Genomic DNA, 72089 nt, shown 5'->3' on the forward strand with positions numbered 1-72089 from the left:
TGGCAGAGTGTTGTGAACTATACTTCTTGGCTCCCTCTTGTGGTCACTAGTGATTTGGCACTTGGATTGTCTTTTACCAGGTTGGTACTCACCTGCTTCGTTAGGCCTGGGGTGTTGCTATTTAAACTTCCTGGATTCTCAGTCCAGTGCCTGGCATCGTTGTAATCAGTTCATTTCTGTTTGCTCCTGTCTTCAGGTCCTGGTTTTTTGCAAGATAAGCTAAGTCCTGCTTTCTTACTTTTGTTTATTTGCATTGTTCTTATTTTTGTCCAGCTTGTACAAAATGTGATTCCTGTTATCGCTGGAAGCTCTAGGGAGCTGATATTCTCCCCCCTCACCGTTAGTCGATTTGGGGGTTCTTGGATATTCAGCGTGGATATTTTGCAGGGTTTTTTGCTGACCATATAAGTCATCTTACTATCTTCTGCTATTTAGTCAGTGGGCCTCTCTTTGCTAAAATCTAGTTCATTCTTACGTTTGTCTTTTCTTCTTGCCTCACCGTTATTATTTGTTGGGGGCTTGTATTTCTTGGGGGTCTTTTCTCTGGAGGCAAGAGAGGTCTTATTTTCCCTGATAGGGTTAGTTAGTTATCCGGCTGGTGCGAGACGTCTAGGATCAACGTAGGCACGTTCCCCGGCTACTGTTAGTGTTTGTACTAGGATCAGCTATATGGTCAGCCTAATTACCACTTCCCTATGAGCTGGTATTTATGTTTGCAGACTTTGCTTAATCTCTGAGATCCCTTGCCATTGGGATCATAACAGTATGCCAGGCCATGAATAGTTAATGCATTGCAGAAGTGGGATTAAAAGAAAAGGAGTTCTGAGTTTTTGTTTTTTTTTTCTCCTCTTTCTTCCTTCCCCTTTTTCTCAGAGTGGCTGTAAGCTTGCTGCAGACATGAATGTTTAGACCTTGATTACTAGTGTGGATCAGCTTGCTGCACGAGTGCAGAGCATTCAGGATTTTGTTGTTAGCAGTCCTATGTCTGAGCCTAAGATACCTATTCCTGAGCTGTTCTCTGGAGATCGATTTAAATTTGGGAATTTTAGGAATAATTGTAAATTGTTTCTATCTTTGAAACCTCGTTCGTCTGGAGATTCAGCTCAGCAACCCTCAGGATTGGGCTTTCTCGTTGGCGCCAGGAGATCCGGCATTGGCGGATGTTGATGCGTTTTTTCTGGCGCTCGGATTGCTTTATGAGGAGCCTAATCTTGAAATTCAGGCAGAAAAAGCTCTACTGGCTATCTCTCAGGGCCAGGATGAAGCTGAGGTGTACTGCCAAAAATTTCGGAAATGGTCCGTGCTTACTCAATGGAATGAATGTGCTCTGGCCGCAAATTTCAGAAATGGCCTTTCTGAAGCCATTAAGAATGTGATGGTGGGTTTTCCAATTCCTACAAGTCTGAATGATTCTATGGCGCTGGCTATTCAGATTGATCGGCGTTTGCGGGAGCGCAAATCCGCTAATCCTCTCGCGGTGTTGTCTGAACGGACACCTGTCTCAATGCAATGCGACAGAATCCTGACTAGAACCGAACGACAAAATCATAGACGTCAGAATGGGTTGTGTTTTTACTGTGGTGATTCTACACATGTTATATCAGCATGCTCTAAACGCTTAACCAAGGTTATCAGTCCTGTCACCATTGGTAATTTGCAGCCTAAATTTATTTTGTCTGTGACTTTAATTTGTTCATTGTCTTCCTACCCTGTTATGGCATTTGTGGATTCAGGTGCTGCCCTGAGTCTTATGGACTTGTCGTTTGCCAAGCGCTGCGGTTTTGTCCTGGAGCCTTTAAAAATTCCTATTCCTCTCAGAGGAATTGATGCTACGCCACTGGCGGAAAATAAACCGCAGTTTTGGACACAAGTGACCATGTGCATGACTCCTGAACATCGGGAGGTGATTCGTTTTCTTGTTCTGCATAAAATGAATGATTTGGTCGTGTTAGGTCTGCCATGGTTACAGACCCATAATCCTGTTTTGGATTGGAAGGCTATGTCTGTATCGAGTTGGGGTTGTCAGGGAATTCATTGCGATTCTCCGCCGGTGTCTATTGCTACTTCTACTCCTTCAGAGGTTCCTGAGTATTTGTGTGACTATCAGGATGTATTCAGTGAGTCCAGGTCCAGTGCCCTTCCTCCTCATAGGGACTGTGACTGCGCTATAGATTTGATTCCTGGCAGTAAATTTCCTAAGGGACGATTATTTAATTTGTCTGTACCCGAGCATGCCGCGATGTGTTCTTATGTCAAGGAGTCTTTGGAGAAGGGGCATATTCGCCCATCCTCTTCCCCTCTTGGTGCGGGATTCTTTTTTGTGGCCAAGAAAGACGGGTCTTTGAGACCTTGTATAGACTATCGGCTTCTGAATAAAATCACTGTTAAGTTTCAGTATCCTTTGCCACTATTGTCAGACTTGTTTGCCCGGATTAAGGGTGCCAAGTGGTTCACCAAGATAGATCTTCGTGGTGCGTACAACCTTTTGCGCATTAGGCAGGGAGACGAATGGAAAACTGCATTCAATACGCCCGAAGGTCATTTTGAATACTTGGTGATGCCCTTTGGGCTCTCTAATGCTCCTTCAGTGTTTCAGTCCTTTATGCATGATATCTTCCGGAAGTATCTGGATAAATTTATGATTGTTTATCTGGATGATATTCTGGTTTTCTCGGATGATTGGGATTCTCATGTAAAGCAGGTCAGGATGGTGTTTCAGGTTTTGCGTGATAATGCTTTGTTTGTGAAGGGCTCAAAGTGTCTCTTTGGAGTGCAGAAGGTTTCCTTTTTGGGTTTTATTTTCTCCCCTTCTGCTGTGGAGATGGACCCAGTCAAGGTCCGAGCTATTCATGATTGGCCCACGTCTGTTAAGAGTCTTCAGAAGTTCTTGGGGTTTGCTAATTTCTACCGTCGCTTTATCGCTAATTTTTCTAGCGTTGTTAAACCTTTGACGGATATGACCAAGAAAGGTTCTGATGTGGCTAATTGGGCACCTGCAGCCGTGGAGGCCTTCCAGGAGCTGAAGCGCCGGTTTACTTCGGCGCCTGTTTTGTGCCAGCCTGATGTCTCACTTCCCTTTCAGGTTGAAGTGGATGTTTCTGAGATCGGTGCTGGGGCTGTTTTGTCGCAGAGAGGCTCTGGTTGCTCTGTGATGAGACCATGTGCCTTTTTCTCTAGGAAGTTTTCGCCTGCTGAGCGGAACTATGATGTTGGTAATCGGGAGTTGTTGGCCATTAAGTGGGCATTTGAGGAGTGGCGTCATTGGCTCGAGGGTGCTAAGCATCGTGTGGTGGTCTTGACTGATCACAAAAATCTGATGTATCTCGAGTCTGCTAAGCGCCTGAATCCTAGACAGGCTCGTTGGTCATTATTTTTCTCTCCTTTTGACTTTGTGGTCTCGTACCTGCCTGGTTCGAAGAATGTTAAGGCTGATGCTCTTTCTAGGAGCTTTGTGCCTGACTCTCCTGGAGTCTCGGAGCCAGCTGGTATTCTTAAAGAGGGAGTAATCGTGTCGGCCATATCTCCTGATTTGCGACGTGTGTTGCAGAGATTTCAGGCTGGTAGACCTGACTCTTGTCCACCCGATAGACTGTTTGTTCCTGATAAATGGACCAGCAAAGTCATTTCCGAGGTTCATTCCTCGGTGTTGGCAGGGCATCCGGGAATTTTTGGTACCCGAGATTTGGTGGCTAGGTCCTTTTGGTGGCCTTCCTTGTCACGGGATGTGCGGTCATTTGTGCAGTCCTGTGGGACTTGTGCTCGGGCTAAGCCTTGTTGTTCTCGTGCTAGCGGGTTGCTTCTGCCCTTGCCCGTCCCGAAGAGGCCTTGGACACACATTTCCATGGATTTCATTTCTGATCTTCCGGTATCTCAAGGAATGTCTGTCATCTGGGTGGTGTGTGATCGTTTTTCCAAGATGGTCCATTTGGTACCCTTGCCTAAGTTGCCTTCCTCTTCTGATCTGGTTCCTTTGTTTTTTCAGAATGTGGTTCGTTTACACGGCATTCCGGAGAATATCGTGTCTGACAGAGGATCCCAGTTTGTGTCCAGATTCTGGCGATCTTTTTGTACTAAAATGGGCATTGATTTGTCGTTTTCATCTGCCTTCCATCCTCAGACTAATGGTCAAACGGAGCGAACTAATCAGACACTGGAGGCTTATTTGAGATGTTTTGTTTCTGCGGACCAGGATGATTGGGTGACCTTTTTGCCATTGGCGGAGTTTGCCCTTAATAATCGGGCTAGTTCCGCTACTTTGGTTTCGCCATTCTTCTGCAACTCTGGTTTTCATCCTCGTTTCTCCTCGGGTCATGTTGAGTCTTCTGACTGTCCTGGGGTGGATTCCGTGGTGGATAGGTTGCAGCGGATTTGGAATCATGTGGTGGACAACTTGAAGTTGTCACAGGAGAAGGTTCAGCGTTTTGCCAACCGCCGCCGCGGTGTGGGCCCCCGACTTCGTGTTGGGGATTTGGTTTGGTTGTCTTCTCGGTATGTCCCTCTGAAGGTTTCCTCTCCTAAGTTTAAGCCTCGCTTTATTGGTCCTTATAAAATTTTGGAAGTTCTTAACCCGGTTTCTTTTCGTTTGGATCTTCCGGTGTCGTTTGCCATTCACAACGTGTTCCATAGGTCTTTGTTGCGGCGGTACGTTGTGCCTGTGGTTCCTGCTGTTGAGCCTCCTGCTCCGGTGTTGGTTGAGTTGGAGTACGTGGTAGAGAAGATCTTGGAATCTCGTCTCTCTAGACGGAGGCTCCAGTATTTGGTCAAATGGAAGGGCTATGGTCAGGAGGATAATTCCTGGGTGGCCGCCTCTGATGTTCATGCGGCCGATTTAGTTCGTGCCTTCCACGCTGCTCATCCTGGTCGCCCTGGTGGTCTTGGTGAGGGTTCGGTGACCCCTCCTTAAAGGGGGGGTACTGTTGTGAACTATACTTCTTGGCTCCCTCTTGTGGTCACTAGTGATTTGGCACTTGGATTGTCTTTTACCAGGTTGGTACTCACCTGCTTCGTTAGGCCTGGGGTGTTGCTATTTAAACTTCCTGGATTCTCAGTCCAGTGCCTGGCATCGTTGTAATCAGTTCATTTCTGTTTGCTCCTGTCTTCAGGTCCTGGTTCTTTGCAAGATAAGCTAAGTCCTGCTTTCTTACTTTTGTTTATTTGCATTGTTCTTATTTTTGTCCAGCTTGTACAAAATGTGATTCCTGTTATCGCTGGAAGCTCTAGGGGGCTGATATTCTCCCCCTCACCGTTAGTCGGTTTGGGGGTTCTTGGATATTCAGCGTGGATATTTTGCAGGGTTTTTTGCTGACCATATAAGTCATCTTACTATCTTCTGCTATTTAGTCAGTGGGCCTCTCTTTGCTAAAATCTAGTTCATTCTTACGTTTGTCTTTTCTTCTTGCCTCACCGTTATTATTTGTTGGGGGCTTGTATTTCTTTGGGGTCTTTTCTCTGGAGGCAAGAGAGGTCTTATTTTCCCTGATAGGGTTAGTTAGTTCTCCGGCTGGCGCGAGACGTCTAGGATCAACGTAGGCACGTTCCCCGGCTACTGTTAGTGTTTGTGCTAGGATCAGCTATATGGTCAGCCTAGTTACCACTTCCCTATGAGCTGGTATTTATGTTTGCAGACTTTGCTTAATCTCTGAGATCCCTTGCCATTGGGATCATAACAGCAGAGGGTGTTGTGGGGGAAGATTCGGTAGGGTCCCTGTCAGGTTTGGGACCCTGACAGAGGCCTGGCTACAAGAAGGAACGTCACGGGACCGTGCCTGCTCAGCATAGCGGCGGTGCCCTAAGAAAGGAACAGAAGCGAGATATATTGTGCTGAGTGAGAAATGAGATCAAAGCAAGAAGGAGAAATACCAGTAGGAGTCGTGCTGTAAGACCGAGGCAACATCCTACTGAGGCGCACAACCGGCGGCCGGAACGCCGAGGAAGTATTACTATATTCAGCTTCAGGCAATACTTCAAACCAACGGCAGGACAGTCAGTCATAGGCGGGCTGTCTCACCTAAATCACCTATGCAGTCTTGGGGGGCAACTTGTGGAGAGGGGCGACTCTTGGGTCCCGGAAGAGCTCCGAGCCTACCCGTCATACGGGTGCCGTCCTAACTGTAACATCAGGGAGGGACGGAAGATTAGCAGAACATCATCTAATCGAGTTGTGAGGGAACTTAAGAAACAGACACAACAGTTGTGGGGACTTTCCGTAAGCACAGCAGGGAAGGACCACAACACATAGCGCTAGCAGGTAGGCACAGATTTCCACCTGCAAAGAGAACTCTGGAGGTGCCATTGGACCGGCCGGACTTGCGCAGCCTGGTGAACCGTATTCCGGACTGAGGACCCAGAGACCTTCAGTAAAGAGGTAAAGAGACTGCAACCTGGTGTCCTCGTTATTTACTGCACCGCACCACCACCACCATCCGCAACTATCATTCACTGTACGCCCCTCAGCAGGGTCACGGACCAGGCCTAGCCACCGTGACAACCCCAGAACAGAGACTCAGAGGCCCGGTACCAGGTACCCCTCGGCCCTGCGGCAGTGGGGGCGCTACACTTGGATACTTGGAATCCATTTTCTAGGCTCTACAAAGGGAAAGAAGTAGCAAATGGCTTGAGAAAGTCCGGATGAACGGTCCAAACACGGGTTATGTTTACAAAAACAAGCATACGATATCTGTTCACTTAATCCTTTTAGGGTAAGTGAATCCATTCTGAAAATCCACTCACTTTCTCTTCTCAGCATATTCCTACCATGATCTCCCACCCGGGACTAGGTTTGACCACTTCTATCACAGAGAAGCAGATTGTATTCATCCCCCATAGTGTGTCCCTCTCAGTAGTCTCGCTAGTGGGGTATCATGATAATAATAATAATAATAATTTTATTTATATAGCGCCAACATATTCCGCAGCGCTTTACAACTTATAGAATCATGATCATTTATGTCTCCCAAAGGTTCACTCTCCCTCCTTCTAAACTCTCCATTTTCCCCAGATAATCCAAGGGATAGAGATATGTGGCTACGTAGACTACGCCCGCAGTCTTACAATTTGAGAAGTTCCTCTGTTCTCCCAGTGGATGACCTCGTGAAAGATTTGTTGGATCTCATCCATTTACAGAAATGAGTCTCCACACTTATAGAACCCACACGTCTTCCTATTGAGCCATGTACCCCCATATGTAGGTTTTTTGTGGAGACTGTACAAAATGATCTCTCATAGATTGTCCTCTCCTATAGGTGAACGTGCGGGTAGTCCCCACCATCTTCCTAGGGCCCGGATCCATTCTTAGGATGTCCTAATGTCTCCTAAGTACATTTCTGACTTGGTCATGTTTTCTATCAAACGTGCCAATAAGCCTTGTAATGTCATTTTTGCCTTCTTTTTCCTTTTGTTTATTCAGTAAAAGTGACTGTCTATTCTTATTGACTTCAAAAGTGCGGACTGAATCTAGAATATATTGGGGATAACCTTTATCCCTTATCTGGCCATACACGTCACCTGCTTGTCTATGAAATTCCCGGATACTAGAGCAGCTCCTCCTCAATCCGAGGAATTGCCCTTTGGGTATCCCTTTCTGAGGGGGCTGGGTGGTGGCTGTCCCACTTTAGGAAGCTGTTGATACTATATGGCCCCACAGACTCTCCCATATATCTATTGTCAGTTCCTTTTGATTTGACATTGGCATTGATCACTACAGGTATATGCTGGGCATGCGTTCCAGCTTGGGACACATCAATCCAGTATGGGAGCAAGTGATCTTCTGGTCCATGCGTTCCAGTGCTGGAGTATGACACGAAACGGAGGATGTGCGTCATTTCTGGCCCGGGCGCTCCAGCACTTCGCGCTATTTCCGGGCATGTTCTCTGGAACTTGGCGCGCCCTCCAGTATGCTTCTATGAGTCCCAGTGTGGAACACATGTTGTGGTGCGGAGCATGTGCAGGACGATTGAATCTTTGTGTTCATTCAACAAATAATGAGGGACTGTTTGAGGAGAGGTCTGGCCAAGTGGGCTATTGAAAAGGACCCTCCGATAGAGGACACATGTACATCATATATCATGAGCTGACATCATTATATTGGGCCTCCTGATGATGCGGCAGGGCGAAACACGTTGAGGCACACTTTGATGGATGAGTGCTAATCTTGTTGTTACCCTACTCAGATTGCTCCATATTTAATACGTTATCGGTGTGTTATAATTGGGTGGTGCTAGTTGTAGATACAAAGGATCCATTTAATAACTGAGCCTCCAAACAAATGGGGTTTATTATATTTTTAAACCTTTTGAGCCGGCAAAGTGTTGGGCTTTATTATATTTATAGTTTATAGGATATTAGAGGGACAGCGGCCGAGCAGTGGGGGCGCCAATGTCGAATTAATAGGGTGTCGAGCTCCGCTGACGGGCAGAATTCAGTGAGTAGGGCTGGATTCTGTTCATCTTTTGTTATCAGTAGATGTGCGAGAGACGAGAGGCCGACGACCGCAGTGTTACCGTGTGTGTCCAGGGTCAGTTCTACAGGGGAATAGAGAGCTGGGGGGGTCTTGGAGCGAAGCTGGGGGTATACGGGTGTATACAGCGTACACAAAGGGGGTCTGCAACCGAAGCTGGGGGTATAAGGGTGCATACAGCGTACACAGAGCGGTCTGTGACCGAAGCTGGGGGTATACGGGTGTATACAGTGTACACAGATGGGTCTGCGACCGAAGCTGGGGGTATACAGGTGTATACAGTGTACACAGGGGGGTCTGCGACCGAAGCTGGGGGTATACGGGTGTATACAGAGTACACAGAGGGGTCTGCAACCGAAGTTGGGGGTATACGGGTGTATACAGCCTAAACGGGAGGGTCTGTGACCGAAGCAGGGGGTATATGGGTGTATACAGTGTACACAGAGGGGTCTGCGACCGAAGCTGTGGGTATACGGGTGTATACAGCGTACACAGAGGGGTCTGCGACCGAACCTGGGGGTATACAAGTGTATACAGTGTACACAGAGGGGTCTGTGACCGAAACTGGTGGTATATGGGTGTATACAGTGTACACAGAGGGGTCTGCGACTAAAGCTGGGGGTATAAGGGTGTACACAGGGGGGTCTATGACCGAAACTGGGGGTATATGGGTGTATACAGCGGACATAAGGGGGGGTCTGTGACTGAAACTAGGGGTATACGAGTGTATACAGAGTACACAGAGGGGTCTGCGACCGAAGCTGATGATATACAGGTGTATACAGTGTACACAGAGGGGTCTGTGAGCGAAGCTGGGGGTATACGGGTGTATACAGCGTACACAGAGGGGTCTACAACCAAAACTGGGGTTATACGAGTGTATACAGAGTATGCAGAGGGGTGTGTGACTGAAGCTGGAAGTATACAGCGTACACAGAGGAGTCTGTGACTGAAGATGGGGGTATACGGGTGTATTCAGCCTACACAGGGGGGGTTGTGACTGAAGCTGGGGATATAAGGGTGTATACAGCATACAAAGAGGAGTCTGTGACCGAAGGTGGAGATATACGGGTGTATACAGCGTATACAGAGGGGTCTGCGACCGAAGCTGGGGGTATACGGGTGTATACAGTGTATACAGAGGGGTCTGAGACCAAAGCTGGGGGTATACGGGTGTATACAGCGTACACAGGGGGGTCTGTGACCGAAGCTAGGGGTATACGAGTGTATACAGCGTACACAGAGGGGTCTGCGACCGAAGCTGGGGGCATACAGGTGTATACAGTGTACACAGAGGGGTCTGTGACCAAAGCTGGGGGTATACGGGTGTATACAGCATATAGAGGGGTCTGAAACCAAGGCTGGGGGTATACGGTTGTATACAGTGTACACAGGGGGGGTCTATGACTGAAGCTGGGGGTATACGGGTGTATACACCGTACACAAGGGGGTCTGTGACCGAAGCTAGGGGTATACAAGTGTATACAGCGTACACAGAGGGGTCTTCTACCGAAGCTGGGGGTATACGGGTGTATACAGCGTACACAGAGGGGTCTGTGACCGAAGCTGGGGGTATACGGGTTTATACAGTGTACACAGGGGGGTCTGTGTGGTCCATAAACCTCGTACACACACGGCTCCGCTCCGTACACCTCGTACACACGGCTCCGCTCCGTACACCTCGCACACACACGGCTCTGCTCCGTACACCTCGCACACACACGGCTCCGCTCCGTACACCTCGTACACACACGGCTCCGCTCCGTACACCTTGTACACACACGGCTCCGCTCCGTACACCTCGTACACACACGGCTCTGGTACATCCACACTGTAAACCCCTCCTGACCCCACACATAAACTTCCCCTCATCCAGCACCATGACAACCAGCACAGCACAGTCCTGCATACACTGAGGCCCCTGATCATGTGACCCCTGACTCCTCCCCTCCTGTGACCTCATCACAGGTCCTGTGCGCACAGAGCAGCCGTAGAAATCTCAGGCCACGGTGGTCTCCCCCAACTTCTGCTCTTCCTCCTTCTTTTCTTGCAGGGGCCGCAGTGGATTTCATCCTGGATCCATAGAGCCGAGTAGAGGAGCGATGTTCCTTCAGTCTGAGGGGAATTGATGGTGAGATTTGTCCAGCGGCCACTGTACCGAGTAAATCCCACCAGGACTGTAGCAGGTAAAGACCCCAATATCCACCGGTGTCCCTTCTAATGGGGGAAAGTACCAAAGAAAACCGTCATATCCCGAGAAATAAACCCCGTACATGGAGACATCGGCCTCAGATATCTCCGGTCTTGTTCTTACCGACAATCTCCTATAAAAGCCTCAAACTTCTGTGTGTGACTCAGAGCTGAGATCTAACGTGATAGAAGATTCCAGTGCGGGGAAGACGGGAAACCTCCATATAGAGGCCGGTGGGGATGGAGTCAGTGACCGACTCTGGACAGATCTGTTCCTAGAGCCGCAGTAGAAGATGGAGATGTCGTCCTCATCATGGAGTCGTTATTTCTCCTGTCACGTGTAATGAATATCTCCTGCAGTATTACTAATGCCGATTCCAGGGTCGGTAAATGAGGCGAGAATTAGCGTTATGGAAGATGAGTCTATGAGGAACGTATTCAGCTGCCGACTCCGAGGGAGAAACTGCTTGTTGTCTGTGGCCGAAATATATAGGTTTTATTAGTAGATGGAAAGAAGGAAACTAAATACTGTAAAATAATAAATCTCCTCATATGTTTCCCTTATTATCTCCAGTAATTGTATTATTACACAGGATTCTTATGACGTTACATCGGCTCATCTTCTTCTCATTCAGGTCTCTACAATATCAGATCCTCTCAGTGAAGATCTTCTATATAAGAGAATTTTCCTGATTTACTCATCAAAGATGGATATGGACAGAGACAAGATGGCGGAAAGGATATTACACCTCACCCTAGAGATCCTCTTCCGGCTTACTGGAGAGGTGGGAGATTCTGATGACGTCTCATTACATCATTCTTATCTATGGGAATATCAGATGGACAGAACTGGAGAGGTGAGGGATCTGGAAATGTCTGTAGTGAGATTTATTAATGTGTCTCTCCATAACCAGGATTACACAGTAGTGAAGAAGACCCCTAGTGAGCGCTGTCAGGACCCTGTGTCTGAGGGATGGGGAAGACCCCTGAGCCCAATCACGGGGCCTCCACCTCACCCCCTGATACACGAGGACATCAATGACCAGAAGATCCTAGAACTCACCTACAAGATGATTGAGCTGCTGACTGGAGAGGTGACACTGCTGGGAATGCTGGGACATTATATAGTAACGCTATGAAGGGATCGGGGGATGACGGTGTCATTGTATGTGTCAGGTTCCTATAAGATGTCAGGATGTCGCAGTATATTTCTCCATGGAGGAGTGGAAGTATTTAGCAGGACACAAAGATCTGTACAAGGACGTCATGATGGAGGTTCCCCAGCCCCTCACATCACCAGGTAATAGGCAGGAGTAAATACACACGGCCTATAATTATCTGTATGTAAAGAATGAATTCAGTGACTGTATGTGTTTCCTCCAGATCTATCCGGTAAGAGGACAACACCAGAGAGATGTCCCCGTCCTCTTCTTCCACTGTACTGTAAACAAGAAGACCCCAATGTTCCTCAGGATCATCAGGTAGATGGAGAGAAGGTGTCATGAGATCTCCCTTAGGCTGATTTCACACTTCCGTTTATTTCCGGTCCCGGAAAAACCAATACCTGAGATATCCGTGTCCGTGTCTGTAATACTTGCGGCACACGTGTGGCAACCGTGTGCTGCCTCAGAATCACACAGACGGCCGCTGGGAAAGAAGCGCTACCTTAAGCGCTGTTCCTCGGTGTCGGGTGCTGAAGACGGCTCTCATCGTTCTCCCCTGCTCTGCCGGCGATCGGCAGGAGCAGAAGAGAATAATGAGTTATATTAAAGTCTGAGCGATGACAGCAGGTGGGGGCTTTTGGGACTCTTACTCCCATCATCCGACTCTTGCTGCCGCTAATAACAGTGACAGCAGGAGCGGATGGTCGAGGTATTCCTCAGCCGCCACTTGCGATATAATTAAATAAATTAATGAAAATCCCGGTGTGGGTTCCCCCCTTTTTTCTTGAACCAACCAGGCAAAACTCACAGCTGGGGGCTGCAACTCTCAGCTGTCAGCTTCAGCAAGGCTGGTTATCAAGAATAGATGGTTGGCCCACAGATTTTGTATCTCCAGCTGGTATAGTGTGCAGTCTCAGCCTATGTTCCTCCAGACGATGGATATCCCGACCATAGCTCATGGATACTCCTCCAGCCAACAATCTCCAAAGCTCCATAGATCATCCATCCATTCCAGCTTGGATCCTCTTCCATCGAAATCCCTCCAACAACTGCCTGATTCAACCCGATGTCTTTTTCTCCCGCCCCCTTAAACATTTTCCTTTAGCTCACAGAACAAGGCATATTCCATCAGCTGGGACTGTATATGAGACCTCCCGTGGTGATGGCTCCCCTGAGTACTATCCCCACCCACACAATGGGCCTAGGTTTGGGAGTACAATGGAAGCGAGACCTTGATACATATGAGATTGATAGAGTCTGTCCTTAGGTTCACATAAACTCTAGCCTGCTCGTCTTCCTCTGCTGACTGCCACTGAATAGAAACATTGATTCCAGAGCATGAACTGCTGAGCAAGAAAATCACTAATAAAACACATCAAGCAAATTAACTATTAAAGTACAATAATATTGATGTCACCGGTGCTCTGTGCTGGAAAAAGTCTTTATGTCTTAGGCTGCCGTCACACTATCAGTATTTGGTCAGTATTTTACATCAGTATTTGTAAGCCAAAACCAGGAGTGGAACAATTAGAGGAAAAGTATAATAGAAACATATTCACCACTTCTGCATTTATCACCCACTCCTCGTTTTGGCTTACAAATACTGATTTAAAATACTGACCAAATACTGCTAGTGTGACGGCAGCCTTAGAGCGGTGGACTCTGCTCTACTTTAATTTGTCAGATAGTCTTCAGTAAGCGGCCATATCCTCACACTGGGGTCCCCATGCTATGTTTACTTATTAAAATATTTAAAAACAATTTAACAAAAACGACATGGGGTCCCCCGCATTTTTGGCAACCTACCTCGCTAAAGCTCACAGCTGGGGGCTGGAATTCTCATACTGGTAAGGGGTCATTGCTTTTGGCCCCCCTCCAGCCTAAAAACAGCAGCCCACAGCTGCCCAGAAAAGGCGCATCTATTAGATGCGCCAATTATGGTGTTTTGCCTGGGTCTTCCCACTTGCCCTGTAGCAGTGGCAATTGGGGTTAATATTTGTGGGGTTAATGTCACCTTTATATTGTCAGGTGACATGAAGCCCATGGCTTAGTAATGGAGAAGCGTCTATAAGACACCCAGGGTCGCCATCAGGGCATTACTGCCCTGACTGGCATATGGGGCCCAGTGGGCAGAGGGGGCCCCGTCTCATCTGCCCATCGGCCCCGAGACGCAGGTTCTATTGCTTTGCGGGCCCGTCGGAGGCTGGCAGCTGACGTCAGCGCGCACTTCGCCTGCGTATGACGTCATTGTCATTCGCCGGTGAGTCCGCGCTGAAATGTCTGGGATGGACGTCGGTGCTGGAGCCTAGCCAGGTAAGAAGAAAGCTGTTTTTTTTTTTAACTGAATGCGGCAAGCCCGGGGCAGATTGGAGACACAGGGGGCAGGAATGAAGAAAACACAGGGGACAGAATGAAGAAAACACGGGGCAGAATGAAGACAGCACAGGGGGCAGAAAGAAAACACAGGGCAGTATGAAAACAACATGGGGCAGAAAGAAAACACAGGGCAGTATGAAAACAACATGGGGCAGAATGAAAACAACACAGGGGGCAGAATGAAAACATGGGCAGAATGAAAACACGGGGTAGAATGAAGAAAACACGGGGCAGAATGAAAACAACAGGGGGCAGAATGAAAACAACGGGGCACAATGAAATCACGGGGTAGAATGAAAACAACACATGGGGCAGAATGAAAACAACTGGGCAGAATGAAAACACGGTAGAATGAAAACACGGGGCAGAATGAAAACAACGGGGCAGAATGAAAACACGGGGTAGAATGAAGACAACACGGGGCAGAATGAAAACAACGGGACAGAATGAAAATGGGGCAGAATGAAAACAACGGGACAGAATGAAAATGGGGCAGAATGAAAACACGGGGCAGAATGAAAACGGGGCAGGAATGGAAACAACATGGGGCAGAATGAAAACACAGGCAGGAATGGAAGCAACATGGGGCAGGAATGGAAACAACACGGGGGCAGAATGAAAACACAGGGAGAAGGAATGGAAACAACCCTGGAACAATGTGGGACATGGGCAGAATGAGACACGGGGGCAGGATGTGAGACGGAGGCAGAATGTGAGACACGGGGAAGATGTGAGACACGGGGGCAGAATGTGAGACACGGTGAAGAATGTGAGACACGGGGAAGAATGTGAGACACGGGGGCAGAATGTGAGACACGGGGAAGAATGTGAGACACGGGGGCAGAATGTGAGACACGGGGGCAGAATGTGAGACACTTGGAAGAATGTGACACTGGGGCAGGATGTGAGACACGGGAGCAGGATGGGAGACAGCAGAATGTGAGACACGGCAGGATGGAGACAGATGGGGCAGGATCATGGTGCAGGATGGATACGATGGAGACAGATGGGGCAGGATCATGGGGACAGATGGGGCAGGATCATGGGGACAGATGGAGCAGAATCATGGGGACAGATGGAGCAGGATCATGGGGACAGATGGGGCAGGATCAAGGCGACAGATGGGGCAGGATCATGGCGACAGATGGGGCAGGATCATGGCGACAGATGGGGCAGGATCATGGCGACAGATGGGGCAGGATCATGGGGACAGATGGGGCAGGATCATGGGGACAGATGGGGCAGGATCATGGGGACAGATGGGGCAGGATCATGGGGACAGATGGGGCAGGATCATGGGGACAGATGGAGCAGGATCATGGCGACAGATGGGGCAGGATCATGGGGACAGATGGAGCAGGATCATGGGGACAGATGGAGCAGGATCATGGGGACAGATGGGGCAGGATCATGGGGACAGATGGGGCAGGATCATGGGGACAGATGGAGCAGGATCATGGGGACAGATGGGGCAGGATCATGGCGACAGATGGGGCAGGATCATGGGGACAGATGGGGCAGGATCATAGGGACAGTTGGGTCAGAATCATGGGGACAGATGAAGCAGGATCATGGGGACAGATGGTGCAGGATCATGGGAACAGATGGGGCAGGATCATGGGACAGATGGGGTAGGATGGATAACCATGAGGGCAGAATGGGAAAACATATGGCTGGAGCCAGAAATGAGATACATGGGGCCAGGCTGGGGGATATTATTACCTTAGGGGCTAATTAAGGGATATTATTACTGCAGTGATGTATTTATTTTATTTTTTGAGTATACTGTTTTAAATGGGGGGGGGGGGTCCTGTTACTGTGCAGAGCGACACTATGATAAGTAAAATTAAGTAATGTGTTCTGCAAGCGGAGCTCTAGATAACTTATTTCCTGCAGAGACGACTCCTGGCTGGAAGAAGTGATGGTGGTCTGTGCTGGATTAAGATGAAAAGGGAAGCTGAAAAAATACACCTAGAGACGTCACTGGTGAGTCAGTGTGTTACCTGTACACTGAGACTATACACTGTATACTATATACAGTGGTCCTGTGTACAATGTCACCAGTGCTCACTGTATTACTTTTACACTGACACTATATACAGAGCTCCTGTGTACAATGTCACCAGTGCTCACTATTACTTTTACACTGACACTATATACAGAGCTCCTGTGTATAATGTCACCGGTGATCACTGTATTACCTGTACACAGACACTGCATACTTAGTACAGATCTCCTGTGTATAAAGGCCCTTTTGGTGATAGTATTGCATTTTCTTTATTAATGATCAGTATTTTAATATTCAGTCACCATGTGGTGGTAATATGTTGTCCGGCCATGTTGTAGCGGTATTTGTTCCCTGTATGTCAGAGGTGTCAAACTGCATTCCTCGAAGGCTGCAAACAGGTCATGTTTTCAGGATTTCCTTGTCTTGCACAGGTGATAATTTAATGACCTGCACAGAATGATTCCAGCACCTTGTCCAATTGTAAGGAAATCTTGAAAACATGCATGGTTTGAGGCCCTCGAGGAATGCAGTTTGACACCTCTGCTGTATGTGGTATTATTCGTCACCATGTGGTGGTAATATGTGGTCTGGTCATGGTGTGGTGGTATTTGTCTCTTGTATCTGGTATTATTCTGTCACTGTGGTGGTAATATGTGATCTGGACATGGTGTGGCAGTATTAGTTCCTTGTATGTGGTGTTACAGGTCACTGTTGTGGTAATATGTAATCTGGTCATGGTGCAGTGGTATTTGTCCCTTGTATATGATATTATTGGTCATATTAAAAATTTAAAAATAAATAAAAATATACCTAAATTGTATTACATATTTTAACAAATGTTTAATAGGTTAGCGTAGAGTAGAGCTCGGCCAAAAGAGTCTGCCTTGTGGTGGCAGATTAGAAAAATATTTTGGCTAAAACAAAAGCTGCTGGCTATATGAGTGATCTGGTGATGGGAACTGTTAATGTGTGATTGGTGAGAAGTGGAGTTTTTTCAAGAGAGAGCTGTGGGACTTTGGACAGTTTGAGGGGTGGAGGCGGGGCTGGGGTGGAGCCTGGGCGGTCTCAAAGGGCCCCCAAAATTTTGCCAGTATGGGGCCCCGAAATTCCTAGTGGCAGCCCTGAAGACACCTATCCATTACTAATCCTATAGCTATACAGTATGTAAATAAAGACACAGCCAGAATAAAATCCTTTAGTTGAAAAAATGACAGACTCCTTTATTAATCTCAATTAAACCATAGTTACTGCATCGTCTAATTCCACCAAAGCCCTCGATCTATAATAAAAGTAAAATAAAAAATTAACAATATACCATACCTGTCCGTTGTTCTGTCCCATGCTGTAATCCATGTCTGGGGGCTAAATAGTTTTCAAGCTGGACAGTGCCAAGATGCGACCGTCCAGGCTGAAAACCACTGGTGAATGAGCTTCTGCGAGCGCAGCCTCAGTGACTAGCGGTGATGTCATCACTGGCATTTTCCCACGGTCCTGAGGTCACCGTAGTTCAGCCCGGCCTCGATGATGTCACCGATGGTAAATGATGCTGCGCTCTCATCAGCTCATTCACCAGTGGTACTCAGCCTGGACGGTCGCATCTTGGCACCATCCAGGTTGAAACCTAATTATCCCCCAGACATGGATTACGGCATGAGACAGAATGACAGACAGGTATGGTATATTATTGTTTTGTTATTTTATTTTTATTACAGGAAATCGAGGGCTTTGGTGGAATTAGTCAAGGTCATAAGTATGGTTTAATTGAGAATATTAAAGGAGTCATTTTTTTCAATTAAAGGACTTTATTCTGGCTGTGTTATTTACCATATAACTATAGGATTAGTAATGGAGAGATGTCTTAGACGCTTCTCCATTACTAAACTGTGGGCTTGATGTCACCTGACAATGACAATACAATGACAATACAAAGATGAAATCAACCCCACAAATATTAACCCCTCTTGCCACCGCTACAGGGCAAGTGGGAAGAGTCGGACAAAGCGCCAAAATTGGCGCATCTAATAGATGCACCTTTTCTAGGCAGCTGCAGGCTGCTGTTTTTAGGCTGGGGGTCAATATCCATTACCCTATACCAGCCTGAGAATACTAGTCCTCAGCTGTGAGCTTTAGCAAAGCTGGTTGTCAAAAATGGGGGGACCCCATGCCATTTTTTTAAAATGATTTGTTTAAATAAATATAAAAATATCGTGGGTACCCCTCTATTCTTGATAACCAACCTTGCTGAATCTGACAGCTGGGGGTTGCAGCCCCCAGCTGTGAGTTTTGCGTGGTTGGGTCAAGAAAATAGGGGGAACCCACACCGGGTTTTTCATTCATTTATTTCGATATATTGCAGGTGGCGGGTGAGGAATATCCCTATCATCTGCTCCTGCTGACACTGATATTAGCGGCAGTAGGTGTCAGATGATGGGAGTAATAGTCCCCAAAGCCCCCACCTGCTGTCATCGTTCGGACTTTAATATCTTTTGGACTTTAATATAACTCTCATCATTCTCCTCTGCTCACGCCGACCTCCGGCATAGCAGGGGAGAATGATGAGAGCCGTCTAAAGCACCTGCCGAGGGGAAACAGCGCTTACTGTAGCGCTTCTTCCCTGGTGCTGATGCGTGTCTCATGGAGGACATCAATGTGTGTTCTCCATTTGCACGTGTGCAGTACGTTTTGCCCTCCATGCTGACAGTGAAAAAACGGACATGTGCACAGACCCATTCATTCCGGTACGTGTGAAAACTGTCACCTCACGTTCTGGAGACATGGACGTGTGAAAGAGGCTTTATGATGTTGTGGCAGTTCACTCACATGGCGGCACACAAAAGTAGGACAAATGGGAACACCGTCTCTTTAATGTAAGGCAGCATAAACCAACTTGTGGGGAAAACAAACTCAGCCTTCTTGGCTAAAACAAGAACGAACCAACAAAAGAAAACAAAATGCTGCAGCACAGCCTGTATGTTGTGGGTGGCACCCCGCTCTGGAGCAGGACAGGTTCAGTCTGTTCTCGAGGAGCCACAAAGCCTCTGGAGTCCTCTCTCCAGGCTAGCTGAACCCAGACTGCCTGTAGAGCTCGGTTATTTCACCCCAAGCCTGTAACTTCCCCATCATGTGATTGATCACATGATCATGTCCTCATGCAGGTCCTGGCAGGTCTGCCAGGGGAGATAAAGTGGACCTTCTCCCACCCGCTCTGTGAAGGTCCACATAAAACCAGCCCTGTTTATGCAACTTAACCCTCACAACACATAGTGTGCTGGAGAAAAATGCTCTGGTTTCACATCACCAATGCCGATAAGCGCAGTGACACATATCTCCCCTCTATCACCTTACCAGTGACTCTGTCACAATGTGTAGACGGCTGTGAACTTCATGTGTTCAGTGTTGCTTTATCCACCAGTATTATATGTTTTATGCTTGTGTAATGAGAACGGTGGAGATGGCAGGATTAGAGCTGATCATAGATGTGACTTCTCCGTCTGTCTGTGACCTTTACAATATTTGTTTCAGGGTGAAGATCTGACCCATATTAATACTACAGAGACATATGTGAGGGGTGATGAGCGGTGTAAAGAGGAGATTCCTACATATGACTACCCAGGTGAGTAGTGACCACTAAATGCAGAGAAGTCACAGATTCTTCTCAGTCACCGGCTGTGGCTGCTTTATCGGTGGTGTAGTCCGGCCGTATCACAATCGTGTGATCACCATTTTGCCTCTAGACCACAACATTCTCCTCCACCCAAAACTGTCCAAGTGACTTTGGGCATTGAAAGCCCTTTTGTATAGAACGTATAGCCTGGAGGATCCAACTACCCCCTGAGATTAGAAGACTCTGACCGTTACCTGCCCAGATCCGTAAACTACAAAGGCAAATGACAGTGTACGTAGAATGTGCTGACAAGTTAGAAAAATATTATGATGAGCCTTTTAGAGAAAACGGAGGGTAATGATTAGAGATGAGTGGTGTTCGAGTCGAACTGTTCGCCAATTTCAAATTCGAGCTGTTTTGGGTGGTGTTCGAGTCGTTCGACGAACCCGAGCAATTTGCTTAAAATTCGGCTGTTCGAGTTTCTGTTCGATAACTGTTCGTTCACCAAAAGCCTAGCTTGATTTGCACATTAAAACTATTTATCATTGTTAATAGACTGTTTCAGTGTATAGTGGGCGAGGGGGGGCGGGGGATTGATCTGTGCTGAAATAGCGCCAATCTCCTTTTTTTATTTATTTATTTTTCTTTCCCGCATTTACAGAGGGGCAGTTGTTATGACCCCAATTGCAGAGGGTCTCAAAAATACATACCAAGTCTGCAAACACAAAAAACCAGCTCATAGGGCAGTGGTAACTGGGCTGACCATATATCTAATCCTAGCACCACAAATAGCAGCAGCCGGGGAACGTGCCTACGTTGGTTCTAGACGTCTCGCGCCAGCCGGAGAACTAACTAACCCTAGAAGGGAAAAGATAGACCTTTCTTGCCTCCAGAGAAAAGACCCCAAAAGTTGGATACAAGCCCCCAACAAATAATAACGGTGAGGTAAGGAGAAAAGACAAACGTAAGAATGAACTAGATATTTAGCAAAGAGAGGCCCACTGACTAATAGCAGAATATAGTAAGATGACTTATACGGTCAGCAAAAACCCTATAAAAATTTCCACGCTGGATATTCAAGAACCCCCGAACCGTCTAACGGCCCGGGGGGAGAACACCAGCCCCCTAGAGCTTCCAGCAGAATCAGGAATCACATTTAGTACAAGCTGGACAAAAAATAATAGCAATGCAAATAACCAAAAAACAAGGAAGCAAGACTTAGCTTAATTTTGCAAGATCCAGGACCAGCAGACAGGAGCAAACAGAAAGGAACTGATTACAACGATGCCAGGCACTGGACTGAGAATCCAGGAAGTTTATATAGCAACACCCCTGGACTAACGACCCAGGTGGGTGCCAAACTGAGGAAAGACAATCCCAGAGTCATATCACTAGTGACCACAAGAGGGAGCCAAAAAAGTCTAATTCACAACAGTACCCCCCCTTTAAGGAGGGGTCACCGAACCCTCACCAAGACCACCAGGGCGATCAGGATGAGCAGCGTGAAAGGCACGAACTAAATCGGCCGCATGCACATCAGAGGCAACCACCCAGGAATTATCCTCCTGACCATAGCCCTTCCACTTGACCAGATACTGAAGCCTCCGCCTGGAGAGACGAGAATCCAAGATCTTCTCCACCACATACTCCAACTCGCCCTCAACCAACACCGGAGCAGGACGCTCAACAGAAGGAACCACAGGTACAACGTACCGCCGAAACAAAGACCTATGGAACACGTTGTGAATGGCAAACGACACCGGAAGATCCAAGCGAAAGGACACAGGATTAAGGATTTCCAATATCTTGTAAGGACCGATGAAGCGAGGCTTAAATTTAGGAGAGGAGACCTTCATAGGAACAAAAAGAGAAGACAGCCATACCAAATCCCCAACACGAAGTCGGGGACCCACACCGCGGCGGCGGTTGGCAAAACGCTGAGCCTTCCCCTGTGACAACTTCAAGTTGTCCACCACATGATTCCAGATCTGCTGCAACCTATCCACCACGGAATCTACCCCAGGACAGTCAGAAGGCTCCACATGTCCCGAGGAAAAACGAGGATGGAAACCAGAGTTGCAAAAAAATGGCAAAACCAAGGTAGCGGAACTAGCCCGATTATTAAGGGCAAACTCAGCCAACGGCAAGAAGGTCACCCAATCATCCTGATCTGCAGAAACAAAACACCTCAAATAAGCCTCCAGAGTCTGATTAGTTCGCTCCGTTTGTCCATTAGTTTGAGGATGAAAGGCAGACGAAAACGACAAATCAATGCCCATCTTAGCACAAAAGGATCGCCAGAACCTGGAAACAAACTGGGATCCTCTGTCAGACACGATATTCTCAGGAATGACGTGTAAACGAACCACATTCTGAAAGAACAAGGGAACCAGATCGGAAGAGGAAGGCAGTTTAGGCAAAGATACCAAATGGACCATCTTGGAAAAGCGATCACATACCACCCAGATGACAGACATACCTTGAGACACCGGAAGATCTGAAATGAAATCCATGGAAATGTGTGTCCAAGGCCTCTTCGGGACAGGCAAGGGCAAGAGCAAGCCGCTGGCACGAGAACAGCAAGGCTTAGCCCGAGCACAAGTCCCACAGGACTGCACAAATGACCGCACATCCCGTGACAAGGAAGGCCACCAAAAGGACCTAGCCACCAGATCTCTGGTGCCAAAAATTCCCGGATGCCCTGCCAACACCGAGGAATGAACCTCGGAAATGACTCTGCTGGTCCACTTATCAGGAACAAACAGTCTGTCAGGTGGACAAGAGTCAGGTCTACCAGCCTGAAATCTCTGCAACACACGTCGCAAATCCGGAGAAATGGCTGACAAGATTACTCCCTCTTTAAGAATACCAACTGGTTCTGCGACTCCAGGAGAGTCAGGCACAAAGCTCCTTGAAAGAGCATCAGCCTTCACATTCTTTGAACCTGGTAAATACGAGACCACAAAGTCAAAACGGGAGAAAAACAATGACCAACGGGCCTGTCTAGGATTCAGGCGTTTAGCAGACTCGAGATACATCAGATTTTTGTGATCAGTCAAGACCACCACACGATGCTTAGCACCCTCGAGCCAATGACGCCACTCCTCAAATGCCCACTTCATGGCCAGCAACTCCCGATTGCCAACATCATAATTCCGCTCAGCAGGCGAAAACTTCCTAGAGAAGAAAGCACATGGTCTCATTACAGAGCAACCAGGGCCTCTCTGCGACAAAACGGCCCCTGCCCCAATCTCAGAAGCATCCACTTCAACCTGAAAGGGAAGTGAGACATCAGGCTGGCACAAAACAGGCGCTGAAGTAAACCGGCGCTTCAACTCTTGAAAAGCTTCCACGGCTGCAGGAGCCCAGTTAGCAACATCAGAACCTTTCTTGGTCATATCCGTCAAAGGTTTAACAACGCTAGAAAAATTAGCGATAAAACGACGGTAGAAGTTAGCAAAACCCAAGAACTTCTGAAGACTCTTAACTGACGTGGGTTGAGTCCAATCATGAATAGCTCGGACCTTGACTGGGTCCATCTCCACCGCAGAAGGGGAAAAAATAAAACCCAAAAAGGGAACCTTCTGTACTCCAAAGAGACACTTTGAGCCCTTAACAAACAAAGCATTCTCACGCAAAACCTGAAACACCATCCTGACCTGCTCTACATGCGAGTCCCAATCATCAGAAAAAAACAGAATATCATCCAGATAAACAATCATAAATTTATCCAGATACTTCCGGAAAATATCATGCATAAAGGACTGAAACACTGAAGGAGCATTAGAGAGCCCGAAAGGCATCACCAAGTACTCAAAATGACCTTCGGGCGTATTAAATGCAGTTTTCCATTCATCTCCTTGCTTAATGTGCGCAAGGTTGTACGCACCACGAAGATCTATCTTGGTGAACCACTTGGCACCTTTAATCCGGGCAAACAAGTCCGACAACAGAGGCAAAGGATACTGAAATTTAACAGTGATTTTATTCAGAAGCCGATAGTCAATACAAGGTCTCAAAGATCCGTCCTTCTTGGTCACAAAAAAGAATCCCGCACCAAGAGAGGAAGAGGATGGATGGATATGCCCCTTCTCCAGAGATTCCTTGATATACGAACGCATTGCGGTATGCTCAGGTACAGACAGATTAAATAATCTTCCCTTAGGAAATTTACTACCTGGAATCAAATCTATAGCGCAGTCACAGTCCCTATGAGGAGGAAGAGCACTGGAGCTGGACTCGCTGAATACATCCTGGTAATCAGACAAATACTCAGGAACTTCCGAAGGAGTAGAGGAAGCAATAGACACCGGCGGGGAGTCACCATGAATTCCCTGACAGCCCCAACTTGACACAGACATTGCCTTCCAATCCAAGACTGGATTATGGGTCTGTAACCATGGCAGACCCAAAACGACCAAATCATGCATTTTATGCAGAACAAGAAAACGAATCACCTCCCGATGTTCAGGAGTCATGCACATGGTTACCTGTGTCCAAAACTCCGGTTTATTTTCCGCCAATGGCGTTGCATCAATACCTCTAAGAGGGATAGGATTTGCCAATGGCTCAAGAACAAAACCACAACGCTTGGCAAACGACAGATCCATAAGACTCAGGGCAGCACCTGAATCCACAAACGCCATAACAGGGTAGGAGGACAATGAGCAAATTAAAGTCACAGACAAAATAAATTTAGGTTGCAAATTACCAATGGCGACAGGACTAACAACCCTAGTTAGGCGTTTAGAGCATGCTGATATAACATGTGTAGAATCACCACAGTAAAAACAACCCATTCTGACGTCTATGATTTTTCCGTTCATTTCTAGTCTGAATTCTACCACATTGCATTAAATTGTTTGTTCAGACAACACCACCAGAGGATTCGCGGCTTTGCGCTCCCGCAAACGCCGGTCAATTTGAATAGCCAGCGCCATGGAATCATTCAGACCTGTAGGAATGGAGAAACCCACCATCACATTCTTAATGGCTTCAGAAATGCCATTTCTGAAATTTGCGGCCAGAGCACACTCATTCCACTGAGTAAGCACGGACCATTTCCGAAATTTTTGGCAATACACTTCAGCTTCATCCTGCCCCGGAGAAATAGCCAACAAGGCTTTTTCTGCCTGAATTTCAAGATTGGGTTCCTCGTAAAGCAATCCGAGCGCCAGAAAAAACGCATCGACATTTGCCAATGCCGGATCTCCTGGCGCTAGCGAGAAGGCCCAATCCTGAGGGTCGCCCCGTAAGAAAGAGATAACAATTTTTACTTGCTGAGCTGAATCTCCAGATGAATGGGGTCTCAGAGATAGAAACAATTTACAATTATTCCTGAAATTCCTAAACTTAAATCGGTCTCCAGAGAACAGCTCAGGAATAGGTATTTTAGGTTCAGACATTGGACTACTGGTAACAAAATCTTGTATACCCTGCACACGAGCAGCAAGCTGATCCACACTTGTAATCAAAGTCTGGACATTCATGTCTGCAGCAAGCACAAGCCACTCAGAGGTAAAGGAGGAAAAAAGAGAGGAAAGAAAAAAAAAAAACTCAGACTTTCCTTTCTTGTAATCCCACTTCTGCAATGCATTAAACATTCAACCTTGGCCTGGCATACTGTTATGACCCCAATGGCAGAGGGTCTCAAAAATACATACCAAGTCTGCAAACACAAAAAAACAGCTCATAGGGCAGTGGTAACTGGGCTGACCATATATCTAATCCTAGCACCACAAATAGCAGCAGCCGGGGAACGTGCCTACGTTGGTTCTAGACGTCTCGCGCCAGCCGGAGAACTAACTAACCCTAGAAGGGAAAAGATAGACCTTTCTTGCCTCCAGAGAAAAGACCCCAAAAGTTGGATACAAGCCCCCAACAAATAATAACGGTGAGGTAAGGAGAAAAGACAAACGTAAGAATGAACTAGATATTTAGCAAAGAGAGGCCCACTGACTAATAGCAGAATATAGTAAGATGACTTATACGGTCAGCAAAAACCCTATCAAAATTTCCACGCTGGATATTCAAGAACCCCCGAACCGTCTAACGGCCCGGGGGAGAACACCAGCCCCCTAGAGCTTCCAGCAGAATCAGGAATCACATTTAGTACAAGCTGGACAAAAAATAATAGCAATGCAAATAACTAAAAAACAAGGAAGCAAGACTTAGCTTAATTTTGCAAGATCCAGGACCAGCAGACAGGAGCAAACAGAAAGGAACTGATTACAACGATGCCAGGCACTGGACTGAGTATCCAGGAAGTTTATATAGCAACACCCCTGGACTAACGACCCAGGTGGGTGCCAAACTGAGGAAAGACAATCCCAGAGTCATATCACTAGTGACCACAAGAGGGAGCCAAAAAAGTCTAATTCACAACAGGCAGTGCAGTCTCTCAGCTTATCAGCAGTGCACACACACACAGCAATGTGCATGTGATGCACACAAGCAAGGGCATGTGTCATTGGCTGTGTATGTCACATATCCTTGCCCTATAAGAACCAGCCATTTGCCCCGTCGCCACCATTTCCTCACTGCTGCAGCTTAGTGTTAGATGGCACCGCTGCTGCTGTGGGCGCTATAGAGTATAAGAGTGTTTTTTTTTGGAGCGAATTGTCAGAGAGATAGGTTTAGGGAGTCGGGACTAGTTGTAATATCAGCCCTTTTCAGGGTAGGTTACAGCAGTTCATAGCACTGTTTGGAAGGCAGGTCTGAGCCAGTGCTGTGCAAGTGTTTGTCACAGCATTTGGTGTAATCTAGCTCAGCCAATCCTTTTGGGCTTTAGCATTGTCTGATAGTCATCTGAGTAGCCCGCCTGTGAAGCTAGCTACACCGCCTGTGTATCTCAATTTTTACTGCATCTTAGGCTACTTTCACACTAGCGTCGGGCTCGGCCCGTCGCAGTGCGTTGGGCCGAGGTCACCGACGCTAGCGTTGTCTCCGCCGCACAACGGGGGCAGCGGATGCATTTTTCCAGCGCATCCGCTGCCCCATTGTGAGGTGCGGGGAGGTGGGGGGCGGAGTTCCGGCCGCGCATGCGCGGTCGGAAATGGCGGACCGTCGGCCGCAAAAAACGTTACATGTAACGTTTTTTGCAGCCGACGGTCTGCCACAACACGGCACAACCGTCGCACGACGGTTGCGACGTGTGGCAATGCGTCGCAATGCGTCGCTAATGTTAGTCAATGCAGAAAAAACGCACTTTTGCAGGATGCGTTTTTTCGGCAAAACGACGCATTGCGACGTACTGCAAAAAACGCTAGTGTGAAAGTAGCCTTACCCAGTAAATCATTTTGGGGTTTTGGGCTTAGTAGCAGTGTCTGCACGTCAGCAGAGTAGCCCGCCTGTGAAGCTAGTTACACCACCTGTGTATCTCTAATTTCACTGCATCTAATCCAGTTAATAGTTTAGGGCCTAGGAGCAGTGTCTGCACGTCAGCAGAGTAGCCAGCCTGTGAAACTAACTATACCGCCTGTGTATCTCTATTTTTACTGCATCTAATCCAGTTAATAGTTTTTGGCCTAGGAGCAGTGTCTGCACGTCAGCAGAGTAGCCCGCCTGTGCAACTAACTATACCGCCTGTATATCTCAATTTTTACTGCATCTAATCCAGTTAATAGTTTTGGGCCTAGGAGCAGTGTCTGCACTGTCCGACGAGCCCTGGTGCAATACGTTATGACATATAGCCTGGGCCAATGAGCTCAAGAGGTAGGGCAAATCACACTGCAGGAGTGGTCTCATATCAGGGACCTATGCACCCTTATGCACAGTTTTGAAATAGCAACGGAGATGTTTAGTGCTGACGATGCCATTATCAGCATGACCATTCCGGTGATTTACATGCTGGAGCACGCCTTACACAGTGTTCGGAGTCAGGTGGTGGAACAAGAGGAGGAGGAGGAACAGGAGGAGTCGTATGCGGAAGGGATAATATCTCCAAGTTCAAGAAGGTTGGCAGCACCAAGGCGGCTGGCATTGGAGGCTGGGGGAGAGGGATTACCGAGGGCGCATGGTAGCAGCCAAACTGTTGAGGAAGGTGCAGGAGGCGAGGAAGAAGACTCATCAGATGAGGGAGACCTTGATCAAATTTCTGTTGTGCATGGTTGGGGGGAGAGGGCAGACGAAGGAAGCATGATTCTCACCTCGCCACCACCAAGACAAGAAGGACTTGGTCCTCCTGGATGCACAAGACACATGAGTGCCTTCTTGCTGCACTACCTGCAACATGACCCTCGGATTGTCAGAATCCGAAGTAATGCCGACTACTGGGTTGCCAAATTCTTAGATCCCCAGTACAAAAGCTAATTTGGCAAAATAATTCCTGCCATAGAAAGGGATTCACGCATGCAGGAGTATCAGCAGAGACTGTTACAGAATCTAACATCTGCTTTTCCACAAAACACCAGTGGTTCACGTAGTCAGTCTCTGAGTTCTAACTTGCCAACCGTTGGACTATCGAGTCATCACTCTAACCGTAACAGTAACATCGTATCTGGTGGTAACAGCAATTTTTTCCAATTGTTTCAAGATTTTTTTAGACCATCCTTTGCAAGGCCACAGGAGACAAGAAGTCTGACGCACAGCCAACGCCTAGAGAGGATGGTACAAGAGAATCTCCAAGATAACATCGATGCCATGACTGTGGAACTGGACCCTTGCTCATTTTGGGCTTCGAATCTTGAAAAATGGCCTGAGCTCGCCACTCACGCCTTGGAAATCTTGTCGTGCCCCGCTGCCAGCGTTCTCTCTGAACGTGTGTTCAGTGCTGCTGGTGGTGTGCTGAGAGATAAGCGCACGCGGCTGTCCAGTGACAATGTAGACAGACTAACGTTCATCAAGATGAACAAATCCTGGATCCGCAAGGACTTTTCTACCCCTGTGTCATCTTGGGGAGACTAAAAGCTTGATGATTTTTGAAAATCACCTCACCAACCGTTTTAAAAAAACTCTGGCGAAATTGATGCCACTTAAGTGGTGTCTGTGGCCGAATTTTTTAAAAAAATGGAGGCTCTTTTATTTAGTCCCCTTGCTGAGTTTTACATGACGTTGCCATCATCCTTTCCAGGTGGGTGGGGTCGTCTGCAGAGTTGTTTACTCATACTATGGCCTGGGATTCAGAGGTCTGCTCCAAAGCTTCAGTGTCTGCTAGTCAGCAGAGAAACCCTGACACCCACCGCCTGTTTACCTAAGTACTATTTTTAAGGCATCTAGCCCGGGAAATCCTTTTGGGCCTAGTAGAATTTAGTGCTACTCAGCAGCGTACCCCACCCATGAAGCAAGCTACACTGCCTTTTTACCTAACTACTATTTTGTAACGGCATCTGTTATGATCCCAATGGCAGGGGACCTCAAAGATTACAGCAAAGTCTGCAAAACATAAATTCCAGCTCATAGGGAAGTGGTAACTAGGCTGACCATATACCTGATCCTAGCGCAAACACTAACAGCAGCCGGGGAACGTGCCTACGTTGATTCTAGACGTCTCGCGCCAGCCGGAGAACTAACTACCCCTATCAGGGAAAATAAGACCTCTCTTGCCTCCAGAGAAAAGACCCCAAAGTAATACAAGCCCCCAACAAATAATAACGGTGAGGTAAGAAGAAAGGACAAACATAAGAATGAACTAGATTTAGCAAAGAGAGGCCCACTGACTAATAGCAGAATATAGTAAGAAGACTTATATGGTCAGCAAAAAACCCTGCAAAATATCCACGCTGAATATCCAAGAACCCCCAAACCGACTGACGGTGTGGGGGGAGAATATCAGCCCCCTTAGAGCTTCCAGCAATAACAGGAATCACATATTGTACAAGCTGGACAAAAATATGAACAATGCAAATGATCAAGAGTACGAAAGCAGGACTTAGCTTATCTTGCAAAGAACCAGGACCTGAAGACAGGAGCAAACAGAAGTGAACTGATTACAACGATGCCAGGCACTGGACTGAGAATCCAGGAAGTTTAAATAGCAACACCCCAGTCCTAACGAAGCAGGTGAGCACCAACCTGGTAAAAGACAATCCAAGTGCCAAATCACTAGTGACCACAAGAGGGAGCCAAAAAGTATAGTTCACAACAGTACCCCCCCTTTAAGGAGGGGTCACCGAACCCTCACCAAGACCACCAGGGCGACCAGGATGAGCAGCGTGGAAGGCACGAACCAAATCGGCCGCATGAACATCAGAGGCGGCCACCCAGGAATTATCCTCCTGACCATAGCCCTTCCATTTGACCAAATACTGGAGCCTCCGTCTAGAGAGACGAGAATCCAAGATCTTCTCTACCACGTACTCCAACTCGCCCTCAACCAACACCGGAGCAGGAGGCTCAACAGCAGGAACCACAGGCACAACGTACCGCCGCAACAAAGACCTATGGAACACGTTGTGAATGGCAAACGACACCGGAAGATCCAAACGAAAAGAAACCGGGTTAAGAACTTCCAAAATTTTATAAGGACCAATAAAGCGAGACTTAAACTTAGGAGAGGAAACCTTCAGAGGGACATACCGAGAAGACAACCAAACCAAATCCCCAACACGAAGTCGGGGGCCCACACCGCGGCGGCGGTTGGCAAAACGCTGAGCCTTCTCCTGTGACAACTTCAAGTTGTCCACCACATGATTCCAAATCCGCTGCAACCTATCCACCACGGAATCCACCCCAGGACAGTCAGAAGGCTCAACATGACCCGAGGAGAAACGAGGATGAAAACCAGAGTTGCAGAAGAATGGCGAAACCAAAGTAGCAGAACTAGCCCGATTATTAAGGGCAAACTCCGCCAATGGCAAGAAGGTCACCCAATCATCCTGGTCCGCAGAAACAAAACATCTCAAATAAGCCTCCAGTGTCTGATTAGTTCGCTCCGTTTGACCATTAGTCTGAGGATGGAAGGCAGATGAAAACGACAAATCAATGCCCATCTTAGCACAAAAAGATCACCAGAATCTGGACACAAACTGGGATCCTCTGTCGGACACGATATTCTCCGGAATGCCGTGTAAACGAACCACATTCTGAAAAAACAAAGGAACCAGATCGGAAGAGGAAGGCAACTTAGGCAAGGGTACCAAATGGACCATCTTGGAAAAACGATCACACACCACCCAGATGACAGACATTTTCTGAGACACTGGAAGATCCGAAATAAAATCCATGGAAATGTGCGTCCAAGGCCTTTTCGGGACAGGCAAAGGCAAAAGCAAACCGCTGGCACGAGAACAGCAAGGCTTAGCTCGAGCACAAATCCCACAAGACTGCACAAAGGAACGCACATCCCGCGACAAGGAAGGCCACCAGAAGGACCTAGCCACCAAATCTCTGGTACCAAAAATCCCAGGATGACCCGCCAACACCGAAGAATGAACCTCGGAAACAACTCTGCTGGTCCATCTATCCGGGACAAACAGTCTCTCTGGTGGACAACGGTTAGGTCTATCCGCCTGAAATTTCTGCAGCACTCGTCGCAAATCTGGAGAAATGGCAGACAAAATCACTCCCTCTCTGAGAATACCAGCCGGCTCAGAAACTCCCGGAGAGTCAGGCACAAAGCTCCTAGAAAGTGCATCAGCCTTCACGTTCTTCGAACCAGGCAGGTATGAGACCACGAAGTTGAAACGGGAGAAAAACAACGACCAACGAGCCTGTCTAGGATTCAGGCGCTTGGCAGATTCGAGGTAAATCAGATTTTTGTGATCAGTCAGGACCACCACACGATGTTTAGCTCCTTCGAGCCACTCCTCAAATGCCCACTTCATAGCCAACAACTCCCGATTACCAACATCATAATTTCGCACTGGAGGCGAAAATTTTCTAGAAAAGAAAGCACATGGCTTCATCACAGAGCCATCAGAGCTTCTCTGCGACAAAACAGCCCCTGCTCCAATCTCAGAAGCATCAACCTCGACCTGGAAGGGGAAAGAGACATCTGGCTGACATAAGACTGGAGCTGAAGAAAACCGGTGCTTCAGCTCCCGAAAGGCCTCCACGGCCGCAGGAGACCAATTAGTCACATCAGAACCCTTTTTGGTCAAATCCGTCAAAGGTTTAACCACGCTAGAAAAATTAGCGATGAAACGATGGTAAAAATTAGCAAAACCCAAGAACTTCTGAAGACTCTTAACAGACGTGGGCTGAGTCCAGTCATGAATAGCCTGGACCTTGACTGGGTCCATCTCCACAGTAGAAGGAGAAAAAATAAAACCCAAAAAGGAGACCTTCTGTACTCCGAAGAGGCATTTTTAGCCCTTCACAAATAAAGCATTAGCACACAGGACCTGAAACACCATCCTGACCTGCTTCACATGGGACTCCCAATCATCAGAAAAGACCAAAATGTCATCCAGATAAACAATCATAAATTTATCCAGATATTCTCGGAAAATGTCATGCATGAAGGACTGAAACACAGAAGGAGCATTAGAGAGTCCAAAAGGCATCACCTAGTACTCAAAATGGCCTTTGGGCGTATTAAATGCTGTTTTCCATTCATCTCCCTGCTTAATGCGCACAAGGTTATACACACCACGGAGATCTATCTTGGTGAACCAACTGGCACCCTTAATCCGAGCAAACAAATCATACAATAGTGGCAAAGGATACTGAAATTTTACTGTGATTTTATTCAGAAGACGATAATCTATACAAGGTCTCAAAGAACCATCCTTCTTGGCCACAAAAAAAGAATCCTGCACCAAGAGGGGAAGAGGATGGGCGAATATGTCCCTTCTCCAAAGACTCCTTTATATAACTCCGCATCGCGGCATGCTCTGGTATAGACAAATTAAAAAGTCGTCCCTTAGGGAATTTACTACCAGGAATTAAATTTATAGCACAGTCACAATCCCTATGAGGGGGCAGGGCACTGGACCTGGGCTCATCAAATACATCCTGGTAGTCAGACAAAAACTCAGGGACCTCAGAAGGAATGGAAGAAGCAATAGACACCAACGGAGTATCCCCATGAATTCCCTGACAACCCCAACTTGACACAGACATAGCTTTCCAATCTAAAACTGGATTATGAGCCTGCAGCCATGGCAGACCCAAAACGACAACATCATGCAAATTATGCAGAACAAGAAAGCGAATCACCTCCTGATGTACGGGAGTCATGCACATGGTCATTTGCGTCCAATACTGAGGCTTATTCTCAGCCAATGGCGTAGCATCAATTCCCCTCAGAGGAATAGGAAATTCCAAAGGCTCCAGGACAAAACCACAGCGCCTGGCAAACGACAAATCTATCAGATTCAGGGCAGCACCTGAATCCACAAAAGCCATAACCGAGTAGGACGACAAAGAACAAATCAAAGTAACAGACAAAATAAATTTAGGCTGTATAGTGCCAATGGTGACAGGTTTAGCGATCTTTTTTAAGCGTTTAGAGCATGCTGAGATAACATGAGTAGAATCACCACAGTAAAAGCACAACCCATTTTGACGTCTATGACTTTGTCGCTCAATTCTGGTCAGAGTTCGGTCACATTGCATAGACTCAGGTCTCTGTTCAGAAAATACAGCCAAAGGATGAGCAGATATGCGCTCCCGCAAACGCCGATCAACCTGAATGGCTAAAGCCATAGAATCACTCAGACTATTAGGGGTGGGAAACCCCACCATAACATTCTTAATGGCTTCAGAAAGACCTTCTCTGAAATTTGCAGCCAGGGCACACTCATTCCATTGAGTAAGCACTGACCATTTTCGAAATTTTTGACAATACACCTCTGCTTCATCCTGACCTTGAGATAGAGCCAGCAACGCTTTTTCTGCCTGATTCTCAAGATTAGGCTCCTCATAAAGCAGACCAAGAGCCCGAAAAAATGCATCTACATTAAGCAATGCAGGATCTCCTGGCGCCAGAGAGAAAGCCCAATCCTGAGGGTCGCCACGCAACAAGGAGATAACAATTTTAACTTGCTGAGCGGAATCACCAGAGGAACGAGGTCTCAGAGATAGAAATAACATACAATTATTCTTAAAATTTAGAAACCTAGATCTATCTCCAGAAAACAACTCAGGAATGGGTATCTTTGGTTCTGACATAGGGCTATGAATAACAAAATCCTGAATACTTTGCACCCGTGCAGTAAGATGATCCACACTAGAAGTCAGAGTCTGAATATTCATGTCTGCAGCTGAGCTCAAAACCACCCAGAGTTCAAGGGGATGAAAGAAGCTAAACAGACTGCAGCAAAGGAAAAGAGGGAGAAAAAAAAAAAAAAGTACTCAGGTCTTCTTTTAATCCCACTTCTGCGATGCATTAAACACTTTTTGGCCTGCTATACTGTTATGATCCTTAGTGGTTGAGGATCACAAATTACTCCAGCAAGGTAACTAAAATAGGACAAGCTCTAGGGAGGTGGAAAACTGGATTGACCTCAAATCTGAACCTATCCAAACACACTAGAGGTAGCCGGTGAACGTGCCTAAAATTCCTAGATGTCTCAAGCCAGCCTGAGGAACTAACTACCCCTAGAGAGAAAGAAAGACCTCTCTTGCCTCCAGAGAAATAATCCCCAAAGATATAGAAGCCCCCAACAGATAATAACGGTTAGGTAAGAGGAAGGCACATACACAGGGGTGAAAGCAGATTCAGCAAATGAGGCCCACTAACACTAGATAGCAGAAAATAGAAAAGGGATCTATGCGGTCAGTAAAAAACCCTTACAAAAATATCCACACTGAGATTTCAAGAACCCCCGCACCAACTAACGGTGTGGGGGAAGAAACTCAGTCCCCTTAGAGCAACCAGCAAGCACAGAAATCACATTTTAGCAAGCTGGACAAAAAAACATGATGAACACTGATAAACAGAAAAATGAACAAACAAGAACTTAGCTTGACTTGGAGAGACTGGGAGCAAGGTAGTCACAAGGAATCTGAAGAGCACTGAATACATTGATAGCAGGCAAGGAACTGAGTATCCAGGTGAGTTAAATAGGAAACCAACCAAGGATAACGAACCAGCTGATGCAGCCAACCTGCAGAAAGACAACACTACACAGTACCGCTTGTGACCACCAGAGGGAGCCCAAAAATAGAGTTCACAACACACCGCTATGCACCCCGTCCACTGCCCTGATGCTCAGGTCAGAGGGCGCGGTGAAGCAATTAGTGTGCGCTGTCCTCTGCCTGCGCAGTCAGTGCAGTGGACGGGGAACATAGCGGTGGCTGGCGGCGGTGGAACGGGGAGCAAGTGAATATAGAAAGTGCCGGGGGCCTGAGCGACGAGTATCTGATTTTTTTTCTTTTTTTTTATCGCAGCAATAGCATATGGGGCAAATGACTGTATGGAGCATCTTATGGGGCCATAATCAGCATTTCTGGAGCATTACATGGGGCAAATGACTGTATGGAGAATCTTATGGGGCCATAATCAGCATTTATGGAGCATTATATGGGGCAAATGACTGTATGGAGCATCTTATGGGGCCATAATCAGCATTTGTGGAGCATTATATGAGGCGAATATCTGTTCGGAGCATCTTATGTGGCCATAATCAGCATTTGTGCAGCATTATATGGGGCATATTTTGTATGGAGTATCTTATGGGGGCCCATCATGAACTGTATGGAGCATTATATGGGGCTCCTGATTCAATATGGATATTCAAAAACACTTAACCTACTGATGTCTCGATTAATTTTTCTTTTATTTGTATCTATTTTTATTTTTGACATTTACCGGTAGCTGCTGCATTTTCCACACTAGGCTTATACTCGAGTCATTAAGTTTTCCCAGTTTTTTGTGGCAAAATTAGGGGTCTTGGCTTATACTCGGGTCGGCTTATACTCAAGTATATACGTTAATTCTGATTGTGCAGTAATCTCTCCTGAAATGGGGGCGCTAATACTTTCTCTACTCTTCTGGTCAGGACTCATAGTAGCTCCAGTAGTCCACCATAAATGAGTGCAACTCCAGTTTAGTGTTGGAGTTCTCCCCTCATACATATGTTGTTGTTGAGGATGTAACTTTTCATTCTGCATGATAGTTTGATTGTGGTGGGATCGGCCTGCCTCACTTATCTGAGTCTGTAACTCCCTGGAAGTGTTTAGAAAAAGGTTTCAGTTACCCAATGCCTGAGATCTAAATTTAAGATCCCTCAGCTCTGCACTATTATAAAAAGTTTTATTTAAATGTTTAATATTTCTTCTTGACATTTATCTGACAGAAAATATTGGTCCTTACGATAGTTTATATTGCTTAGAGCCACAGAGTCCCATACTCCAATTACTCCAGAGACGTTTCAGCACTACTCATTTTTTTTTCCTGAGGATAAAGTTCAGCTTGATCATTTCAGTAGATGTGTTATTGTCTATAGTCACCGTTTTGCCCATTACCCTTTAACTTCTTTAACCCCTCTACATGGATTTGGACTTACACAGAGACCCCTAGGCTTGAAGCCCAGTGTTACCTACTGTTCTGTGTAGTAAGATGGGAAGAAGAATAGACAGATAACCGTGTCAGAACCTAGAGGCCAGAGAAAATAATAACTCAGGAGACATAGGAGTAGTCAGTAAACAGGCCGGGGTCACAACAGGAAACAAATACACAAGCCAGTAGCTGAGCACAGAGGACTGAACTAGAGGAGATCAAGGCTGTATCTGGCAGATTCCGGCAATATGCTTCAAGCTGTAGTAAGGTGTGGGGCTTTTGAAGTCCAACTCTGATTTTCCAAGGTGTTCGCAATCTCAGGCGGACATATTGCATATGCTTTGGGATTGTCGCAGATTTTGTCCTATTGGATTGTAGTGTTCAACTGCATTGGAGTGGTGTACGGGTGCTTTATCCCTAGGGATGGATCCGTTGATATCTATATTAGGGTATGTGGAGGAAATATTAACTGACAATACGACTAAAATTGTAATTGCAAGATTGTTTGCAGCAAGGAAACTGATTGCAAAATATTGGGTTAGAGAGGAGCCTCCGTCCAGACGTGAATTCATTGCTCAAACGAACCACATAAATGAGCTTGAGAAAAACATTACACCAGGAGGGACAAGCTGAATTTCTTCCATAAATTATGACATCCGTGGTTGGATAGGATTAATTAATGTTATACCAGTATATAGTATTATAGAGTACAACTTATGGTAAACTGGAACTCTGTTTGATATTGTCAACTATGGACGAATTATTGTTTGCTCCTGATATCGTCTCCATCGGGGGGTTAATTTACTGTAAAACATAAAATGAGTATGAACATGTGATCTGTTGTAAATCTTGTTATGGATATTACAAATTTATCTGATTAAAAAGGTGTGGTGCTTTCCAATTGGCTAAAACAGGGAGCAGATTACTGCAGCTGACAGCCCACACACCCATACTGCCAGACTGGATGGTACTACAGATACCAGGCACCCTAATCTTAGAGCCTGCACCGCCAAGAGCTTCTGGTTCCAACCCCACCTCTGTTACTAGCATCGCCTGCAGAATTAGTAAGCCGCGTCTGGTGTCCGAAGCAGACATTGCAGGAGCAGATCCCAGAGAAGATGTGGCACACCATTTGCAGAATCCCTAATATGACAAAATTGCAGAAAACCAGATCAGATGAAATCCCTATACAGTGACTCCATTTTGTAAATTATAACCCTCAATAAATTAGTCTATAGGAATAGTGACTATTTTGACTGCACTGCAGTTTCCAGATATTAGCACGCGCAGTGGATGTTGGAGAGTGAAAATTGCAAATATCCCAAGTTATTACCCAACACATAGTGCCCAGATTGTGCTCCAGGAGATACACATGCTGTAAAATAAGTGGTTTCTTCTCACTATAGTAATGCCAAAAGCATGGATGCTTAGTGTGGTTTTGAGCGCAGTCTAGTAAACTGTAAACTGTCATTGTCTTGGTGAATAATTTAATAATTTTGCATAACTTACCATTTTTACAGACCTTTTAAGTAGAAATGTTCAAAAATATAGATTCAAGGATATTTTATTCTAAAATAATAATTGGTTTTATTTTTGGCAGATGACCGTACCAGGAGATCAGCAGGACAGCTGACATCTTCAGTGTTTAAATCAGATAATCTTGAGATCCCACAGAATACAATTGAAGTGAATGCCTTTACTCCAAATATACCATCATCCCTTCACAGCAAAGATCTGTCATCTGATCATATGGAACTGGTCCTTTCTTCTGATTCATTGCCTAGTACTAATGAAAATCAAAGTCACAAAATAAGCATTAAAAATCGAACTGCTCCTAAAGCAATGAAGACATTTTCATATTCAGAATATGGAAATAGTTTTCCCCTAGAAAAGTCATTTCACAAACAACAAAAACTTCACAAAGCAGACAATAGATTTTCTTGTTCCAAGGGTGGGAGATGTTTTAACCAGAAATCAGATTTTGTCAGTCACCAGAGCATTCACACAGGGAAGAAGCCATTTTCATGTTCAGAATGTGGGAAATGTTTTATTCGGAAAGCGCAGCTTGTTACCCACCAAAGAACCCACACAGGAGAGAAGCCTTTTTCCTGTTCAGAATGTGGGAAATGTTTTAACCACAAAGCGAATCTTGTTAGCCACCAGAAAACCCACAGAGGGGAGAAGCCTTTTTCCTGTTCAGAATGTGGGAAATGTTTTATTCGAAAAGAGCAGCTTGTTACCCACCTAAGAACCCACACAGGAGAGAAGCCTTTTTCCTGTTCAGAATGTGGGAAATGTTTTAACCACAAAGCGAATCTTGTTAGCCACCAGAAAACCCACAGAGGGGAGAAGCCTTTTTCCTGTTCAGAATGTGGGAAATGTTTTAACCACAAAGTGAATCTTGTTAGCCACCAGAAAACCCACAGAGGGGAGAAGCCTTTTTCCTGTTCAGAATGTGGGAAATGTTTTCTAGCTAAATCATTACTTGTCAGACATCATAGATCTCACACAGGGGAGAAGCCTTTTTCCTGTTCAGAATGTGGGAAATGTTTTAACCACAAAGTGAATCTTGTTAGCCACCAGAAAACCCACAGAGGGGAGAAGCCTTTTTCCTGTTCAGAATGTGGGAAATGTTTTCTAGCTAAATCATTACTTGTCAGACATCATAGATCGCACACAGGGGAGAAGCCTTTTTCCTGTTCAGAATGTGGGAAATGTTTTCTAGCTAAATCATTTCTTGTCAGACATCATAGATCTCACACAGGGGAGAAGCCTTTTTCCTGTTCAGAATGTGGGAAATGTTTTAACCACAAAGCGCATCTTGTTAGCCACCAGAAAACCCACACAGGGGAGAAGCCTTTTTCCTGTTCAGAATGTGGGAAATGTTTTACCAGGAAAGCGAATCTTGATAGCCACCATAAAACCCACACAGGGGAGAAGCCTTTTTCCTGTTCAGAATGTGGGAAATGTTTTAACCAAATAGCAAATCTTGTTAGCCACCAGAAAACCCACACAGGGGAGAAGCCTTTTTCCTGTTCAGAATGTGGGAAGTGTTTTAACCAGAAATCGAATCTTGTTAGCCACCAGAAATCTCACACAGGGGAGAAGCCTTTTTCCTGTTCAGAATGTGTGAAATTTTTCAACCACAAAGCGCATCTTGTAAGCCACCAGAAAACCCACACAGGGGAGAAGCCTTTTTCCTGTTCAGAATGTGGGAAATGTTTTACCAGGAAAGCGAATCTTGATAGCCACCAGAAAATCCACACAGGGGAGAAGCCTTATTCCTGTTCAGAATGTGGGAAATGTTTTCACCAGAAATCGAATCTTGTTAGCCACCAGAAAACCCACACAGGGGAGAAGCCTTTTTCCTGTTCAGAATGTGGGAAATGTTTTAACCAGAAATCAAATTTTGTTAGCCACCAAAAATCCCACACAGGGGAGAAGCCTTTTTCCTGTTCAGAATGTGGGAAATGTTTTAACCACAAAGCGCATCTTGTTAGCCACCAGAAAACCCACACAGGGGAGAAGCCTTTTTCCTGTTCAGAATGTGGGAAATGTTTTACCAGGAAAGCGAATCTTGATAGCCACCAGAAAATCCACACAGGGGAGAAGCCTTTTTCCTGTTCAGAATGTGGGAAATGTTTTAACCAGAAATCGAATCTTGTTAGCCACCGGAAAACCCACACAGGGGAGAAGCCTTTTTCTTTTTCAGAATGTGGGAAATGTTTTGTGAAGAAACCATCTCTTTCTAGCCACCAAAGAATTCACACAGGGGAGAAGATTTTTTTAAGTTCTTAATTGTTTTTACATAGTCACATACAAGTGCTTCTAACTAAATTAGAATATTATCAAAAATTTAATTTATTTCACTTCTTCAGTGCAAAAAATTAAACTCTTATATTAGTCATTACAGAGTGATATACCTCAAGCGTTTATTTCTGTTGATGGCAATATCCTATAGCCAATGAAAACCCAAAAGTCATTATGTCAGTAAATTAGAATAAAAACAACTGCAGTGGCTTCCTAAACATTTAAAAAAGGTCCCTTAGTCTGTTTCAGTAGGCTCCACAATCATGAGGAAGACTGCTGACTGGACAGATGTCTAGAAGGCAGTCATTGACACACTCCAGAAGGAGGGTAAGCCACTGTAAAATATTAGCATTTCAATAATAAAAAAATATAGATTACTTAACATATGCAGGTTCTAACTAGCAAATAGATACTCTGTATATTGAGAGAATGAGTTAATTCTGAGGATTTTGGACGATACATCTTTTCTCTGTTTGTCAGAACTATAGGGCTTTTGTCAGAACTGTTAATATGTGGCTATTTGGAGATAGTAAATGGTTCTTAAAGGTCACAGGCTATAGGCTTAAGCATTTCAAAATGAGGTAATGTACAAATAACTAATATGCATATTCCGCAAGTTACTAGTGTTCTTCTAATATGGTAGAGGCTATGAACATAGAGGCAGATCATCTTATGTTGTTATGAGACATGAAAAATAGAAACCAATGTAAGTCTGTGGGTCAAAATAGTATATAAGCCGACCTAACTCTTGTTCAGGAGATCTCTCATACTTTACGAATCTCCAACCCGGACCACATCAACTTCAAGACCATATGTAAGAACTACTGAATGCTTGTTTTCTCGTTTATAATCTAATACTTATTTTTGGGTGCTATGAACTTACTTTTCTTCATTTTTGTAATCACTTTTTGAATAAACATTAAACAAGATTTGTTTTATCCACATAATTCAATATTGCGTTCCTTTCTATCCTCACCGTGCTCTTACTTAAAAAAAAAAGTAAGAAAGTGTTATTTTTTTTCTAACATTTTGGGGAGCCCAGCCAAATTTGATTTTTGTGCTATTTTGGGTGGATTCCTTTCGATTGCACACAGGGGGAGGAGAGCTCTGCTAAACACCTGTTATTCAAGGCGCAGGAATTCCACTATTTCACGTCACAAGGATCAGGCAGAGCCTACAGAGGAGTGAAGATTTGTGTCTCCAACCATAAAGAGCTGCATGTGTCCCATACAGGCGGAGGTCTGAGGAGTCAGTAAAGATACGGAGGACCATCCATTGACGGTTGGATCAATCCACTAGAGGAAAAGACATTACATAGGTGAGAAAATGGATTTATTCATGATTATTCTAGGAAAAGTAATATAGAGTTTCTTTGTTCATAGCCATACAGATTCACAATTATGGTCTAGTTTGTATAGCCAATGTGAAGCTGAGAATCTTAAAATTGATAAGAGTTTTTTCTCAGTAAAACAAGGTACAGAGAAAGCTTCAAAATGTCACACACATGGTCCGAGTGTACAATAATTTAGTCTTTGAGAAAACTGAAACACAAATACATAAAGCATGTACTATCACACAGGACATTGGTCATACTGACAACCAAGGTAACACACAAGAGTCTGACGGGGATTACTTCGATTGTCCAAATTGCTTGATATTGTCAGAACATAATGAACAATTGGAAGATCAAATTGATACTTAAACAGAATTATTGTCCAAATTGCACCAAGATATAAAAAAGGCTTCTGTTGTTACACGATCAAACAGGAAGACAATGCCGCTGCATCATTTGTACCAGACACACAAAATCCAGATGTTTCAGTAGAAGATTTACAGGCAGATGAACTACAACAGAAAAAATTCCATGACAGAGCAGCACAAATTAATCTGAAAATACACGATCAGTTAATGAAAATTGTAAAAGACATTCCAAACTTCAATGACAAGATGGATGCCTTTTATAGTGCGGACATTTTTGAATCAAACACAGATAAATTCAAGCTTAATGATGAACAAAAAAACAAGATATTCAAAGTATGGTTACCCTCACATATGGGAAAAAGGTTACAGACCACACCCAGATTAAATGATAATGAATTGACACATAGCACAAAAGAAGACAGACTTAGACAATTAATACTGTTTACGACCGGCGAAGCCACTCTTACAATTGATGTCATGGAAAATGTACGAACTAATATTAATGTTGACCCATTTGCATTTTTGGTAACATTTGAACAGGCCTTTAGGATGGTGATGGATCTTAGGCCTCATCCGGAGCCAACATCCATGATCAGATTTTTTATAAAAAAAAGTTCAAATATTTAGATCCTGCCTCAGAGCAACTGGCTAGTGCTCAGCCATCATTGCAAGAAGCCAGAGTTTTTGACTAAAATAGCCGTAGTTCATGAGAAAGAAGTCAGCTGAAACCTAGACCCACAGTAACATCCAAGAACAGAGATTACATTGATCATAGAGGAAAAGTACTACACAAAGGAACAATATCCATTGTTATTTTTGTGGTATACCTGGACACTTAAAATTCTTGAGAGCAGAATCAGACAGGTAGACAAGGAACAGGTAAGCTTGGAAGGGAAAATGGACTCATGCCAAAATCATCCACTAAACCTTCTCCACCTCCATTACATTCTTCTGCACTCATTCAGACTGACAACAGACAAACGCAGCCACCGTATGCACCATTAATCAGACAGATCAGAGAGATGACAGTGAATGAGACTGAGTCCAGGGACAGAATTCCAAGTGCTTTTAAAAAGGACATTGGTCTTCTCCCATCTCTTCCATCTTCTGACAATCACAGACTACTCCTACACCCCATCCATTGGAGTTTGTGACTCGTTACATTGGATGACTGTGGAAGGCCATTTATCAAATGAAATTTAGCAGGACCGAATGTTGTATTTCTTATTGATACAGGAGCTCAATTAAGTGTTACAAATCTTGATTTGAAGCTACAACCAGATTCAACAGTTTGTACTATTGTTGGTTATAGTGGAAAGGTGGAACTAAAGCAACCTTGGTTACCAATGTGACGTTGGAAATACCTAGTTCTTTCAAAACAGAAATTGACATTTGGTAATGTCGTGATTCTGAAAATATATTTGGCACAGATTTTGTGCAGAAATTCGAATGGGTAGTCGATCTAGGAAATCAAGTAATCCGGAAAGATTCTAATGGTTGTAATCCTGTAGTCATTGATCCTAGTGATTATAGCCATGTTGGAAGTATTTGCTTAAATGATGTTGTGTCAACAGATAATTTGTGGCCTGAAACTGGTGGTGATGAGGTATTGACAGAATTGTACAGCTTTTTCCTTCCCTTTGAGCTCAGTTCAGGAATGAGGTTGGTACAATGAATGATGTTGTGGTAAATGTGAATGTAGAAGGTCGAGATCCTCCACCACAGCGTCAGTATAAATTGCCTCCAGAATCAATTGATTCTATGTCAAAGATCATACAGGAATTGTTAGATCATGGTGTCATCCGGAAGGCTAATTCTGTAAGTAACAATCCTTTGTGGTGTGTCTTAAAATCTGATGGTTCTTATCAAATGATATTGGAATTGCGGATGTTTAGCAAACATACTCCCAATGTAGCACCCATTGTTGCAGATACTCATGACATGATGGCAAGGTTGAATGCAGAGGCCAAATACTTCTCTGTACTGGACATTAGTAATGTTTTTTCAGTATACCTCTTGAAAAGAGTTGTCAGTACAAGTTTGCATTTACTTTCTTGGATGAACAATATCTGTTTTGCAGGTTACTTCAAGGAGTACATTTGTCGCCTAGTGTTTTCCATCAGGCGTTGGAAAAGGTATTATCTAGATTTTCTAGGCCAGATTGTATTTTGCAATATGTTGATGATATTCTGTTGTCTACCGAGGATAAAGAATCACATGTTTCTCTTCGGACAGAATTGTTTGAGCTGCTGCATGATGCAGGGTTGAAATTGAACACCAAAAACGTCAAATTGATACAGACTGAGGTCAGGTTTTTAGGAGTTTTGTTGAGTCCAGGAAAAAGACAGCTACTGCAGGAAAGAATAGAGGCAATTGATTCTCTACTAATTCCACCATCACACAAGGCATTGTGACATTTCGTGGGTCTTATGAACTTTTCAAGGGACTTCATTTAATATTTTGCAGACAAGGCCAGGCCTTTGTATGATCTTTTAAAAGGTGGAAATAGTGATTACTTTGCTCCTTGGGGTGATGAACAACAAACTTCATTTGAACAATTGAAAATGAATTTACAAAATGCACCTGTTTTGTCCACAGTAGATCCTTCGGCTCCATTTGCTTTGCAGGTAGATACATCAGAGACATCTGTGTCTGCTGTGCTGCTACAGTTGTCAGGAGAAGAGTGGAGAATTTTAGGCTATTTTTCTAAGCTTCTCTCACCTGTTGAAAGAGGTTTTGAGACCTGTGCAAGACACTTGGTAGGTGAATATTTTGCAGTTAAAGTAACTGAACACATTGTTGGGTTCAACAAAATCATTTTGCAAACTCCTCATTCTACACTATAACTTCCCTTTGAGAATAATATCCCAGGTGTGTCACATCAGAGATTTGCTCATTGGTTATTGTCATTGTCTCCCAAACAAATTGAGGTAGATTATAAGGCCAAATATGTTTTTCCTCAGTTGATGCAATACGAAGGGCAAACTCATGATTGTTTAGTCTTTTCAGGATCCTAGTCCATCGCTTTTCAGACGGAAGCCAGAGGCAACAGATGAACCGATTTTTGTAGATGGTTCTAGATTTTATTCAGAAGGGCACTACTATTCAGGATATGCCATTTTTTATCCCAAGAGAGGACAGGTTGTAAAACACAAATTACTGTGTCATTTTTCAGCTCAAAGGGCAGAGCTAGAAGTGATAAAAATAGTACTACAGCTGAACAAAGCTGATGATCAGTGTCCCATTGTAACCTACAGTGATAGCTCCTATGTTGTTAGATCACTGACAGATTATTTGCCAGTTTGGGGAAAAGAGGCTATGTAGATTCTTCTAATAAGACTCTTGTACATAGTGACTCACTGAAAACAATTTTTGAAATAGCATCAAAAAACCCTAATGGTTTTGCTATTGTCAAAATCCCTGCCCATAAAAAATCTGATGAATTATCTGTTGGAAATGCAACTATAGATATTTTAGCCAAAGAGGCAGCCCTGACAGGAGAAGAAGTGTTTCACCCTGAAACTTTTGAGATTTTAGCAGTTCAAAGAACAGACATGCATATCCCTTCTTTTGTGGAAGAACAAGAAAAAGACACATCTCTTGTTGCTTCCCGGGTTGATCCAAAACCTCCCTTTGTTTGTGAAAATGGGGTTTAGTGCCATGACTTAAACGGGGAGTTGCGTTCTGTTTTACCAAAACATCTACAGGTTGAGTTCACAAAATATAATCATGGGTCAACAGAAATTGTTAGGCATTCTCAGAGAGATATTTTACTGGGAAAAGATGGAAGAGACTGTATAAATTATTGTTCAATTATGTCTCATTTGTGCCCAAATTTATCCAAGACCAAAAGGACAGAAACCGCCACCTCTCCGAACCGCACCTGCAGATGGTCTATGGTCTACGTTACAAATCGACTACATTGGTCCGTTACCATCAGATAAGAATGGTCTCAGGTATGCATTGGTTGTAGTAAATGTTTTTTCTAAATGGGTTGAAATATTACCTGTCAGGAAAGATGATGCTTTGTCTACAGCTAGAGCATTAGTTTATCATGTCTTTTGTACTTCGGGATCCCAAGAATGATCTCCTCTGATCGAGGAAGTCATTTTACAGGAAAAGTCATGCAAGCAGTTTGTACTATTCTAGGGGAACAACAACAATTCCATGTACCTTACCATCCACAGTCTGCTGTTATTGTGGAAAGGATGAACAGAACAATAAAATCCAGAATTGCGAAAATGTTATTGGACAAAGGCAATACTTGGGTCGATGCCGTACCTTTTGTACTGTTGAGTGTGAGAGGAACAACTTCTTCCACAACTCAATTTACTCCTTTTGAACTAATGACAGGAAGAAAAATGCCATTGATTTTTCCAATTGAACCATTTTTGTTCACACCTCAAAAAGATGCTGTTGCAAGGTCCAAATGGTTGCAATTGTTGCCGGAAAACTATTCTTCCACATGTTGCATCAAGAATGCAGAGAATGGAGCCACCATATGAATCCAAATTCTAGAAATGGGCTCTAGTGATGATTAAAACTTTCAGGAAGAGTGGACCATGGGAAAGTAACTGGGAAGGTCCCTTTGAGATAATCAAAACCATGGGACAAGGTATGATTCTTGCACAACAAGCATCTAATGTGGTTAAAAATACCTGCAGAAACAAAGAGTCACGCAGACACAACAGACACTAAGCTGCCTCCAGTGCAGGCTTCGGCCTACACTCTGCTCCTCCTTGATTCCCTGGCCTCTAACACCGCCAGTTGGTGCTCAGAAGTGCTGGCTGCAGAGAAAAACACTCGCCACTGTGTCAGTGGGGTTCAGTAACGCCAGCTGTTCCCCTGCTGTGTAGCCGGCAACGTGTTCTGCAAACGCCACGCAGACACTAAAAAATTAAAGGGAACCTGCACTAATGCTGCATTTGGACAAGGTGGCTCTTTTTGTTATACTTATTGCACACGGAGAACTAAACACTTATAAAATGTGTCCCCTGATAACGATTAACCGTCCCGGAGGTGTGACTTTCCTTTGTATTGATACGCAGCAACCCCCTTGGCGCCATGTGCTGCCTCCTCAGCATTGTTTGAATCTGTCCCGGAGCCTGCGTTATGTTATCCCTTGGCCATGCGCAGTTAGCGCTGCCCGTCTTCTGACATCATTTGTTGTCAGGCTGGCTGCGCCTGTGCGACCGCCCTGCCCGAGATCACGCCCCACAGTGTCTTATTTATTCTCACTGCGGGGCTGGGATTCATGGGCATGCGCAGTGCATATCTTCGCCTCTCACTCATCTCCTTCCGCCTTCTTCAGACTGTGCGGCTTCACGGCCGTGGCATGCGATAAGGGATCAGCTGCCGCCGCACAGTCTGAAGCAGGCGTAAAGACATGAGTGAGAGGCGAAGATATTTACTGCGCAAGGCCATGAATCCCAGCCCCGCAGTGTGAATAAATCAGAAGACACTGCAGGGCTGGGGTTCATGGGCATGCACAGTGCATATCTTTGCCTCTCACTCATCTCCTTCCGCCTTCTTCAGACTGTGAGGCTTCACGGCCGTGGCATGCGATAAGGGATCAGCTGACGCCGCACAGTCTGAAGCAGGCGTAAGGACATGACTGAGAGGCGAAGATATTTACTGCGCAAGGCCACAAATCCCAGCCCCGCAGTGTGAATAAATCAGAAGACACTGCGGGGCTGGGATTTATGGGCATGCGCAGTAACAGCCCATGGCCAAGGGATAACACAACAGTGCAGACTCCGGAACACAAAAAAGCAACACTCAGGAAGCTGCGCCCAGCACCAAGGGGGTATTTTTGACAGCTGTGCTTCGTCTCATTAAGAAGGAAAGTCCCACCTCCAAGACGGTTTCACGGTATGAGGGGCAACATTTTAGAAGTGTTTCATTCAGCGTGTGCAAGGAACAGAATTAAAAGAGCCACCTTTTCCTTGTGCAGCATTACTGCTGCACAAGGTGGCTCTTCTAGTTTCTAACGCCTGGGGGGTTTAAAGGTTCCCTTTCAATTTGCTCCAATTAGGCTTCGGCCTACACTCTGCTCCTCCTGCTGTCCCTGGGCTCTAACACCGCCAGTTGGTGCTCGGAAGTGCTGGCTGCACCAAGAAAAACACTCGCCACTGTGTCAGTGGGGTTCAGTAACGTCAGCTGTTCCCCTGCTGTGTAGCTGGCAACGTGTCCTGCAAACGACACACAGACACAACAGACACTAAGCTTCCTCCAGTGCAGGCTTCGGCCTACACTCTGCTCCTCCTTGATTCCCTAGGCTCTAACACCGCCAGTTGGTGCTCGGAAGTGCTGGCTGCACAGAGAAAAACACTCACCACTGTATCAGTGGGGTTCAGTAATGTCAGCTGTTCCCCTGCTGTGTAGCCGTCAACGTGTCCTGCAAACGCCATGCAGACACAACAGACACTAAGCTGCCTCCAGTGCAGGCTTTGGCCTACACTCTGCTCCTCTGCTTTTCCTTGATTCCCTTGGCTCTAACACCACCAGTTGGTGCTCGGAAGTGCTGGCTGCACAGAGAAAAACACTCACCACTGTGTCAGTGGGGTTCAGTAACGTCAGCTGTTCTCCTGCTGTGTAGCCGGCAACGTGTCCTGCAAACGCCACACAGACACTAAGCTGCCTCCAGTGCAGGCTTCGACCTACACTCTGCTCCCCCTGCTGACCCTTGTCTCCAACATCGCTAGTTGGGGCTCTAGGAAGACAATCTTGAATAGGTCCCCCTGGTTCCAGTACCGTCAGCTGGTTTCCGGCAGAGCCTTTGGCTTAGGTGCCTCCTTCTGGGTATCCGAGTTCCACCAATGTCAGGTGGTCCTTGGTAGTGCTTTCTGGCACGGGTACCTCCTGCTTAGTAACCGGGTTCCAGTAACGTCAGCTGGTCCTCGGTAGTTCCATTGGCTCTTGGACCTTCAGCTACCCATCCGGGTTTTATTACCATCAGCTGGTTCTCGGCAGTGTCTTTTGCTCTTGTACCTTCTGCTCCCCATCCTGGTTCCAGTACCGTCAGCTGGTTCCGGGCAGAGCCTTTGGCTTAAGTGCCTCCTTCTGGGTATCCGAGTTCCACCAACGTCAGGTGGTACTTGGTAGTGCTTTCTGGCACAGGTACCTCCTGCTTAGTAACCGGGTTCCAGTAACGTCAGCTGGTCCTCGGTAGTTTCATTGGCTCTTGGACCTTCGGGTAGCCATCCGAGTTCCAGTTCCATCAGCTGGTTCTCTGCATTTTCTCAGCCTTTTTGTACCTTCTGCTTCATTTCCAAGTTCAAGACCCTAAAGACGACGACCCGGAAGACCGAGAAGCAGAAGAACAAGAGGCTGCAGAACAAAGAGCAGAAGAACATTAAGCATAAGACTAAACATCAGAGCAAAAGATATTATCTAAATTATAAGCAGAAGAAGACTAAGCAGTGTATGGGGGTGAGTCCGTTCCTCCTCGTGCTGCTCCTGGAAAAAGCCTGCTGCTGCAGGCCTAACTGAACGCAGACAAATTGTTTTGTAACTCTTTTGTGACAGGCAGAACGGAAGGTGTAATCTTCAAACTTTTATAGATAACAACTACAGGAATGCCTGTCACAAATAAGAATATGATGAAGTAGAATATGAAGAAGAATAATAGTTTAATAAAAAGAATATGAAGAATGTAACAAAAAAAATAATAGGTAGAAGATGAAGAAGAAGATGAATGAGGTGAAGAAGAAGTTGATGTCAAAGATGCTGAGGATGATGAAGAAGAAAGTGTGGGAGAAGTAAAAAAGAAGGTGAAGGGCATGGAAGTAGTGAAACATCAATATCTGACAAAATAAAAAAAATCTTAACATACTCAATATCTTTGTAACTCCGAACGTCTTAAAAAAAATAAAATAAAATTCCTGCTATTCTATTTGATTGGGCTAAACCTATATGCCTTTAATGTCTCCACCACCTTCCCCAATACATCCTACATTATTCTTCGTTGTTTTCCTTCATGTAGAATGAATCTACAAGGAAATAAAGGGTTTATTTTAATTCCGATATTTTGGTCCCATTGGCTTGCATTGGTATCGGGTATCAGTATCGGCGATATCCGATATTTTTTGAATATCGGCCGATCCAATCTGATACCGATACTTTCCGATATCGGAAGGTATCGCTCAACACTATTAATAATGTATTATCATTTATATTTTTTATTTTTCCAAATATAAATTCCATATTAACATTCTGATAACAATTATATGGATATTATTGATTGCTATGGTACACTGTGATATTATAAGTTAGGTAAATTACCAGATTTGGTATAGAATAGGGAATGAATAATAATAATAATTTTATTTATATAGCGCCAACATATTCTGCAGCACTTTTCAAATTATAGAGGGGACTTATACAGACAATAGACATTACACCATAACAGAAATCACAGTTCAAAATAGATAGCAAGAGGAATGAGGGCCCTGCTCGCAAGCTTACAAACTAGGAGGAAAAGGGGAGACACGAGAGGTGGATGGTAACAATTGCTTTAGTTATTCGGGCCAGCCATAGTGTAAGGCTCGGGTGTTCATGTAAAGCTGCATGAACCAGTTCACTGCCTAATGAAGACTTCAATCAAGATACAGAAGTTACGTTAATAAAGACTTTTCATATTTCCAAATTCAATTGATTCTTAATGGTTGCAAGAAGAAAAAGCCGCTATCCAGAAGTTCCACAAGGTAACAATGCTAAGATTTCTGAGTAATAATAAACTGTCAATTGCAATTCATGTCAACACTGACAATCACAACTGCAGTATCCATCACTGACAACTATGAGTACAGTATCTAAACTGACGCCCACAATTAGAGAGGACGATGATCCTATGATGCTAAGATGAACTGTTTTATTACGTTTTATCATGTTCTAGTGGTTTCCTATCACCTATAAGTCTTCCATGAAAGCTGGTGAACAATAATGTAATTGTCACTACAATGTTGACATGTGTTTTGTGCACTAAGGACTGGTTATGGTGCTATGTTTAGCAAGGAAGAGTCAATTTAACTCTTGCTGTGCTGACCAAAGACGTCACACCTGTTGCAAGACCAGTGCTGATGATGTGGAAGATTCCAGATGACATCCAAGGCGAGACAATGTAAGTCCAGGTCTCTAAAGGTGACACTGCACAGATATTAAAGCTACATTTGATTTCTTATCAACATTTGAATTTATGGACTATGATTGACACATGATACACGGTTTCTACAATATCTACATGCTATCATCTATTTCAAAAGAATTATAATAAAAAATGTTTTAAAAGAACCAAGAAGAAGACCTCAAGATGAAGACCAGATGACGTCAGATGATGATTGAACCTGAGATGCTTTAATTATGTATAGAGAAGTATAATTTTATATTTTATATGAATATTGGTCACAGTTTACCATAACATCAATTTACATATGTTTTGTTAAGGTTCAAAGAATTGTGATGAATAAATAAATGCTCACACGACAATTGAATAAACTAAAATGAATTTACTTATTAAAAAATAATAAATATAAACAGTCACTCAAAATAACACATAAACAATAAAGTCATAAGTGATACATTAGCATGGTAGGAGTTCATCACTGATCGTCCAGGAAGCAAGAGACTGGGCCCAAGCACATGTCCTCTGTTATATCTCTCCAGCTACCCGAGGTGTGTCCAGCCCTCATGTGTGGGGAATGATGTCACCAGTCTATTGTCCACTGGCAAACTTACATCCCCTCAATCCCCAATGAAGCCTGACCCTGAACCTTTGCAACTGGAGGAGGGGGCTTCATGTAGGACATACGGCAGAAATTCAGCAACTGGGGATGGGCCTCTGAACACATGTGGGGGAATTATATATATATCTGATTGAAACCATATCAATAGCTCTATAATTCGTATTAATTAATTGAAGTGTTGAAATCATTTAAAATATATAACATATATACTGTATAACATATAACATATATAAACAACATATGTTATTGAGTATGTATAAAAATATTATTATTATTTATATTATTATGAACATTAAATTATTTTGCCAAAGAAGAAGAAAGAAGATCTTATTAATATGTTTACTTTGAGGGTTCCAATCAATGTCTCACCATCAAAAGGGGAATTGTTAAATATTAATTATTCTTATTCTCAATTCTGTACTGAACACATTGTCGTTCGCTGACATTACAAAAGCTATTTATGTACTGTACATATACTGTAGCTCAGAGTATAAGTTAACACCATATAGAGAGAACACGTGGTTTTGTGGGACATATATAATTACGTCTCTTAGGAGGGAGGGGGCTGTCATGTGGGGGCTGTCACCTCCTGCCTTCACCATCATTCTCCATGGAGGTCAGACAAGTCACAGAAGGAAGGAACAACTGGAAGCCATGATGACTTCAGACTTCACACAGACAGACGGCTTTTACCATTCAGAACTTTGGGAAACAAAACGCTGAAAGGAAAAAATGGACAATCTGATCGTAACTATTTCATCTATTTTATGTTTTGCTGTAATGTGGTTTTTCTGTGGACAATTCAATAAACCACTACATTTTTTATGAAAATATCATGACATTTTTCTTTAAGAGTAACGCACCTGGTAAATAGTCCTGATTAAATAAATGTGCAAAATAAGCATATTTAACACTATTCACCAACCCATAGCCTGTTACTATTCCACTCCACCACTCTTACTTGCTTCAGTATTTTCCTCTTATTCATCTCCTACATGTTTCATGATACTTTTTGATTCATGATGTTTTACTATGTGTATTAAACCCTTGAATAAAATTATATACTTTTTAATATACCTCCTTTCAGTGGTGTGCTTGGATACTTGGAATCCATTTTCTAGGCTCTACAAAGGGAAAGAAGTAGCAAATGGCTTGAAAAAGTCCAGATGAACGGTCCAAACACGGGTTATGTTTACAAAAACAAGCATACGATATCTGTTCACTTAATCCTTTTAGGGTAAGTGAATCCATTCTGAAAATCCACTCACTTTCTCTTCTCAGTATATTCCTACCATGATCTCCCACACGGGACTAGGTTTGACCACTTCTATCACAGAGAAGCAGATTGTATTCATCCCGCATAGTGTGCCCCTCTCAGTAGTCTCGCTAGTGGGGTATCATGATCATTTATGTCTCCCAAAGGTTCACTCTCCCTCCTTCTAAACTCTCCATTTTCCCCAGATAATCCAAAGGACAGATATATGTGGCTACGTAGACTACGCCTGCAGTCTTACAATTTGAGAAGTCCCTCTGTTCTCCCAGTGGATGACCTTGTGAAAGATTTGTTGGATCTCATCCATTTACAGAAATGAGTCTCCACACTTATAGAATCCACATGTCTTCCTATTGAGCCATGTACCCCCATATGTAGGGTTTTTGTGGAGACTGTACAAAATGGTTCCTCATAGATTGTTCTCTCCTATAGGTGATTGTGCGGGTAGTCCCCACCATCTCCCTAGGGTCCGGATCCATTCTTAGGATGTCCTAATGTCTCCTAAGTACATTTCTGATGTGGTCATGTTTTGTATCAAACGTGCCAATAAGCCTTGTAATGTCATTTTGGGAACTGCCTTCTTTTTCCTTTTGTTTATTCAGTAAAAGGGACGGTCTATTCTTATTTTCTGCAGAAGTGCGGACTGAATCTAGAATATATTGGGGATAACCTTTATCCCTTATCCGGCCATACATCTCACCTGCTTGTCTATGAAATTTCCAGATACTAGAGCAGCTCCTCCTGAATCCGAGGAATTGCCCTTTGGGTATATCTTTCTGAGGGGGCTGGGTGGTGGCTGTCCCACTTTAGGAAGCTGTTGGTACTATATGGCCCCACAGACTCTCCCATATATCTATTGTCAGTTCCTTTTGATTTGACATTGGCATTGATCACTACAGGTATATGCTGGGCATGCGTTCCAGCTTGGGACACATCAATCCAGTATGGGAGCAAGTGATCTTCTGGTCCATGCGTTCCAGCGCTGGAGTATGACACAAAACGGAAGATGTGCGTCACTTCTGGCCCGAGCGCTCCAGCACTTCGCGTTATTTCCGGGCATGTTCTCTGGAACTTGGCGCGCCCTCCAGTATGCTTCTATCTATGAGTCCCAGTGTGGAACACATGTTGTGGTGCGGAGAATGTGCAGGACGATTGAATCTTTGTGTTCATTCAACAGATAATGAGGGACTGTTTGAGGAGTGGCCTGGCCAAGTGGGCTATTGAAAAGGACCCTCCGATAGAGGACACATGTGCATCATATATCATAAGCTGACATCATTATATTGGGCTTCCTGATGATGCGGCAGGGCGAAACATGTTGAGGCACACTTTGATGGATGAGTGCTAATTTTGTTGTTACCCTACTCAGATTGCTCCATATTTAATACGTTATCGGTGTGTTATAATTGGATGGTGCTAGTTGTAGATACAAAGGATCAATTTAATAACTGAGCCTCCAAACAAATGGGGTTTATATTTTTAAACTTTTTGAGCTGGCAAAGTGTTGGGCTTTATTATATTTATAGGATATTGGAGGGACAGTGGCCGAGCAGTGGGGGCACCAATGTTGAATTAATAGGGTGTCGAGCTCCGCTGATGGGCATAATTCAGTGAGTAGGGTTGGATTCTGTTCATCTTTTATCAGTAGATGTGCGAGAGACGAGAAGCCAATGACCGCAGTGTTACCGTGTGTGTCCAGGGTCAGTTCTACAGGGGGATAGAGAGCTGGGGGGGTCTGTGAGGGAAGCTGGGGGTATACGGGTGTATACAGCATACACAGAGGGGGTCTGCGACCGAAGCTGGGGGTATACGGGTGCATACAGCATACACAGGGGGGTCTGTGACCGAAACTGGGGGTATACGGGTGTATACAGTGTACACAGAGGGGTCTGTAATCGAAGCTGGTGGTATATGGGGGTATACAGTGTACACAGAGGGGTCTGCGACTGAAGCTGGGAGTATACGGGTGTATACAGTGTACACAGGGGGTCTGAGACCAAAGCTGGGGGTATACGGGTGTATATAGCGTACACAATGGGGTCTGTGACCGAAGCTAGGGGTATACAGCTCACAGTCTGCTGTGTGATCCTAGAAGTGTGGCCTAAAAGTGAGGATTACATCAGAATTAAAACCTGAAAGATGTATACAGACTGTGCCCTGCTACCTGCCACCATCGCACTCTAACAAGCATCTCTATTCCTCCAACAGGTATGTTCATCCACCCAGCTCTCCTGCTGTCTGTCCGTGAAGTGCACATAGTACATCACCCAGCTTTGCACACAGACTTTCCTCTGCACCTAGCATTCACATGGTATGTTCATCCACTCAGCTCTCCTGCTGTCTGTCCATGAAGTGCACATAGTACATCACCCAGCTTTGCACACAGACTTTCCTCTGCACCTAGCATTCACATGGTATGTCTTTCAGCTAACCCCCGCTTACCCTGTGATATTTATGACCTTGTTTACTCAGGCTTGATTGTATGCATCTGGTCCACTCTTCATTCTCTGACCAAGATGAGCAGAGACCACTCCTCTCTGCTTCACACCTGAATGCATTTAGTTTTCCATATATTGCATAGCAAAAGTCTGCACGACTTTAGTCTGCTGTGTGATCCTAGAAGTGTGGCCTAAAAGTGTGGATTACATTAGAATTAAAACCTGAAAGATGTATACAGACTGTGCCCTGCTACCTGCCACCATCGCACTCTAACAAGCATCTCTATTCTTCCAACAGGTATGTTTATCCACCCAGCTCTCCTGCTGTCTGTCCATGAAGTGCACATAGTACATCACCCAGCTTTGCACACAGACTTTCCTCTGCACCTAGCATTCACATGGTATGTTCATCCACCCAGCTCTCCTGCTGTCTGTCCATGAAGTGCACATAGTACATCACCCAGCTTTGCACACAGATTTTCCTCTGCACCTAGCATTTACATGGTATATTCATCCACTCAGCTCTCCTGCTGTCTGTCCATGAAGTGCACATAGTACATCACCCAGCTTTGCACACAGACTTTCCTCTGCACCTAGCATTCACATGGTATGTTCATCCACCCAGCTCTCCTGCTGTCTGTCCATGAAGTGCACATAGTACATCACCCAGCTTTGCACACAGATTTTCCTCTGCACCTAGCATTCACATGGTATGTTCATCCACCCAGCTCTCCTGCTGTCTGTCCATGAAGTGCACATAGTACATCACCCAGCTTTGCACACAGACTTTCCTCTGCACCTAGCATTCACATGGTATGTTCATCCACCCAGCTCTCCTGCTGTCTGTCCATGAAGTGCACATAGTACATCACCCAGCTTTGCACACAGACTTTCCTCTGGACCTAGCATTCACATGGTATGTTCATCCACCCAGCTCTCCTGCTGTCTGTTCATGAAGTGCACATAGTACATCACCCAGCTTTGCACACAGACTTTGATCTGCACCTAGCATTCACATGGTATGTTCATCCACCCAGCTCTCCTGCTGTCTGTCCATGAAGTGCACATAGTACATCACCCAGCTTTGCACACAGACTTTCCTCTGCACCTAGCATTCACATGGTATGTTCATCCACTCAGCTCTCCTGCTGTCTGTCCATGAAGTGCACATAGTAGATCACCCAGCTTTGCACACAGATTTTCCTCTGCACCTAGCATTCATGCAGCGCCCCAGAGTCCTGGTGGTTGCAGTACTGTGGCTCCGCCACTAAGGGGAGCTATGGTGCGTCTGGTGGCACTGAAAGAGTTCATCTGATCAGGTATCACAGACACCAATACATTTCACAGTCGGGCCTCCGGGGGGAGCTAAGGGTTCTATTCACTAGGCCACTCCCCACCATAGTGGGTAAACTGGGGGTCAGGCAGGAAGTTAGATCAGAAAGCTGACTGGATTGGAACCAGGCAACACCTTGTCTCAGAGGGTGTTGAGGGGAAGATACAGTAGGGTCTCTGTCAGGGGTGGGATCCTGACAGAGGCTTGGCAACTTGAACGAACGTAACGGGACCGTGCCTGCTCAGGATAGCGGCGGTGCCCAAGGAAGGATGAGAAGCGAGATAGATTGTGCTGAGTGAGAAACGAGATCAAGCAATAGGAGAATACCAGTAGGGGTCGTGCTGTAAGACCGAAGCAACACCCTACTGAGGCGCACTACCGGTGGCCGGAATGCCGAGAGGGTATTTTCAACAACCAGCTTCAAGCAATACTATAAACAGCGGCAGGGCAGTCAGTCTAAGGCGGGCTGTCTAACTTATATCACCTATGCAGTCTTGGGGGGCAACTTGTGGAGAGGGGCGACTCTAGGGTCCCGGAAGAGCTCCGAGCCTACCCGTCAAACGGGTGCCGTCCCAACCAGAACACCAGGGAGGGACGGAGGATTAGCAGAACATCATCTAATCGAGTTGTGAGGGAACTTAAGAAACAGACACAACAGTTGTGGGGACTTTCTGTAAGCACAGCAGGGAAGGACCGCAACACTGTCATGGTTCTCAATGGCAAGAGAACGTAGTATAGCATACAAAAGGACTAGCTCTTGGAAGATGGGAACTCGAGCTGACCGTGAGCTAAACCTACCGCACAACTAACAGTGGCCGGGTAGCGTGCATACGTTTTATCCCTAGACGCCCAGCGCCAGCCGGAGAACTGACTGACCCTAGCAGAGGAAAATACAGACCTGGCTTACCTCTAGAGAAATTTTCCCCAAAAGGCAGACAGTAGCCCCCACATATATTGGCGGTGATTTTAGAGGAAATTGACATACGAAGTATGAAGATAGGTTTAGCAAATTGAGGTCCGCTTACTAGATAGTAGGAAGACAGAAAAGGGAACTTCACGGTCAGCTGAAAACCCTTTCAAAATACCATCCTGAAATTACTTTAAGACTCTAATATCAACTCATGACACCAGAGTGGCAATTTCAGCTCACAAGAGCTTCCAGCCTCAGAAATATTCAATCACAGAGAACTGGAACAAAAATGCAAAACAAACTTAGGACTACAAGTCCAACTTAGCTGATAGTAGTCTAGGAGCAGGAACATGCAACAGAAAGGCTTCTGGTAACATTGTTGGCCGGCATAGAAATGACTGAGGAGCAAGGCTAAATAGAAAACTCCCACATCCTGATGGAAACAGGTGAACAGAGGAGATGAAGCACACAAATGCAGTACCACCAGAAACCACCGGGGGAGCCCAGAAACCAAATTCACAACAGTACCCCCCCCTCAAGGAGGGGGCACCGAACCCTCACCAGAACCACCAGGGCGATCAGGATGAGCCCTATGAAAGGCACGGACCAAATCGGAGGCATGAACATCAGAGGCTGTCACCCAAGAGTTATCCTCCTGACCGTAGCCCTTCCACTTGACCAGATACTGAAGTCTCCGTCTGGAAACACGGGAGTCCAAGATCTTCTCGACAACGTACTCCAACTCACCCTCAACCAACACCGGAGCAGGAGGCTCAACGGAAGGCACAACCGGTACCTCATACCTGCGCAACAATGACCGATGGAAGACATTATGAATAGAAAAAGATGCAGGGAGGTCCAAACGAAAGGACACAGGGTTAAGAATCTCCAATATCTTGTACGGGCCGATGAACCGAGGCTTAAACTTAGGAGAAGAAACCTTCATAGGGACAAAACGAGAAGATAACCACACCAAGTCCCCAACATAAAGACGAGGACCAACACGACGACGGCGGTTGGCAAAATGCTGAGTCCTCTCCTGGGACAACTTCAAATTGTCCACCACATGCCCCCAAATCTGATGCAACCTCTCCACCACAGCATCCACTCCAGGACAATCCGAAGACTCCACCTGACCGGAAGAGAAACGAGGATGAAACCCCGAATTACAGAAGAAAGGAGAAACCAAGGTGGCAGAACTAGCCCGATTATTGAGGGCAAACTCCGCCAAGGGCAAAAAGGCAACCCAATCATCCTGATCCGCAGACACAAAACACCTCAAATAAGTCTCCAAGGTCTGATTAGTTCGCTCGGTCTGGCCATTAGTCTGAGGGTGGAAAGCAGACGAAAAAGACAAATCAATGCCCATCCTAGCACAGAACGCTCGCCAAAATCTAGACACGAATTGGGTTCCCCTGTCAGAAACGATATTCTCCGGAATACCATGCAAGCGCACCACATTTTGAAAAAACAGAGGAACCAGCTCGGATGAGGAAGGCAATTTAGGCAAGGGAACCAAATGGACCATCTTAGAGAAACGGTCACACACCACCCAGATGACAGACATCTTCTGAGAAACAGGAAGATCAGAAATAAAATCCATGGAGATGTGAGTCCAAGGCCTCTTCGGAATAGGCAAGGATAACAACAATCCACTAGCCCGAGAACAACAAGGCTTGGCCCGAGCACAAACATCACAAGACTGCACAAAACCTCGCACATCTCGCGACAGGGAAGGCCACCAGAAGGACCTAGCCACCAAATCCCTGGTCCCAAAGATTCCAGGATGACCTGCTAACGCAGAAGAATGGACCTCCGAGATGACTCTACTGGTCCAATCATCAGGAACAAACAATCTACCAGGCGGGCAACGATCAGGTCTATCCACCTGAAACTCCTGCAAGACCCGTCGCAAGTCTGGGGAAACAGCAGATAATATCACTCCATCCTTAAGGATACCTGTAGGTTCAGAATTACCAGGGGAATCAGGCTCAAAACTCCTAGAAAGGGCATCCGCCTTCACATTTTTAGAACCCGGTAGGTAAGAAACCACAAAATTAAACCGAGAGAAAAATAACGACCAGCGCGCCTGTCTAGGATTCAGATGCCTGGCGGACTCAAGATAAATCAAATTCTTGTGGTCGGTCAATACCACCACCTGATGTCTAGCCCCCTCAAGCCAATGACGCCACTCCTCAAAAGCCCACTTCATAGCCAAGAGCTCCCGATTACCAATATCATAATTTCGCTCAGCGGGCGAAAACTTACGAGAAAAGAACGCACAAGGTCTCATCACGGAGCAGTCGGAACTTTTCTGCGACAAAACCGCCCCAGCTCCGATTTCTGAAGCGTCGACCTCAACCTGAAAAGGAAGAGTAACATCAGGCTGACGCAATACAGGGGCGGAAGAAAAGCGGCGCTTAAGCTCCCGAAAGGCCTCCACAGCAGCAGGGGACCACTCAGCAACATCAGCACCCTTCTTAGTCAAATCAGTCAACGGTTTAGCGACATCAGAAAAACCAGTTATAAATCGACGATAAAAATTAGCAAAGCCCAAAAACTTCTGAAGGCTCTTAAGAGAAGAGGGTTGCGTCCAATCACAAATAGCCTGAACCTTGACAGGGTCCATCTCAATGGAAGAGGGGGAAAAAATGTACCCCAAAAACGAAATCTTTTGAACCCCAAAAACGCACTTAGAACCCTTTACACACAAGGAATTAGAGCGCAAAACCTGAAAAACCCTCCTGACCTGTTGGACATGAGAGTCCCAGTCATCCGAAAAAATCAAAATATCATCCAGATACACAATCAAAAATTTATCCAAATATTCACGGAAAATGTCATGCATAAAGGACTGAAAGACTGAAGGGGCATTTGAAAGACCAAAAGGCATTACTAAATACTCAAAATGGCCCTCAGGCGTATTAAATGCGGTTTTCCACTCATCCCCCTGCTTAATTCGCACTAAATTATACGCCCCACGAAGATCAATCTTAGAGAACCACTTGGCCCCCTTTATTCGAGCAAACAAATCAGTAAGCAGTGGCAAAGGATACTGATATTTAACCGTGATTTTATTCAAAAGCCGATAATCAATACACGGCCTCAAAGAGCCATCTTTTTTAGATACAAAGAAAAAACCGGCTCCTAAGGGAGATGACGAAGGACGAATATGTCCCTTTTCCAAGGACTCCTTAATATATTCCCGCATAGCAGCATGTTCAGGCACAGATAGATTAAATAAACGACCCTTTGGAAACTTACTGCCCGGAATCAGATCTATAGTACAATCGCACTCTCTGTGCGGAGGTAGTGAACCAATTTTAGGCTCCTCAAAAACGTCACGATAATCAGATAAAAATTCCGGAATCTCAGAGGGAATAGATGACGAAATGGAAACCAAAGGTACGTCCCCATGAGTCCCCTGACATCCCCAGCTTAACACAGACATTGCTTTCCAGTCGAGGACTGGGTTATGAGATTGCAGCCATGGCAATCCAAGCACCAACACATCATGTAAATTATACAACACAAGGAAGCGAATAATCTCCTGGTGATCCGGATTAATACGCATAGTTACTTGTGTCCAGTATTGTGGTTTATTACTAGCCAATGGCGTGGAGTCAATACCCTTCAGAGGTATAGGAACTTCCAGAGGCTCTAAATCAAACCCACAGCGTTTGGCAAAGGACCAATCCATAAGACTCAAAGCGGCGCCAGAGTCGACATAGGCGTCCGCGGTAATAGACGATAAAGAGCAAATCAGGGTCACAGATAGAATAAACTTAGACTGTAAAGTGCCAATTGAAACAGACTTATCAACCTTCTTAGTACGTTTAGAGCATGCTGATATAACATGAGTTGAATCACCACAATAGAAGCACAACCCATTTTTTCGCCTAAAATTCTGTCGTTCGCTTCTGGACAGAATTCTATCACATTGCATAATCTCTGGCGCCTTCTCAGTAGACACCGCCAAATGGTGCACAGGTTTGCGCTCCCGCAAACGCCGATCAATCTGAATAGCCATTGTCATGGACTCATTCAGACCTGTAGGCACAGGGAACCCCACCATAACATCCTTAATGGCATCAGAGAGACCCTCTCTGAAATTCGCCGCCAGGGCGCACTCATTCCACTGAGTAAGCACAGACCACTTACGAAATTTTTGGCAGTATATTTCAGCCTCATCTTGCCCTTGAGACAGGGCCATTAAGGCTTTTTCAGCCTGAATCTCTAAATGAGGTTCCTCATAAAGCAACCCCAAAGCCAGGAAAAACGCATCCACATTGAGCAACGCAGGATCCCCTGGTGCCAAAGCAAATGCCCAATCCTGAGGGTCGCCCCGGAGCAAGGAAATTACAATCCTGACCTGCTGTGCAGGATCTCCAGCGGAGCGAGATCTCAGAGACAAAAATAATTTACAATTATGTTTGAAATTCTGGAAGCGAGATCTATCCCCGGAGAAAAATTCAGGTAAAGGAATTCTAGGTTCAGATATAGGAGCATGAATAACAAAATCCTGTAAACTTTGAACCTTCACAGCGAGATTATCCAAACCTGTAGCTAAACTCTGAGGATCCATATTAATCAGGTGAAATCAGAACCATTCAAGGATTAGAAGGAGAGAGAGACGAAGGCTGCAGTAAGCAGAGATGCTAGTGAATCAACTAATGAGCAAACTCAGGAAAAAAAAAAAAAAAATTCTCTGCAGACTTCTTTTCTCTCCTTTCTTCTGCCAATTATTTTAACCCTTGGCCGGCCAAACTGAAATGGTTCTCAATGGCAAGAGAACGTAGTATAGCATACAAAAGGACTAGCTCTTGGAAGATGGGAACTCGAGCTGACCGTGAGCTAAACCTACCGCACAACTAACAGTGGCCGGGTAGCGTGCCTACGTTTTATCCCTAGACGCCCAGCGCCAGCCGGAGAACTGACTGACCCTAGCAGAGGAAAATACAGACCTGGCTTACCTCTAGAGAAATTTTCCCCAAAAGGCAGACAGTAGCCCCCACATATATTGGCGGTGATTTTAGAGGAAATTGACATACGAAGTATGAAGATAGGTTTAGCAAATTGAGGTCCGCTTACTAGATAGTAGGAAGACAGAAAAGGGAACTTCACGGTCAGCTGAAAACCCTTTCAAAATACCATCCTGAAATTACTTTAAGACTCTAATATCAACTCATGACACCAGAGTGGCAATTTCAGCTCACAAGAGCTTCCAGCCTCAGAAATATTCAATCACAGAGAACTGGAACAAAAATGCAAAACAAACTTAGGACTACAAGTCCAACTTAGCTGATAGTAGTCTAGGAGCAGGAACATGCAACAGAAAGGCTTCTGGTAACATTGTTGGCCGGCATAGAAATGACTGAGGAGCAAGGCTAAATAGAAAACTCCCACATCCTGATGGAAACAGGTGAACAGAGGAGATGAAGCACACAAATGCAGTACCACCAGAAACCACCGGGGGAGCCCAGAAACCAAATTCACAACACAACACATAGCGCTAGAAGGAAGGCACAGATTTCCACCTGCTAAGAGAACTCTGGAGGTGCCATCGGACCGGCCGGACTTGCGCAGCCTGGTTATCCGGATTCTGGACTGAGGACCCAGAAATCTTCAGTAAAGAGGTAAAGAGACTGCAACCTGGTGTCCTCGTTATTTACTGCACCGCACCACTACAGCCTCACCACCACCATCATCCGTCTTATCTATTTCACTGTACGCCCCTCGGCAGGGTCACGGACCGGGCCCAGCCACCGTGACAACCCCAGAGCAGAGACTCAGAGGCCCGGTACCGGGTACCCCTCGGCCCTGCGGCGGTGGGGGCGCTACAACTTGGCGTCACGAACAGGATCTACTTAAGCCTGAAGAATCAGGTCATGTGTGCCTTGGGACTGTGAGTTATTGTGCTTGAACTGTACTTTATTGCAAAGACTGTGTGCTGCGCCATTTACCGCCAAAATCCGCCGCCATCACAGCGCTGAGGAGAGCGCCGGAGAAGAAGAGGGGCGTGGAGTGGGCGTAGGCAAGCTGAAGAGCGCGAAAAACAATGGCCGCCCAGTCTAAATATTTCTGCACCGTGAGGACGTGTCCGTCAGCAGCAGAGATCCGCCTCCTAATCCTCAATGGAGGGCGGAGACCGAGAAAACGACACCGCCCACGAAGGAGAGAGCGGGAAAAAGACCAGGAAGTGACCCACGTGGAGGACGCTATGGCCAGCAGCTCTGAACCCGACGGGTTGAAGTGGAAGTCTCCCCCAACTACCCGGATGAGCACAGCAGCCCGTTCTCCGTGGACAGCACCGAACTTCTGCGGGTCGAGATGGAGAGCCTGATCGACCAGCTCCTCCAACTGAACATGAAGGCCCAGGCTCCGCACCAGGCAGCGCCGGAAGAAGGTCCTCAGGCGTCGGATCCTGCGCCATTACCGGAGCAACCGCTGAGATCCTCGCCGACACCGCCGGAAGAATCTGCTGCGGAGGAGGCCCCTGCATCGGCTGGTGAGTCCGCCGACCCCGTCTCACCGGCCGAGGGCTTACTAGTGGGCCCCGTTGCGGCACCCCCTCTCCCCGGGACCCATAGACTCCAACGCCTGTTACCCTGGGAGGAGGCCACGGGCATGGAACACCGCATGAAGGCCCCGATCGCGCCAACCACCCTGCTGTGTGAAGTCCGTGCAGAGCGCACAGTGTGTCGCTGGGTGAACCCAGGATCTAACCTTATGGGGTTCCCCGGGGTGAAGACCCAAGAGGGGGAGATGGTACAGGCCCTAAGCTGGGAGGAATACCGGGTCCAGCTAGAACAACAGTGGAAAGAGGAGGAGAAGACATACCAGGCCGGGCTGGAGGCCCACCATCAAAAAGACTTGGCGGTCAAGGACCGGGCCCGCAAGGATTCCACTGCTAAGCAGGCCCCGCGCAGGCAGGGTACCGTCATTGACTTTAAGCTCCGTGGAGGCTGGGGCTTTATAAAAGAGCCGGGTCTATATGCCGAAGTTTTTGTTAACCGGCGGGATGTAGAGTCGCATCTTAGAGAGGGCCACCCAGGCCGGGATCTTTATCCAGGGGATGATGTCATTTACACCCGGCACCTTGGGGAGAAGGGGTGGTTTGCCCTGAACGTCCACAAGAGGCACAGCCCCACTACCCCCTTGCCTAGGGTGTCCGAAAAGTTGTCCCCCGTGGCCAGGGTGCCCCCTTGTGGCCGGCCCATGATTACCACTGAGACCACCGTGGTCACCCCAACAGGCACAATTGTGAAGACCACGACTTGCCGCGTCGTGACCTCCACCGCTGTCATGGCCACGCAGGCACCTCCTCAGGTGACCAGCGTGTCTACTGCCCAAGGACTGAAGACTGTGGGTACACAGACCCCCAGATGGGACGACAGACCCCCTTATGCAGTACCAGGCGGCTCGCAATACCCAAAGGGGTTGCCCCCGCCGGTGCTGCCTCCTGGGTGGTTTGAGTAGATGTTCCCGTATACTGCAATACATGTAAATAGTTCCTTAACTGTTTGTTTGATTCCTGATTTTGCTAGACCCGTCCAGGGTTAACTCTTAAAGGGATCCCTATTGTTTGTTTGTTTTTTTTCTAAGGTTTTGCACAAAGTTTCCAGAACTGACGCAATCATGAACAGTGCATGATACAAACTTTTTGTACATAGTTTGCACCTTATTAAAGGTGCTCCCTACTGGTTTTACTTCAAAAAGGACACTTTGTGAAGATACCACACTGGAACCTTTGCCGAGTATGGACTGGTAGCTTGAGAAGATATGCTACCTCATAAAGACTTGGTCCCCTCTTAAAGGGGATGTTCATTTGTTGCACTTAAATGGTGATATTGCTTTAAAGGCTAAGAGATAGCAATAATGTTTGATGAAAGAAAGCGATGATAATGTTTATATGAGAAAGTTATATGTATCCAACTAGTTAATTGTAAAGAAATGCTGATGATGTTCCCTGAAAGAAAGTGAAAGCTAGAAGAAGGATGCAGTGGGCCCGTAGGGGTAGACGTGGTGTCCAGCATGCATGTTAGTGAGAAAGATAATGAGAACGTTTAATGTTATGAAAAGAAAATGGTTGATAATGTTGATAAACATTGAGGATAGAAGGTAAACCCTGAGTCCTCATAGGGGTCATGTAGAGATGGCTCAGTGCTCTTAAACTGAAAGTAATGTTATGCTCTATACTGTGTATAGTAGTTGAAAAGGCAGTAGGCCCGGGCTGAACGGGGCGGTCCTGTAATAGAAAGGAGAGGCAGTAGGTCTGGTGCTGTTAGGACAGGCGGTCCTGCAGATTTAAAGAAGGAGAATGAAAAAGTTAAATCGCCTTATAATCTGATTATAAGAAGGTCTTTAGTGGATTCAGAGTGCATGTCCTTAAAGGCAAAGTTAAATTATTGTTCAGCAATTTTGCACTTAGTAGAATACCCGGTTGGGTAAAAGCAAATTATTTATAGCATGTTGCTATGACATTTAACTATGTTTGTAACGTTCAAGTGTCCTCACCTCCCATAAAGCGAAGCTCTGTTTAAGTATACTTATTGTTATTGCACTTAACAAAACTGTATGTCTTTTTGCTAACTTGTATTGTTGTTTTCTTCTCAGTCCCGGAGTACTGTGTTTAACCAGGGGGGAGTGCAGCGCCCCAGAGTCCTGGTCGTTGCAGTACTGTGGCTCCGCCACTAAAGGGAGCTATGGTGCGTCTGGTGGCACTGAAAGAGTTCATCTGATCAGGTATCACAGACACCAATACATTTCACAGTCGGGCCTCCGGGGGGAGCTAAGGGTTCTATTCACTAGGCCACTCCCCACCATAGTGGGTAAACTGGGGGTCAGGCAGGAAGTTAGATCAGAAAGCTGACTGGATTGGAACCAGACAACACCTTGTGTCAGAGGGTGTTGAGGGGAAGATACAGTAGGGTCTCTGTCAGGGGTGGGATCCTGACAGAGGCTTGGCAACTTGAACGAACGTAACGGGACCGTGCCTGCTCAGGATAATGGCGGTGCCCAAGGAAGGACGAGAAGCGAGATAGATTGTGCTGAGTGAGAAACGAGATCAAGCAATAGGAGAATACCAGTAGGGGTCGTGCTGTAAGACCGAAGCAACACCCTACTGAGGCACACTACCGGTGGCCGGAACGCCGAGAGGGTATTTTCAACATCCAGCTTCAAGCAATACTCTAAACAGCGGCAGGGCAGTCAGTCTAAGGCGGGCTGTCTAACTTATATCACCTATGCAGTCTTGGGGGGCAACTTGTGGAGAGGGGCGACTCTAGGGTCCCGGAAGAGCTCCGAGCCTACCCGTCAAATGGGTGCCGTCCCAACCAGAACACCAGGGAGGGACGGAGGATTAGCAGAACATTATCTAATCGAGTTGTGAGGGAACTTAAGAAACAGACACAACAGTTGTGGGGACTTTCTGTAAGCACAGCAGGGAAGGACCGCAACACATAGCGCTAGAAGGAAGGCACAGATTTCCACCTGCTAAGAGAACTCTGGAGGTGCCATCGGACCGGCCGGACTTGCGCAGCCTGGTTATCCGGATTCCGGACTGAGGACCCAGAAATCTTCAGTAAAGAGGTAAAGAGACTGCAACCTGGTGTCCTCGTTATTTACTGCACCGCACCACTACAGCCTCACCACCACCATCATCCGTCTTATCTATTTCACTGTACGCCCCTCGGCAGGGTCACGGACCGGGCCAGCCACCGTGACAACCCCAGAGCAGAGACTCAGAGGCCCGGTACCGGGTACCCCTCGGCCCTGCGGCATTGGGGGCGCTACATTCACATGGTATGTTCATCCACTCAGCTCTCCTGCTGTCTGTCCATGAAGTGCACATAGTACATCACCCAGCTTTGCACACAGTCTTTCCTCTGCACCTAGCATTCACATGGTATGTTCATCCACCCAGCTCTCCTGCTGTCTGTCCATGAAGTGCACATAGTACATCACCCAGCTTTGCACACAGATTTTCCTCTGCACCTAGCATTTACATGGTATGTTCATCCACCCAGCTCTCCTGCTGTCTGTCCATGAAGTGCACATAGTACATCACCCAGCTTTGCACACAGACTTTCCTCTGCACCTAGCATTCACATGGTATGTTCATCCACCCAGCTCTCCTGCTGTCTGTCCATGAAGTGCACATAGTACATCACCCAGCTTTGCACACAGACTTTCCTCTGCACCTAGCATTCACATGGTATGTTCATCCACCCAGCTCTCCTGCTGTCTGTTCATGAAGTGCACATAGTACATCACCCAGCTTTGCACACAGACTTTGATCTGCACCTAGCATTCACATGGTATGTTCATCCACTCAGCTCTCCTGCTGTCTGTCCATGAAGTGCACATAGTACATCACCCAGCTTTGCACACAGACTTTCCTCTGCACCTAGCATTCACATGGTATGTCTTTCAGCTAACCCCAGCTTACCCTGTGATATTTATGACCTTGTTTACTCAGGCTTGATTGTATGCATCTGGTCCACTCTTCATTCTCTGACCAAGATGAGCAGAGACCACTCCTCTCTGCTTCACACCTGAATGCATTTAGTTTTCCATATATTGCATAGCAAAAGTCTGCACGACTTTAGTCTGCTGTGTGATCCTAGAAGTGTGGCCTAAAAGTGTGGATTACATTAGAATTAAAACCTGAAAGATGTATACAGACTGTGCCCTGCTACCTGCCACCATCGCACTCTAACAAGCATCTCTATTCTTCCAACAGGTATGTTTATCCACCCAGCTCTCCTGCTGTCTGTCCATGAAGTGCACATAGTACATCACCCAGCTTTGCACACAGTCTTTCCTCTGCACCTAGCATTCACATGGTATGTTCATCCACCCAGCTCTCCTGCTGTCTGTCCATGAAGTGCACATAGTACATCACCCAGCTTTGCACACAGACTTTCCTCTGCACCTAGCATTCACATGGTATGTCTTTCAGCTAACCCCAGCTTACCCTGTGATATTTATGACCTTGTTTACTCAGGCTTGATTGTATGCATCTGGTCCACTCTTAATTCTCTGACCAAGATGAGCAGAGACCACTCCTCTCTGCTTCACACCTGAATGCATTTAGTTTTCCATATATTGCATAGCAAAAGTCTGCATGACTTTAGTCTGCTGTGTGATCCTAAAAGTGTGGATTACATTAGAATTAAAACCTGAATTGAATATAATCTTTCACTTTCTGCTACCTCCCCCAATCCCCACACCAAGTAAGGAACTGTTCATCTCCTCTTCAATCCTGCCCATCCACCTCACCTCCTCCTCAGAACTGTTCCTTAACATACAGTCCTCTGTCTCAAATCACAGGCAGCCCCCTCATGCCCTCTCCTGCTCCCACCTGCTAACACTATCTCTGCTCCTTCTCACTGCTGGTGATATCTCTCCAAATCCTGGTCCTCCTCACCACATCCCCACAGTCATTTCTACCTCCCATCCACACTCTATCACAAACTTCCGTAACCTCTCTAACCTTATACCCATTCTCCCAGCCCCCGCTTCCCCAGTTCCACTAACAGGAGCTCTGTGGAACGCTCGCTCTGTCTGCAACAAGCTTTCCTACATCCATGATCTTTTTGTTACTACCAAACTTTCCTTCCTCGCCATCACCGAAACCTGGCTCACCCCTTCTGACACAGCCTCCCCTGCTGCACTCTCTTACGGTGGCTTCCACCTTTCTCACACACCCCGCCCCAGCAGCAAGCATGGTGGAGGAGTTGGTTTTCTCCTGTCAGATAACTGCTAATTCACCCCAATCCCACTGCCACCCTCTGTTACCCTCCCTTCCTTTGAGGTGCACTCTGTGCGCATCTACTCCCCCTCCAACCTCCAACTGGCTTCCATTTACCGCCCCCCAAGGCCAGCCACCACCTTCTTTGATCACATTACCACCTGGCTACTTCATTTCCTTTCTGCAGACATCGCCACTATCATCATGGGCGATTTCAACATCCCCATTGACACTTCCCTCTCAGCTGCCACCAAACTTCTATCTCTCACTTCCTCCTTCGGCCTCACTCAATGGTCTTCTGCAGCCACTCACAAAGATGGTCACACACTGGACCTCATCTTCACCCGCCTCTGCTCCCTATCTAACCTCTCTAACTCACCTCTTCCACTCTCTGACCACAACCTTCTCACATTCTCATCTCTCTCCACTCCATGTCTACAATCCCCACCCCACAAACTTTCACACCCTCGCAGAAATCTTAAACATCTTGACCTACATTTATTCTCTGAATCCCTCCTCCCTCTCACAGACATAAGTTCCATACACAATGCGGATGACGCTGCCGCTCTATATAACACCACAATAGCTGTAGCTTTGGAATCTGCTGCCCCACTTACACATACCAAAGCTCGCAAAATCAACAGACAGCCCTGGCACACCAGCCTGACCAAAGAACTGAGGGGAGCTTCCAGGGCTGATGGAAAAGATCCCACTCCAACGAGCACTTCATCGCATTCAAACAGTCCCTCACTACTTTCAAGACCACACTAGCCACAGCTAAATAGTGTTGAGCGATACCGTCCGATACTTGAAAGTATCGGTATCTGATAGTATCGGCCGATACCCGAAAAGTATCAGATATCGCCGATACCGATACCCGATACCAATACAAGTCAATGGGACACCAAGTATCAGAAGGAATCCTGATGGTTCCCAGGGTCTGAAGGAGAGGAAACTCCTCTCCATATTAATGTGTAAAATAAAGAATTAAAATAAAAAATATTGATATACTCACCTCTCCGGAAGCCCCTCCACCTAACCGCTGTTAACCGGCAGCCTCCTTTGCTTAAAATGAGCGCGTTTAGTGCCTTCCATGACGTCACGGCTTCTGATTGGCCACGTGCCGCTCATGTGACCGCCACGCGACCAATCACAAGCCGCGACATCATTCTCAGGTCCTAAATTCCTAGAATGAGGACGCCGTGACGTCATGGAAGGCCCTAAACGCACTCATTTTAAGCAAAGGAGGCTGCCGGTTAACAGCAGTTAGGTCCAGGCTGTGTCGGAGAGGTGAGTATATCAATATTTTTTATTTTAATTCTTTATTTTACACATTAATATGGATCCGATACCGATTCCCGATACCACAAAAGTATTGGAACTCGGTATCGGAATTCCGATACCGCAAGTATCGGCCGATACCCGATACTTGCGGTATCGGAATGCTCAACACTACAGCTAAACAAACCTACTTCTCATCTCTCATATCCTCCCTGTCTCACAACCCTAAACAGTTATTCAACACCTTCAATTCCCTCCTCCGTCCCCCAGCACCTCCTCCCTCCCCACTTATCTCCGCTGAAGACTTTGCCTCATTTTTCAAGCAGAAGATTGATAGCATCAGATATAGTTTTGGTCAACAACCCCCAGATCCCTTCCTCCCGACTTCCCAGCTCTCCACCTCCAAAACCAACTTCTCCACCATTACAGAAGATCAACTCTCCACTCTACTCTCAAGATCGCATCTCACCACCTGTGCACTTGACCCGCTTCCATCCCACCTCATCCCAAACCTCTCCACAGTCTTCATCCCAACCCTAACCCATCTCTTCAACCTATCACTATCAACTGGTGTTTTCCCCTCAAGCTTTAAACATGCCTCCATCACACCTATCCTCAAAAAGCCCTCTCTTGACCCATCTGTATCTAGCTATCGCCCTATATCACTTCTCCCCTATGCCTCCAAACTACTGGAACAACAAATTTATCTTGAACTGTCCTCCCATCTCTCTTCTTGCTCCCCCTTTGACCGCTTACAATCTGGCTTCCGGTCACACCATTCCACTGAAACTGCCCTAACTAAGGTCACCAACGACCTCTTAGCCGCCAAGAGCAAGCGACAATACTCTGTCCTCCTCCTCCTCGACCTGTGGGCTGCCTTTGATACAGTGGACCATTCCCTACTATTACAGACCCTCTCATCCCTTGGCATCACAGACTTGGCCCTATACTGGGTCTCATCATACCTAACAGACCGGACATTCAGCGTCTCCCACTCACACACCACCTCCTCACCTCGCCCCCTATCTGTCGGAGTCCCACAAGGTTCAGTCCTTGGACCCCTGCTCTTCTCCATTTACACCTTTGGCCTGGGACAGCTTATAGAATCTCATGGCTTTCAGTATCACCTCTATGCTGATGACACACAGATCTACATCTCTGGACCAGATATCACCTCCCTACTAACCAGAATCCCTCAATGTCTGTCCACTATTTCATCCTTCTTCTCCACTAGATTTCTCAAACTTAACATGGACAAAACAGAATTCATCATCTTTCCCCTATCTCACGCCACCCCCCCAACGAACCTAACCATTACAGTAAATGGCTAAATGGCTACCCACTCTCCCCAGTCCCACACGCTCGCTGCCTCGGGGTAATCCTTGGCGCTGGTCTCTCCTTCAAACCACATATCCAAGCCCTTTCCACTTCCTGCCGACTTCAACTCAAAAATATTTAATGAATCCGTTCATTCCTCTACCAAGAATCTGCAAAGACCCTAGTCCATGCCCTCATCATCTCTCGCCTTGACTACTGCAACCTCCTGCTCTGTGGCCTCCCCTTGAACACTCTTGCACCCCTTCAATTTATTCTAAACTCTGCTGCCCGACTAATCCACCTGTCCCCCCGCTATTCCCCGGCCTCTCCCCTCTGTCAATCCCTTCA

The 72089-nt window shown here is 45.9% G+C and overlaps 1 protein-coding gene across 1 annotated transcript; it reads left to right on the plus strand.

The window, feature by feature from the left end:
• The first annotated feature begins 10441 nt into the window (after positions 1-10441).
• On the plus strand, positions 10442-40951 carry LOC143766624 (uncharacterized). The gene is made up of 7 exons (XM_077254429.1): positions 10442-10641; positions 11281-11430; positions 11560-11739; positions 11822-11945; positions 12029-12126; positions 19715-19805; positions 37781-40951. Exons 2-7 carry the CDS (start codon positions 11353-11355, stop codon positions 39976-39978), a joined length of 2769 nt encoding a protein of 922 aa, XP_077110544.1. The 5' UTR covers positions 10442-10641; positions 11281-11352; the 3' UTR covers positions 39979-40951.
• Positions 40952-72089: the final 31138 nt, after the last annotated feature.

Source organism: Ranitomeya variabilis, chromosome 4 (assembly GCF_051348905.1).
Source record: "Ranitomeya variabilis isolate aRanVar5 chromosome 4, aRanVar5.hap1, whole genome shotgun sequence".
NCBI lineage: Eukaryota > Metazoa > Chordata > Amphibia > Anura > Dendrobatidae > Ranitomeya > Ranitomeya variabilis.

Coding starts and splice junctions, on each gene's coding strand:
- LOC143766624 (XM_077254429.1), top strand. CDS start 11,353: ATGGATATGGACAGAGACAAGATGGCGGAAAGGATATTACACCTCACC. Junction 11,431..11,559: donor TCTTCCGGCTTACTGGAGAG/GTGGGAGATTCT, acceptor CTCCATAACCAG/GATTACACAGTAGTGAAGAA. Junction 11,946..12,028: donor CCAGCCCCTCACATCACCAG/GTAATAGGCAGG, acceptor TGTTTCCTCCAG/ATCTATCCGGTAAGAGGACA.